Source organism: Gouania willdenowi, unplaced genomic scaffold, assembly GCF_900634775.1.
Source record: "Gouania willdenowi unplaced genomic scaffold, fGouWil2.1 scaffold_223_arrow_ctg1, whole genome shotgun sequence".
Taxonomy (NCBI): domain Eukaryota; kingdom Metazoa; phylum Chordata; class Actinopteri; order Blenniiformes; family Gobiesocidae; genus Gouania; species Gouania willdenowi.
In genome coordinates, this window is record NW_021144978.1 from 1258 (window position 1) to 73346 (window position 72089).

The 72089-nt window shown below is 38.7% G+C and overlaps 2 protein-coding genes across 2 annotated transcripts; both read left to right on the plus strand.

The window, feature by feature from the left end:
- Positions 1 to 2803: 2803 nt before the first annotated feature.
- LOC114458958 (protein NLRC3-like) lies at positions 2804 to 28210 on the plus strand. Its single transcript, XM_028441347.1, has 9 exons — positions 2804 to 3039; positions 6979 to 7089; positions 19795 to 19849; positions 19979 to 20186; positions 20386 to 22192; positions 22270 to 22354; positions 22679 to 22683; positions 27422 to 27468; positions 27591 to 28210. Exons 1-9 carry the CDS (start codon positions 2993 to 2995, stop codon positions 28118 to 28120), a joined length of 2895 nt encoding a protein of 964 aa, XP_028297148.1. The 5' UTR covers positions 2804 to 2992; the 3' UTR covers positions 28121 to 28210.
- Positions 28211 to 35864: 7654 nt separating this feature from the next.
- LOC114458959 (elongin-C-like) lies at positions 35865 to 37792 on the plus strand. Its single transcript, XM_028441348.1, has 4 exons — positions 35865 to 35978; positions 36333 to 36360; positions 37243 to 37377; positions 37602 to 37792. Exons 2-4 carry the CDS (start codon positions 36354 to 36356, stop codon positions 37790 to 37792), a joined length of 333 nt encoding a protein of 110 aa, XP_028297149.1. The 5' UTR covers positions 35865 to 35978; positions 36333 to 36353.
- Positions 37793 to 72089: the final 34297 nt, after the last annotated feature.

The following is a 72089-nucleotide window of genomic DNA, read 5'->3' on the forward strand; positions in this document are numbered from 1 at the left end:
AAATTCACGCACTGGTGACGACATATGCTAAGATGGTGGCGGCCCGAACCCCAGGCTAGACTATTTAATAAGAGCCTTAAAAGACATGGATATAATAAATAGAGTGGATGGACGAAGGCATAAACATGCTGACTTTCACACACGGACTTATTAAACACACACGGACCTCGGTAAACACGGTAAACGGAACAGGCTTCCCTGGAGGCTGGCACTAGGACCCAGAGACGGAGTAAATACATCCCCATACTGCATGTACAGGCTGTGATTTCACCAGTTTATCATTTTATCACAAAACTTTTAACATTAAAATAATAAAAAAAAAAAATCCAACCAATTTCTCCTCCTGTGTCCTGTCTGTTGGAGGCAGGTTTTCCTGCATTAGCATCATCGCTACATTCTAGCTACGCTAACTGCTACTACTAGCTACGCTGACTGCTGCTACTAGCTACGCTGACTAATGCTGCTAGCTATGCTAACTGTTGCTACTAGCTATGCTAACTGCTACTACTAGCTACGCTAACTGATGCTACTAGCTATGCTAACTGCTGCTACTGGCTATGCTAACTGCTGCTACTAGCTATGCTAACTGCTGCTACTGGCTATGCTAACTGCTGCTACTAGCTATGCTAACTGCTGCTACTGGCTATGCTAACTGCTGCTACTGGTTATGCTAACTACTGCTACTAGCTATGCTAACTGCTGCTGCTAGCTACGCTATTTCCACAGAAACAACCTTGAGCTTTTCTGGTCCCTACATCTATAAACTGGTCCTCCCTAATCCTTCCAACTCCCAGAATGAGGAAAACAAGTGATTCCTGAATGATCTCTGCAGCCCCACCCACTGGTAAAACGGTGTTCCTACGGGCTGTTCAGATTCAGCTCCTGTCGTGACGTCACCAAAGGAGTCATTTTCATAGGCCGACCTCCTCTGAGCACTGATAGGGGACATTCGAGAGGGGGGCGTTCATCCCCGAGGTGGAGTTTGGTGTGTCCCGCAGTGAGATAGCAGTAGTGTTTTTAAATGTTGTCGCGCAGAGCTAAACACATGCAAATGGCTTTGTTGTTGGTTGTACAAATCAGCATAAGTGCCTATATTCTGTCCCAGCTACAGAAGAACAGACAACGTGCTAGCTACGGTTCATGTTAGCTTGTATGTGTGTGCTAATCACTTTAAATCAGACTGCTTCAGTAACGAGGGTCAGTACAAAGCTGTCTTTGACTCAACATTGAACCTCGTGAAAGGATCTGAACCAACTAAGCATGTGGAGATGAATCGATACTAATCAAAGATGTGCAATGCTAGTGTATCGATCCATTCAGCGTGCATAGGTACAATTGACGGGTGAAATCGAGATGCATCAGTCACTGCGTGCCTGCATCAGTAAAATCCATGGTTGCATCCATTTTTTCATCCATCCATTTTCTGACCCACTTGTTCCTGTTTTCAGGGTCACGGGGCATTTATTTATGTTGTATTTCAATTTATCCTGTTTTTCAAAGGCACATTGAATGCACCACAAGTAGTTGTAAAGACCAAATAGTGAAAGGTTATAATTATTATTCATATTATATATGTTAATGCTACTGTATTAGCCTAATGCCTGCTGAACAGTTCACATTACTATCTGTGGCAGACAGAAATATGTGCTATTATTATAAATGTGACTTTAAGTCACTCATTGAGAATGTTACTGTTTAAGTTGTGACAGTGTGATAAACTGGTTCTAAACGTGAGGAACCAGTTCCTGTTCCTTATGTTGAATGTGGTTCTAAATCCAAACCCTACTGGTGAAAAGAACTGTTCATATATATGAATTCTTGCTGTTTTAAGCAATTTCTAACTTTTCAACTTTTTCAACCTATTATCCAATGCTAACGCTTGGATAATGTTTACACTATGTTTTTGCTAATGCTAAGCTAATGTTAGGTTAGTGCTAATGCTAGGCTATTGCTAATTCTAGCTTATTACTAATGCTAGGCTAATAGTAATGCTAAGTTAACGCTAATGCTAAGCTAATGCAGTGCCAGTACCTGCATCCTCACTTGCATTTTCTTCAAGAAATGCAAATATTCTAGTTTTTATTTTTTAGTTGTGAATAGAGTTGCCACCCATCCCTTAAAATACAGAATCGTACCTTATTTGACCATTAAATGGTGCGTCCCGTACTGAGCCAAAACAGAATGCTGTTTGTTCCGTATTTGCATAAATCACCAGAACACTAAACATGTCCGTCAGACTGTTACACACAAAGTAAAACACAGGAAATGCCAAGACCAGCCACATCGTGGTGGTGGGATCTACGTAGGACCCCTGCTCTCTGTGGTGTGTCCTGTGTACATGGATGTGTGTGTGTGGTGCTTTCAGGGACTGTTGGAGAGTAGAGAGACGACACACACATCAGAGCTGCTCTAACCCTAAAAATGTCCAACTTTAGAGAGTTTTCAGTGTCCCACGGTCAAACAGCTTCAGGAAAACAACACTGTAGATATGAACAATCATCATCTCCTGAGGATGATACAGTAGACACATCATGGCTGGACTGATTTAATAAACTACTGGGATTTGATTTTATGTTTAGGATGTGGCAGTGTGTAGCACTAACTCTCATCCAGTCAGTGTGCTGATAAACTTCAGAGCTCTAGATATTTGTTGTGAAACTCAGAGCTTTGACATCTTTTATCTTCTCTAATGTGTGTTTTCACTCTTTACCATGATACTCAGGTAGCGCTGTCTGTCTCACACTCATATCTTCAGCTCATCATCTCATGACGTGGAGATGGATCAGGACACGGTGAAGGAACAACATGAGATCCAGACTGAAGATCAGAGGTGAGACCACGTCAGAGCTCAGCACTCACACCTCTGTACATCAGTGTTACACACTGTGTGTGTGTGCGTGTGTGTGTGTGCGTGCGTGCGCGTTCAAGGACCAGGGAGCAGCTCACATCTGGACCTGGACCCAGCTGTGTGTCCTTTAGAAGTGACGAGTCCATGGACAGACCCATTTACTTCAAAGGAGGTCCATCTACTGACCCACAGTGAGTCCACATAAAGAAGGTTGCTGGTTGTCTTCCTGATGGTCCAGGGGCCTCATTTATTGATCCGTTCATAGAACTGGTTCTAAATACGTTCAGACCAATGACCAGTACAAAAAGAATCAGTATTTATGAAGCGTGTGGACAGAGGTCGTACACACAGCAGTGTTGATTAATCCCACCTGTTCTAAAGCTAGCACATGTTCAGGATCATTTCCATTTGTTGTTTTTTTTTCTCCATATTTCATGACTTTTCCTAATTTGATATAATATATTAAACATAAGATGACCATGATGATATTTATTCATTGTGATGAACACATATTACACACATTAGTGTAAAACATGTGTGTGTGTGTGTGTGTGTGTGACTTTACATCTCCACACCTACAGAGTTGATACATGACATTGTAAAGTAAAACTGATTTTTCATTTTTTCATTTTCAAACATGTGAAACCCCTCACACACAAAAAACAACCACAAAAACATAAAAAAAAGCCATAAAGTAAAAAATAAATAAATAAAAACTCTGTTAAAAGAGGAGTGAAACTTTATAGTGAATAACTCCATAGGAATGTGTATGAACTGTGTATGAATGTTGGTGGTGGTCAGAAGGGCCGTAGGCACCAAATGGTAGCCACACTTCTGTCAGTCTGCCCCAGGGCACCTTTGGCTATAATGTAGTTTACCACCACTAGTATGACTGGAGTGAATGAATAATGGTTTCTGTTTACGCTTTGACTCTATTATTATCATTATATAAAGAGATAAAAATAAGTAAATATATATGTCTATGAATGTTCACCAGATCCACTAACTGTAAAAGTGAAAGTTAGTCTTGATGGTGGCGCTAGAAAACAGGTTAATGTTTCATTATCAAGGTTTATTATTTATGGATTCAACAAATAAACAAAGTGTCTGACACTAAGGCCCTATGCTACTAATGTAGAGTATTATATCCTGGATTAATCTGTTAGCTTCAACTAACCAAACACTCCCTGTCAGAGAGAAGCTGTCCTACGAAGGTCGATAACAACACGCTAATTATAGCCAAGTGTTTTCAGTCTGGGTACGTGCACATTCACATGAAAGGGGTGGAGCTTGCAGCGTATGACCAATCACTACAATGGAGAAAACTGGCAGAGTGTCTTTACAGGAGGAACATCTTATGATCTTATACTTACTGTATGAAAGGAGCTTCTTTTTATAAATAACATTTTATTGATTGATTGATTAAATAAATATCATGAATTTCCATAATGACTGTGAATAGCAACAGTAGTGCAGCGCACCAGGAGGCGGAGCATTTATACTCCCTCAGATCTGATCCACTTCATAATCTGGTCTGACCAGGTCAGGTGTTACTGAAGTTTAAAATGATGAATAATTAAAATCCATAATTCAGACCAAGAACAACACAATTGTTACAGAAAAGGTAGGAATGAAAGAACCCAGACAGGAAGCTGTTGATACTGTTAATGTGTAAAAGTGTGAGATTATTTATGATATTAATCTATTAGATGGAATGTCACATTTAATGGATTAATATCATAAATAATCTCATGCTTTTACACATTCACAGTCAGCTGATGAAGCCTGTGTCTAGATCTGTATGTGTGGACGAGTGAGGTCATAAATTAATTCATTCATTGAATTAATGACTTCACCCGTCTGTGCATATGATCTGTCATACTGACTGTAGATCAGTCTATCTGATATAAATCTATATCTTTACTAAATGATGTCATCAGTAAATGAAAGGATTGCATCAATATTCTGACTTTATCACTCACTAAGATCCGAGACAGAGAAAAACCTGGTGCTGAGCAGGCAGGCCGTTCAGCATAAGTTACCATGGTGATTTAGCTCTGTAAGACGTTAGCTTTGTAGTCCAGGACACACCGATTAAATCCTGGAAGTTAGCATTAGATAAGAGGTAATCTAGATTAGTAACATACCCCATAAAACTCAATATCGTCCATCTGCGGCCAAAAATGGGCGTTTCCGTTTATCACGGGAGCCCCCCCTATCTGAAACAAGAATGCCCACCGCTTCTTCTTCGGCTGCTAGATGTGTAAAGAAAACAAGGTGGTGACACCTCCTGTCACTGTAAATGTTTTTAATTAGATATCAGAGGAAATAAACATATAAAGTTGATGTAAGAACAGTATGTGTCCATTTTAAAGAGACAATAGCTTCCTACACAATTTTGAGAGTGATTTGAGTTATAAATGTACTAAATATAAAAGCATTTAAATGTACATAGATATACAGTATGCAGCTTGGAGTCAAAAAGTCATTTACCTACAGGGACACCACAGTGTATTGTGTAGTATCTTGAATGGTTTCCATGATAATAAGGCAGTTGGTGATTGACTATTGTCTAAAGTCTACACTCTGCGTGCGTGCGTGTGTGTTATTCTTTAATCCTGACATTTATCATTGTGTACATTGTGTTAAAGTTTTGGTATATTTGTAGTTTCTTCATTTCTCTAGTGGTGTTTGCTTTGTCGCTTCTACTAGAGTTTCTAGTAGATAGTTTATTACATTTGCAGTTTTTATTTTTATTATTCCCTCTTGCTTTAACTACTCTTGCATTTTTAACAAGTTTGGTGTCAAACTGTTCAAATAATTTAATTTATGCTGTTTTAAATAATGTCTAACTTTTCAACTTTTTTTAAAAAACTATTTAACTTTTTAACTTCTCATTTTTCATCCACATTTTAAACTTTTAACAGTGAACTTCAGCTGTTCATCTATTCTTCAACTGATTTCAACCTTTAACATGTTCATCTGTCTGTTCACTTTCAGATAAAACATTCAACACATTTCAGCTTTTATCAACTTTTTCAATGCGAGGCAATTGCTAACACTAGGCTAATGCTAAAGCTAATGCTAATGCTAAGCTAATACAGTACCAGCACCTGCATCCTCACTTATATTTTATTCAGGAAATGTAAATATTCTAGTTTTCATTGTTTAGTAGTGAATGTGTTGTTTTCTTTTCCCTGGGATCCTCAGCATTACCTCCTCTTATTCATGGTTAGCCTTAGCACAGATCATTTTATACTCCGTTCATGTTCTTCCCTTTTTGTATGAATGCAGTTTTTAATGGTTTTTGTAATAAAGTCACTTTTGAAAAGGGATCATGTTAACATACAGGCCTGAGTGCCTTGTGTTTCGTTGGGTGAAAGTCCAAAGGTGGCGTTGTCCTCCATTTTTGTCCACATACTGGTGCTACACTGTATGCACCAATCTGCTTTTTTCACCTCCGATACCAATATCTGGTGTTTCCTATTGGCCGATACCGATCTGATACTTATATGAATTACAGTCAGTGCATTTAACAATGTAAAATTAAATAACAAAGAATCTGAAATTGAGAGAAAAAAAGCTTAACTAGCTTGGTTGGTAAACATTAAAAATAATGTTTACCAACTTAACCAATTTAAAATGGTTTAGTAGAGCATTTAGCATTACAGTGTGTAGCATTTAGCGTTAGCATCACAGTGTGAAGCATTTAGCGTTAGCATCACAGTGTGTAGCATTTAGCGTTAGCATCACAGTGTGTAGCATTTAGCGTTGGCATCACAGTGTGTAGCACTAACTCTCATCCAGTCAGTGTGCTGTTAAACTTCAGAGCTCCAGATATTAGTTGTGAAACTCAGAGCTTTGACATCTTTTATCTTCTCTAATGTGTGTTTTCACTCTTTACCATGATACTCAGGTAGCGCTGTCTGTCTCACACTCATATTTTCAGCTCATCATCTCATGACGTGGAGATGGATCAGGACACGGTGAAGGAACAACATGAGATCCAGACTGAAGATCAGAGGTGAGACCACGTCAGAGCTCAGCACTCACACCTCTGTACATCAGTGTTACACTGTGTGTGTGTGTGTGTGTGCGTGTGTGCGTGTGTGTGTATGTGTGTTTTCAAGGACCAGGAAGAAGCTCATATCTCGACCTGGACCCAGCTGTGTGTCCTTTAGAAGTGACCAGTCCATGCACAGACCCATTAAATTCAAAGGAGGTCCATCTACTGACCCACGGTGAGTCCACATAAAGAAGGTTGCTGGTTGTCTTCCTGATGGTCCAGGGGCCTCATTTATTGATCCGTTCATAGAACTGGTTCTAAATACGTTCAGACCAATGAAATGTAGAATGTGCACCAGTACAAAAAGAATCAGTATTTATGAAGCGTGTGGACAGAGGTCGTACACACAGCGACTTTTCTTAATTTGATACAATTGATTAAACATAAGATGATCATGATGATATATTTTCATTGTGATGAACATATATTACACACATTGGTGTAAAACGTGTGTGTGTGTGTGACTTTACATCCCTACACCTGCAGGAGTTGATATATGACATTGTAAAGTAAAACTAATATTTATTTTTTTCATTTTCAAACATGTGAAACCCCTCACACACAAAAAACAACCACAAAAACAAAAAACCCATAAACTAAAAAATAAATAAATAAAAACTCATCCACTGTTAAAAGAGGAGTGAAACTTTATAGTGAATAACTCCATAGGAATGTGTATGAACTGTGTATGAATGATGGTGGTGGTCAGAGGGGCCGTAGGCACCAAATGGTAGCCACACTTCTGTCAGTCTGCCCCAGGACACCTGTGGCTACAATGTAGCTTGCCACCACTAGTATGACTGGAGTGAATGAATTATGGTTTCTGGTCACACTTTCAGTTAATATTATTATTAGGGTCCGATGTCCCGATGTCGCTTTTATTTCCTATTATTGTTATTATACCCCGTCCGCCTTTGATCGCTAATTCGACCCCCTAAAAATGCCCGAAAACTCACCGAAATTTGCACGCACCTCAGGCCTGGCGAAAAATTTAATAATTTGGTGGCGTGAAAAAAAACGGACAGAAAATGTACGCGTAGCGTGCGTTTTTGCCGCCAAAACAAACGATGGAACCACACGACCGTCAGGTCTGACCGATTTGCACGAAAATCGCCACATGTAGTCTTCGCCCCAGAATGAGCAAAAAGTTACATTGTGACCCCGCCCAAAACCAAACAGGAAGTCAGCCATCTTGGGTCAAAGGTCAAAAATGGCGTTTCGCCCTCGAAACGCATCTGCGCTATATAGTCTGAGGGGATTCATCCGATTCGCTTAAAACTTGGCAACACCACATAGGACCCATTGAAGATGAAAAGTTATCGAAAGAATTTTTCTATCTGTCACGGTTTGGTCGTGGCGCCGCCACAAAAATGCAATGCTAATTTTTGTTAGCACGCAAAAAATTCCAAATCTCCATAACTCTGACACACAAACTTCGATCAGCTTCAAATTTCACACAAAGGACATGTGCCCAAGCTTGGTCATGACTGTTTGAAACATTTCCCATCATGCCTTGTGTTTTTGACCGGTGTCATTTAAGGTCATGTACACGGTTAGCATTTACAGCTTATAACTCTAGAATGCAAAGTTCAAACTGCTTCATATTTGATACACATGATGACTGTACAGCCATAAACAAAACTTGAGAACCAATTTACCCATAATGCCTTGCGTTCTCAGAGGGCGCCGCTTCTGTGGTCGTCCAACACGAGCAGCTGTAGCGGACAGACGATATGTTGTGTTGACTTCAAAACACTGTAGGATGAACCTACACAGAGGGGAGCAAATTGCTATGGAAGAAAAAACAGGCTGTGATCAGTGGGAGGGGCCTATAATGACACGGGAGAATCCTTCGCCATCAGCACGCTATAATAGGAAAATGCTTATAACGCTTCAATGCAAAGTTCAAACTGCTTCATATTTGATACACACGATGATTGTCCATCCATGAACAACGCTCGATGACTAAATTACCCATCATGGCCAGTGGGAGGGGCCTATAATGACACACGAAAATCCCTCGCCATAACTACGCTGTTATACGAAAATGCTTACAACTCCAGAATGCAAAGTTCAAAGTGCTTCATATTTGATACACATGATGACCGTACAGCCCCAAACAACAAACGATAACCAAAAACACCCACAATGCCTTGCGCTCTCAGAGGGCGCCGCTTCTTGGGCCGTCCTACGCCAGCAGCTCTAGCGGCAAGACGACATGTCGTGTTGACTTCAAAACACTGTAGGATGAATCTTATTAGATGGAAGCACATTGCTATGACAAATAGAGCAGGCTGTGAAAAGTGGGAGGGGCCTATCTTGACACAGGAAAATCCATCGCCATAACTACGCCGTTATACGAAAACGCTTACAACGCCAGGCCAATTCCCAAATCCCCAACAGTGGTATACGTGACCGTGGGTTACCGCCCCCGGCCGCTTCATCGGACCCTATGACGCCGCTCGCGGCTTTAATTAGGGTCAGATGTCCCAGAATGGGACAGAGGAACCTTTTGTTTTTTCTTTTATTTCCTATTATTATTATTATACCCCGCCCGCCTTTGATCGCTAATTCGACCCCCTAAAAATGCCCGAAAACTCACCGGAATTTGCACGCACCTCAGGCCTGGCGAAATATTTGATAATTTGGTGGCGTGAAAAAAAACGGACAGAAAACGCACGCATAGCGTGCGTTCTCGCCGCCAAAACAAACGATGGAACCACACGACCGCCAGGTCTGACCGATTTGCACGAAAATCGCCACATGTAGTCTTCGCCCCAGAATGAGCAAAAAGTTACATTGTGACCCCGCCCAAAACCAAACAGGAAGTCAGCCATCTTGGGTCAAAGGTCAAAAATGGCGTTTCGCCCTCGAAACGCATCTGCGCTATCTAGTCTGAGGGGATTCATCCGATTCGCTTAAAACTTGGCAACACCACATAGGACCCATTGAAGATGAAAAGTTATCGAAAGAATTTTTGTATCTGTCACGGTTTGGTCGTGGCGCCGCCACAAAATGCAATGCTAATTTTTGTTAGCACGCAAAAAATTCCAAATCTCCATAACTCTGACACACAAACTTCGATCAGCTTCAAATTTCACACAAAGGACATGTGCCCAAGCTTGGTCATGACTGCTTTGAAACATTTCCCATCATGCCTTGTGTTTTCGACCGGTGTCATTTAAGGTCATGTACACGGTTAGCATTTACAGGACGCTGTTCTAGGAAAAAGCTTATAACTCTAGAATGCAAAGTTCAAACTGCTTCATATTTGATACACACGATCACTGTCCAGAGTTAAACAAAAAAAGATAACTAATTTACCCACAATGCCTTGCGTTCTCAGAGGGCGCCGCTTCTGTGGTCGTCCAACACGAGCAGCTGTAGCGGACAGACGATATGTCGTGTTGACTTCAAAACACTGTAGGATGAACCTACACAGAGGGGAGCAAATTGCTATGGAAAAAAAAACAGGCTGTGATCAGTGGGAGGGGCCTCTAATGACACGGGAGAATCCTTCGCCATCAGCACGCTATAATAGGAAAATGCTTATAACGCTTCAATGCAAAGTTCAAACTGCTTCATATTTGATACACACGATGATTGTCCATCCATAAACAACGTTCGATGACCAAATTACCCATCATGGCCAGTGGGAGGGGCCTATAATGACACACGAAAATCCCTCGCCATAACTACGCAGTTATACGAAAACGCTTATAACTCTTGAGTGCAAAGTTCAAACTGCTTCATATTTGATACACACGATCACTGTCCAGAGCTAAACAACAAACAATAACCAATTTACCCACAATGCCTTGCGTTCTCAGAGGGCGCCGCTTCTGTTGTCGTCCTACACGAGCAGCTGTAGCGGACAGACGATATGTTGTGTTGAGTTCAAAACACTGTAGGATGAACCTACACAGAGGGGAGCAAATTGCTATGGAAGAAAAAACAGGCTGTGATCAGTGGGAGGGGCCTATAATGACACGGGAGAATCCTTCGCCATCAGCACGCTATAATAGGAAAATGCTTATAACGCTTCAATGCAAAGTTCAAACTGCTTCATATTTGATACACACGATGATTGTCCATCCATAAACAACGCTCGATGACCAAATCACCCATCATGGCCAGTGGGAGGGGCCTATAATGACACACGAAAATCCCTTGCCATAACTTCCCAAATCCCCAACAGTGGTATACTTGACCGTGGGTTACCGCCCTCGGCTGCTTCATCGGACCCTATGACGCCGCTGGCGGCTTTAATTATTATTATTATTATTGTTATTATATACTAGTACAGTGCCCGTCAGAAGTATGTATTCATGCGGGTGCAAAATGTGGGTGCAATTTTCCTGGTTTAATTCTATGGGACATGTGCATGACTTCATCATCACTTTTATATTTTTTTGTATCGTGTATTTTTCTGTAACGTATGTTTTTTGGAGTCATGTGTATTTGTGTATCTTTCTGTTTTTTTGGAGTCGTGCATTTTTGTATAATTAATGTTTTTGTTGCTATTGTAGTGTGATTTAGGAGTAATTTTGTGCATTTTTTGTATAATATATTTAGTTTTGTGTATTTTGAGCCATTTTCATATTTTTGTTGTATTTTTCTGTAAATGTATGTTTTTTTGTAGTCGAGTACAGTGCCCATCGGAAGTATGTATTCATATAGTGGGAGCTTAAGAAGAGTTGTCAATTATGGGCATAATAATAACAACATACTCTGTAACATTATAAAGGGGTATATTTGCAGGTGCAAAGTAAAATAGAGTGTGCAATTTCCCTGGTTTAATTCTATGAGACATGCGCATGATAAATGTGTTGTTTTTTATTTTAAGTCATTTTTATATTTTTTTCGTTTGGTGTATTTTTCACCAAACACACAGACGGTGATCGATAGTGAAGCACACCTGATCGGTGTGTGTGTGTGTGTGTGTGTGTGAGACTCTCTACCTTGGACACAAATGTCCTCCGTTGGTTCTCTCTCACACGCGCGCTGCTGAGAAATGTGCAGCTTTCAACACAGCAGCCATTGCCGTCAATAACTTCAGGGTGAGGTGTGTCCGGTCTAAATAGCGAACCGTCAAACTAACATGAAAATAAAATTTTTGAAATGTCATCACCAAATGAAGAACAGTAAAAAAGTATTTTTCCTCATAAGAGAAAAGAGAAGTCCACGGGAGCTTGTGCACACACCGGAAGTGAGCTGTGCAGTGAAATAGATATAGATGGTGCTCTAGCGCCCCCTCACACCCTGAGGTCAAAAGCTGAATAGGTTTCATTTTGGGGCCGTCCAGAAGTGAAATAAAATTAAAATGAACATTTGGAAATGACCAAATTACTCCAAAATAACAGATGCACACACTCGGGGTATTTGGAACAAGTCGACCGAGTTTCAGGTCCAACTCGACCGAGTTTCAGGTCCAACTGGCTCCGCGTCGGGGAGATTTTTGCTCCACACACATCCACACACACACACACACACACACACACACAGACGTCCTTTGCTTTTTAATTAGATGTTACAAAAAAGTACAAGAAATAAGTAATTGAATCTATTGGGGGGGGGGAGGGGAGGGGTCACCAACATCAATCACTATGATTCATTGTTAGAGCCATGAATGTTCACCACACATTAGAAAAGATTTAGATGAAATATTTTCCAGATCCACTAACTGTAAATGTGAAAGTTTGACCTGATGGTGGCGCTAGAGAACAGGTCAATGTTTCATTATTTATGGATTCAACTAATAAACAAAGTGTCTGACACTAAGGCCCTATACTACTTTTTTTTCTATTTTTTTTTTTTTAAAGGGATAAGGGATTAATAAAAGGGGAGAGCAGTGTTATGCCTAAGTGGAGGGGGAGGGGAAAGGGAGCAGGGAGGAGAGACTCAAGGTAGGAAATAGAAAGGGTGGGGAAGAATAGATTGTTTTACAGTGAGGGTGAGATGTGAAGTTGTAGAATATATTATGCTTATTATGTTGTGTAATCAAGCCAGTATAATGACAAGTGTGAAGCTTAGCTATAATGGTGGTGGCTGTGGACAGGGGAAATGAGTGAGTGGTAATACTTAAAGCAGGTATTTGGGATTAACGTGTCTAAGGTTAAGCCCAGTATGAGTTTTATCCTACATCCCAAGGCGTGCCAGTGCATCGTATACTAGTATATATGAAAAAACCGCTACCGCAAACCCAGGAACTGCCCCGGGCCCGCAGATGCAGCCAGGCCAGCAGAAAGAGCGGGGGCCAGGGAGCCCCAGGCAACCCCCCCACGGCCCAATACTACTAATCTAGATTATTATATCCTGGATTAATCTCTGTTAGCTTCAACTAACCAAACATTCCCTGTCAGAGAGAAGCTGTCCTACGAAGGTCGATTACAACACGCTAATTATAGCCAATTGTTTTCAGCCTGGATTCACATGAAAGGGGTGGAGCTAGCAGCGTCAATCACTACAATGGAGAAAACTGGCAGAGCGTCTTTACAGTAGGAATAGTTTATTATTTTACACTTGCTGTATGAAAGGAGCTTCTTTTTAAAAAATAAAATTTGATTGATTGATTGATTGATTAATTAAATATCATGAATTTATATCCATGATGACAGTGAAGAGCAACAATAGTGCTGTGCACCAGGAGGCGGAGCTTTTATACTCCCTCAGATCTGATCCACTTCATAATCTGGTCTGATCAGGTTAAAACGTTGTTTCTACATGTAACACTATTTTAGTAACAGTTACTGGCAGCGTGGGTAACATTTGGTTCAGTTTGTCTCAGATAGTGTGAACTGTAGTACCTGGAATACAGTGTGTGATGGCATTAAATAATCTGATGTTCCTAGTTATTGAATCACCAATAATGAGTAATAATGACTAGGAATGTGTGTGAACCTGTTACTCTGATGGTGAGAGGGTCACTGATGGCTGATGGGGACTCTCCGTCATTGGGGTCTTTCTGCGTAGAAGCAGCTCTGCAGCAGGTGGAGTAGAGCGGTGTTTGTTGATGTCTGTAGGGCTGTACGTGGAACCAGAGTGTCTCTGTACTGCTGCTCTGAGAAGTTTTAGACAGGCTACGGAGGACTTGGACTGATGGGAATTCAGTCCCAGCAGTGGTGGAGACGTTTTCCTGGTGGTTGTTTCAGTTGCTCAATTGGACTGAGTTTGTCTCTATAGAGGGCTTCAAAACTATTATGGAGAGTAAGCAGAGGAGGGACAATATAAATAAATAATTTCACAGTATTTTCCACCTTTAATGTGACCTATAACCTGTACAATGCAATTGAAAAACAAACTGAAACGTTTCAGGGAGGTGAAGTAAAAATAAAAATAAAAACTGAGAGAAAGTGTGCATACCCTCTTATACAGACCCTTTATAAAAAATTGAATATCATGGAAAAGTTGTTTAATTTCCATAATTTTATTTAAAAAGTTAAACTTTCATAGATTATAGATTCAGGGTCCACAGTTTAAACAATTTCAAGTATTTATTTATTTTTATTCCAATGAAATGCTAAGAGCCCACACATGTCAACCTAAAGCATCTTGCTTGGCTGCACAGTGACACACATGGTGGTTTGGCCATGTCCTTCACCTACCTCCTGACCATCTGACGAAAGCTATTCTACAGTTTGACCCAAGAGCAGCAGATTGGAGACAACCAGGAGGCAAGCCCCGCCCACAATGGGTCAACATCATAACAGGCGATCTGAGACAACACAGACTTGCCGTGGAGGATGTAGATCTGCTGGCACGGGACCGCCAGCTTTGGAAGAAATTGGTTCACCTGGACCGCCCTCACCGCAGGAGCCCTGGTTAATTAGTTTTATATGTGTATGGTGTTTTCATAATTATTTATTATTTTTGTATATATATTGTTTTAAATGTTTGCCCTATTTAGTGTGGTGTGTTAAAAGCCAGAATGAAAAGTGGCCCATTGAGAGTGGTAAGCACCCCCAATAAAAAATAATCAATTTTGATGGACTATGTTTGTTATTCAACGCGACCTTGATTACCAGCGAGCAGCGACCAGCTGCATCTGAAGAGAGAGAAAACTGGGCCCAGAACATGCCAACAAAAATGGAAGAGAACTTTAAGCCCCTCAAAGAAGAGCTTAAAGAAATGATTAAGGACATGAGACAGGATTTCACGTCCTTAAGACAGGAACTATCTACGAAGATGGAGAACATGACGAATGCCCTGGAGAAATCATTGAAAATACTGGAGAATGATGTCAAGGTACTGAAAGAAGAAAATGCAAAGAATGCTGAAAAGATAAAAACGCTGAATGCGAGGGTTGAAGATTTGGAAAGAAAAGAAAGAGAAAAGGATGTCATCATCGCGGGCCTAAAGATAAGGCCAAGGAGCTACGCCCGTGCAACAAGACAAACAGAGGATCCGACCATCAAAGACGAAAAATCGATTGAAGAACAGGTGATTGATTACCTGGACTCGAAAGGCATTGAAGTGAACCCAGACAACATCAACTACTGCCAGCTGCTGCCAAAACGCAAAGACACCAGAGATGTGAAAATTACATTCACCAACGTGAAATATAAAGCTGAAATAATGAAACAAGGAAGAAAACTGGTGGGAACGATGGTGTTTATGAACGAGAACCTGACGAAGCAGAATCCAAGTATCGCATGGAAAGCACGCCTACTGAAGAAAGGAGGGAAAATTGTGAAAACTTGGACCAGAGGCTGCAGGATTTACATTACACCCCCAGGAGGAGAAAATGGAAAACCCGTTCTACTCCAAAGGATGGAAGACCTGGAAAAATACGAATGAGGTACCTAAAAGCCAAGAACACTGATAAAAATCATGGATATGGACAGAATCACTAAAAATCATCCACAACATCATCAACATCAACAACGGGAGATTAATCAAGTAGACGAAGTGGACCCAAACAACTTTTCACATTGGAAACAATACACGAACTGCCATTACTGCACAGAGAATGACTTCAAAGTGGAAAATAAGAAGGAAAACGGTCTGTCACTTGTTCACTGTAATTGTCGCAGTATGTATGCAAATTTTGAAGACATTAAGGATTACATCTCTACTTTGTATAGATTTGATATAATAGCACAATCAGAAACTTGGATGAAAGAAAAAAAAGGCATGGATTTTATGATAAAAGGATATAAATTTGTCTATAAGAACAGATTACATAAGCCAGGAGGAGGGGTAGCACTATTCATAAAAGAAAATATTGAGATGGAGATTATAGAGTCTTTGAGTTTAACTGTGGAAGAAGTAATGGAATGTATAACAGTGAAAATTACAAGTCCAGAGGGACGTAAGATAATAATCTGCTGTTTGTATCGTGCACCTGACTGTAAAATAGACATATTTAATGAGAAACTAACTAAAATGATAGAAGAAATTAAAAATAAGAGATTACTGATATGTGGAGACTTCAATATAAACATTTTAAATCCTTTAAAAAATACACACATTGAAGACTTCACCAATTGCATGTACACAAATGGATTAAAACCTCTCATAACGCAACCAACCAGAATTAATAAACACAGCTCAACACTGATAGATAACATCTTCACAAACATACAAAACACAGATGTAAAGAGTGGTATATTAATAAATGACATCTCAGATCATTTACCAATATTTATGATACTAAACACAAAAGAGAAGAAGAACCGTGAAAATCATAACACACAGACATACAGGAGACTGGAAGGAGAAAAACAACTAGAAAACTTTAAACAACAGATAAGAAGAGAGACATGGGAAAGTGTCTTCAAGGAAGGAGATGTAGATATAGCGTATGACACATTTACAGACACAATAACGACAATATACGATAAATGCTGCCCTTTGAAACAAATAACAACCAAAAGTAAAATAAACAATGTACCATGGATGAATAAAAAAATAGCCACCGTATGCAAAAAGAAAAACATATTATATAAAAAATATATAACAGAAAAAACATTAAAAGCAGAACTACGTTACAAAAAATACAGAAACAAAGTTAATAATTTACTAAGAGAAAAAAAGAGAGAATATTATGAAAAACAATTAAAAGAGAATAAAAACAAAAACAAAAAATTGTGGGAAATAATAAACAATATAACCATGCGCAAATGCAAAGAAAAAAATGCAGACCATTTTATAATAAACAATGTAAAAGAATACAATAAAAACATAATAGCACAAGAACTCAACAGTTTTTTCATAAATACTGGAAAAAACACAGAGAAAGGAATAAATAAACACCCAACACTTAAATGGAACCATTATGACAATGAGAAGAAAGACATTGATAAGTACCTTGTACTTGAAGAAGTAACAGAAGCAGAGGTGGACAGAATAATCACTACCTGTACCTCAAAAAAATCCAGAGACGTTAATAATCTAACTGAGTCTAATAAAAACCATAACAGCTGAAATAACCCCGCCATTAACACATATAAGTAATCTCTCATTCAAGAATGGGGTATTCCCAGAAAAGATGAAAATTGCAAAAATCAGACCGATTTACAAGGGTGGAGAAAAATGGAATTTCACTAATTATCGACCTATATCAATATTACCACAATTATCAAAAATTCTGGAAAAACTGTTTATGAACAGACTCGACAAATTTATAGAAGATAATAATATACTACATGAAGGACAATACGGATTTAGAAAAGGACGTTCAACAGCAATGGCAATAATTGACATCACGGCGAATATAAGAGAAGCATTAGAAAAAAAACTATTTGTATTCGGAATTTTTCTGGACCTAAAAAAAGCCTTTGACACAATTAATCACGATATTCTTGAACAAAAACTTCAAAATTACGGAATAAAGTACAACGCCTTAAAATGGATTAAAAGCTATATGACAAATAGGAGACAATATGTTGACTTTGAAGAACACACATCAAAATGCCAAACTATACAATATGGTGTTCCACAGGGTTCAATTTTAGGGCCAAAACTGTTCATTCTATACATAAACGACATTTTCAAAGTCTCAAATTGCCTCAAACTAACGTTGTTTGCAGATGACACAACCATTCTATGCACAGGCAAAGACATTAAAACTCTAATAGAGTCAACAAATGAGGAACTATTAAAAATTCAAACTTGGTTAGATGTAAACAAATTAGCCCTAAACCTCAGTAAAACAAAATTCATTAATTTCGGAAAGAGAAATAAAACGGTAGATATAAGACTGAAACTAAACATGGAAATAACAGAACAAGTAAAAGAATATAGGGCACTAGGAGTGTGGATGGACGACAAGCTGACCTGGAAAAAACATATACAAATAGTTAAAAACAAAGTTGCCAAAAGCAGTTACATCCTATGGAAGCTTCAACAAATCCTACATACCAAATCACTTAAAACAATCTATTCTTCACTCATAGCATCGCACTTAAATTACTGCTCCTAAATATGGGGTAATAACTACAAAACGTATCTTGAACCACTATTTAAACAACAAAAAAAAGCTATAAGAATTTTACATAAAGTACCACACAACACACACACAAACGATTTATTTGAGAAGTCAAAATACCTAAAACTGCAAGAAATAATACACTACAACACACAAATACACGCATTTAGGGCTGCATCAAAGAAACTACCACATCGAATACAAAAACGTTTCACATACAATCAAAATCCCTATGAATTCAGACATAATAATGTGTTTAGACCAAACAGGGTCATATCAAACGTTGGCAAACATAGAGCCATGAACCTCTGGAACAGCCTTGACGAAGAGACACAACAGTCCATTAATCTGAAAGGCTTTAAGGAGAAAACGAGGAGGACATTTCTACATGCATACAGATCTCAAGTCAACTCTTCATTGAACGCTACAGCGACGACATGGAATTCATTAACTGGTCATTGAGCGCCATTGACAAAATTTTCTCAACGAGGCAATTGCTTCAGCACGAAATACCGTGTCCAAAGGACACATACCCAAGTGGATATGTTGTGGATGCACGAGGGAGAAGCCAGATGCTCTGTCTCTCCCAGCTGACAGTAGAAGATGCGGAGGACATCTATCTGCTAGGAGTCATGATCTTTGGCCTGCTAATGATGGGGGTATGTGTATGTGCATGTGCCTTCCGGATGGATCGTAAGCTGAGGCGACTTTCAGAGGATATGAAGGTTCTCCGAAAGAAGAAGAACTTCACGTTTGGAGAGTTGGAGGAACGTAAACAACGACTGGAAAAGAAAGCCCGAGGAAATACGGAGGAAAAAGACTGTGAAGAGGAGTAACAACAGGAAGAATGACTGCAGACGAGAACACATCAAAAAAAAAAAAAAAAGGAAGAAACGAGGTTGGATGTAAAATTATCTGTGTTCAAATTAGGGGACGGATCTGGATAAGCATAATGCTTTTTTCCGTCGCCCTTTCCGGCATGAAAAAGGACAAAAAAAAAACAAAAAAAAAAAATGATGTGATTTTGCTCTGAATGTCAAAGTGAATTTCTGTGATTGCAACCATGTCGGAAATGAACTGAATAAATAAAAATAAATAAATAAATGGTGTTGATGTAAATCTCAGCAAACAGTGGAAGGTGAAAGAGAAAAGGCTTTATAGGAATGGTCTCCAGTGTGTAGGTGAGTCTTAGACAGCATGTGATCTTCAGATTTGTGAAGGATTGAAGACAAATAAAGCCTCAGTCCAACAGACTTGTTCTCCTGTTAAGTGGAAACATGCTGAGATGTTCCACATGTGAGCTGAGCTCCAAAGGGTGCTCCACACTCACTGCACTGTGGCTCTGCAGGACAGCACCCACTGTTACTGATGTTCACATGATGTTAGCAGAGCTTCCTGTGCTTTCCTCCAGCTGCTCCTCAGCATGTCTGAGTGTCTGTGTCTTCTCCACAGCAGCTTGGAGGGTGTGGATGGTTCCTCTGGAGCTGAGCCTGACTCCATCTTTACGGTGTGTACGTCTACAAAGACACTAAACCTGTGTCAGCCTGTGATCAAACTACTACACACACACACACACACACACACACACACACGGAGCAGGACTTCACTCATCACCTTTAATGTGTTTGTGTTCCAGCTGCTGGAGGACAACATCATCAGCTTTGTTAAGGCTGAACTCAAACACATGCAGAAGATTGTGGATGGAGATGATCCAGAGTTCTCAGAGAGTCAGGTGGAGGGTGAAGATGAGGAGCAGAGGAGGAGCAGGGAGGCCTTTCTGAACATCACACTGTATTTCCTGAAGAGGATGAAGCAGGAGGAGCTGGCTGAGCGTCTGCAGAGCAGTAAGAGCATGTGAACATCTTCACTGTGAGGAACATCACATGAAGGACACAAAGCTGGCTTTTCTTTTTCAAAGCATGATTCAATAAGTCACATTTAATCTGAGGAACCATCCAGACTGAAAACATCACACGCTTTGATCTCCAATGTTCAAACCTGCTCTGACTTCTCCACTCTAACATTACCTTTTTCTTCATTCAGGAACAAAGGCTCATCGATACCAACGTGAGCTAAAGTCCAAGCTGAAGAAGAAGTTCCAGTGTGTGTCTGAGGGCGTGGCTAAAGCAGGAAGTCCAACCCTCCTGAAGGATATCTTCACAGAGCTCTACATCACAGAGGGAGGGAGTGGAGAGGTCAACCAGGAACATGAGGTCATGCAGATAGAAACATCATCCAGGAGATCAGACACAGCAGAAAGAGCCATCACACTAGAAGAGCTCTTTAAAGCTCCTCCTGGAAGACCTCGACCAATCAGGACAGTGATGACAAAGGGCGTGGCTGGCATTGGGAAAACACTCTTAACACACAAGTTCACTGTGGACTGGGCTGAAGACAAAGCCCAGCAGGAGTTCCACTACACATTCCCACTGACCTTCAGGGAACTGAACATGCTGAGGGGGAGGAGCTTCAGCCTGGTGGGACTCGTTGATCACTTCTTCTCTGGAAGCAAAGAAGCAGGAATCTGCAGCTTCCAGGAGTTCCTGGTTTTGTTCATCTTGGATGGTCTGGATGAGTGTCGGCTCCCTCTGGACTTCCTCAGCACTCAGACCCTGACTGATGTCTCAGAGTCCACCTCAGTGGAGGTTCTGCTGATAAACCTCATCAAAGGAGAACTGCTTCCATCAGCTCGCCTCTGGATAACCACACGGCCTGCAGCAGCCAATCAGATCCCTCCTGAGTGTGTGGACATGGTGACAGAAGTCAGAGGGTTTACGGACCATCAGAAGGACGAGTACTTCAGGAGGAGGTCCACAGATGAGGAGCAAGTCAGCAGGATCATGTCCCACATCAGGACGTGTCGTAGCCTCCACATCATGTGCCACATCCCACTCTTCTGCTGGATCACTGCTACAGTTCTGGAGGACATGTTGAAGAGCAGAGAGGAGGGAGAGCTGCCCAGGACTCTGACTCAGATCTACAGCCACTATGTGGTCCTTCAGAACAAAGTCAAGATGGTGAAGTTTAATGGAGGAGGTTCCACAGATCAACACTGGAGTCCACAGAACAGGGAGATGATGGAGTCTCTAGGAAAACTGGCTTTTGAGCAGCTGCAGAAAGGAAAGCTGATCTTCTATGAGAGTGACCTGACAGAGTGTGGCATGGATCTCAAAGCAGCCTCAGTGTGCTCAGGAGTGTTCACACAGGTCTTCAGAGAGGAGAGCAGCCTGTACCAGGACAAGGTGTTCACCTTCATCCACCTGAGCCTTCAGGAGTTTCTGGCTGCTCTTCATGTCCATCAGACCTTCATCAGCTCTAAAGTCAACCTGCTGGATCATCAACCACAGAAGAAGAAGAGCTTCAAGATGTCTACATTTAAAAAACCAACTCTGAACCATCTCCATCAGAGTGCTGTGGACGAGGCCTTACGGAGTCCAAACGGGCACTTGGATTTGTTCCTCCGCTTCCTGCTGGGTCTTTCACTGCCGACCAATCAGAGGCTCCTACAAGGCCTGCTGACACAAACAGGAAGTGACTCACAGACCAATCAGAGAACAGTTAAATACATCAAGAAGAAGCTGAGTAAGAGTTTGTCCACAGAGAGAAGCATCAACCTGTTCCACTGTCTGAATGAAGTGAATGATTGCTCTCTGCTGGAGGAGATCCAACGGTACATGAATTCAGGACGTCTCTTCACAGAGAAACTGTCTCCTGCTCAGTGGTCAGCTCTGGTCTTCGTCTTACTGTCATCACAAGAACATCTGGATGTCTTTGACCTGAAAAGATTCTCTCCTTCAGAAGAAGTTTTTCTGAATCTGCTCCCAGTGATCAAAGCCTCAAAGAAAGTTGAGTATGTGACTTTAGAAGAACATGTCTTTAATTCTGTCACAGACAAACATCTGTAAGGTTTCTCTGATTCTTCATCAGGTTGAGTTCCTGTGGTCTCTCAGAGAGAAGCTGTGCAGCTCTGTCCTCAGTCCTCAGCTCTCAGTCCTCCAGTGTGAAACATCTGGACCTGAGTAACAATGATCTGCAGGATTCAGGAGTGAAGCTGCTGTGTGAAGGACTGAAGAGTCCTCACTGTAAACTGGACTCTCTCAGGTCAGTGGATCACATGTTCCATCAACATTGTCCTGTTCCTAGTCTCCTCACTTGTTTCTTGAGTTGTGGATGTTTTTCTGAATCCAGTCTGTCAGGTTGTGTCATCACAGAGGTGGGCGGGGCTTCTCTGGCAGCAGCTTTGAGCTCCAACTCCTCCAGTGTGAGAGAGCTGGACCTGAGCTACAACCATCCAGGAGACTCAGCAATGAAGCTGCTCTCTCAGAGACTGAACACTCTGAGGTGAGACACATCACAGCAGCTCATCACATGTTCACATCAATCCCCATCACATGTGTGACAGAGAGCTGTATCAGAGGAATGTGATGAAGGTGTGAGAGGTGGGACACTAAAGGAGGAGGACTGGGACAGGTTAGAGGGATGAAGGACAGAGATAAGAAGGTAGTGAGGAGAGGCTGATGGAAAACTATGAGGAGCTGATGAAGGAATGAGAGAGAAGATCAGAGGAGGTGGAACCAATCAGTGAGGATTGTGTTCATGCAAAAATATAAATATATCTTATGAAATTACATTTTAATGTTTTCTCTGACACAAGTTATCAAGTCAAAAAATTAGGGATGAACTGAAATGTGAATTGTTGACTGAAAACTAAAATAAATTTCCAGCTCTGAATGTTACTAACCACTAAAATTAAAACTATGCAATTGTATAAATCAAAACTAATGCTTCAAATAATCAATCAATTAAAGGTAGGGTAGGGGATTTTTTCCCGATACACTTTTTAAGTTTTTGGTTGAAATTTTCTTAATGTTCTGACAGAAATGAAGATCTTATGAGCTCTGAAAAAGGAACAAAGAAAATCCATCATGTGTAGCAGCTGTAAACAGTTTTTAGTCACGTTTTTTAACATACAGTATATAATGATAAAGTTTAGTGTTTACTTACTGCTGAATCAGACGACGTAGTTTCTACACAATACAAGTGATGAGCTTAGATCCACTTCTGCAGCAGCTGTGCTAATGCATGTGAGTGAGACGGAGCACAGAGGGGAGGGGGGTAAGCTACATTCAAAATCATGCTAGCTTTCAAAAATCACCTCCCCTGCCTTTAAAATATGAAAATATTTATTTAGCACTGACATTCCAACAATGCGTAATATAAAATAAAATAATAAAAATTTGAACTTGACCCACTCATACATTTATTAAAACAGAAATATGTATGTTTTTAAAAATATATTTCAAACTGTAGACGTATGTTACAAATATCATTTTTTAACAATTGTTAGAGTTTTTGAGCTAACTCTCGTGTTTAGCACCTGAGATTTCATACAGAGAGACATAGTCAGTGGTTTTGCTGAATCAATCAATCAATTTATTAGAGATGAACAGAAAATGAATCAACAAGTCATAACAAGTCAATAGAAGAACAGACACTCATCTAAAACACAGCTGTGATCCTCAGGGTCTGCTCACTCTCTGGGCCCCAAACATAGATTTATCAGTGTTTTTATACATTTAGAAATCAAATGATCAGCTCCTTGTAATTAGTTAAAGATGTCATTTACTGGTGATTTAAAGCAATACAAGTTAGGAAAAATACATTCACGGTCCTGCCTGCCCACAGCGACCAGTCGGGAAATGACTTTCAGAAATTAATATCAATCTTTATCAAATTTATATGGAAGCTTTTGAAGCACAAACAACAAAAACACGTGATCACCTTCTAATATAAACTGTGCAGAAATAATCTATCAATATAATATAGAAACTTTTGTTGAATAAAAATCAATTAAAGCACAGTGATATCGCTTACTCATTTAAATTACAATTATATGAATCCATATTAGTTCATAAGTGTTATTCTATCAGCTGTTCTATTTCCTAACTGAGCAGGTGATTTGTTTCAGATTATTTTAATTTATATTTAAAGTAATTTATCATTGCTCTCTCTTGTAACTTATTATATTTATTCAAAATAAATAAATCATAATTAAAGTTTAACATATACGTCCTTGACTAAATCAAATACTTATCCAATGGTTTCTGTTCTCAGCTGGTGATGTCTGTATCATGTGAACAAAAAACTACATTTATATACATTTCAAAGGTTGATTATAATTTTTTTTAATATTTCAAGTTATAATTTCTATCTAATTCTATCCATGTCTAAATATTTATTTATCTGTCTGAGGATATAAATACACATAAGGGTTTTAGTTGAGATTTTTAGAACATAAATAGAGGTAAATGACATTATTCCACACAGTTGTAACAGAATATTCAAACTAACAGAGATTATTAAAGAAGTGAATAAAAAAGTAAGAAAATAACTCAAAGAACTGAAAAATAAATCAAATCATTAGAATAAAACAGTAATTAGAACAAAACAGAAATGTAACCAGGTGTTATGTTAATTTATGCCTCTACTAATATTTATATAGATTACAAGAAAACAGATTTTTGATTGTATTTATGTCTTTATTATCTCTCTAAAGAGTCCTAGTTAAATCTATAGACCACGTACCATGTACAGTTCAGCCCCCCCACCTTTGATTAGACGTTCATTCTAATGTGTGTGTGTGTGTGTGTGTGTGTGTGTGTGTGTGTGTGTGTGTGTGTGTGTGTGTGTGTGTGTGTGTGTGTGTGTGTGTGTGTGTGTGTGTGTGTGTGTGTGGTGTTTCCATAATATCTTATTTAATCAATGTTTATATGTTGTAATTATTCTGTTGTGTAAGTGTTTATTTTCTAGGTCAAACAATGTTATTTTTATATTCTTTCTGTATCAGTTGTGAACAAGTTGTGTTGTGTGTTATCTAATGTTCTTTCTACCAGTTCACTGCAGTTCACACAAGATATAGTTTCATAATCATTCATTTCATTCATGTCAAAAAGAGGAGAAATTCATTTCTGGTTTATCTATTAAAGCTGTTTTAATTTAATATATGTTGATTTGGACATTTCTGATTTAAGATCAGAAAAACATTTGTTTGATGTGTGTTTTGTTTCTATGTTTATTATTATTAAATAATGTAATAATGTGAAAGTTGTGACTTTTTAGGACATTAGTGATTTTAAATGAAATATTCAAAATCAAACTAAAACATAAATATTGTTGTGTTTCATATTTTTTTCTTAGTCTTTATATATTTTAGGTTTAAAAATAAAATAATTACTGGTTTATGGAGGAGATGTTTTTATGTGAAACATTTCAAATCTAACTTTGAAACAAAGGTTGAACTTTTATTAAAAAGTTTCTCAACCAAAATGTATTTTAGTTTATTTTCTTAATTTGATATTACAATTTAAGTTTTTTTAGTTTGTTCAATAATTAGTATTTTATCTTATTTCATTAATGTTTTCGTTTTTTAATTAAACATGAGACAAATTACAGAATTATTAGTGTTATCTATAAAACCTTATGGGAATTTAACATATAGTTTTGATTTAATGATTTCTAAACTGATGTGTTTCATGTTAACATACACCAACATATTTTAGCAGCATCAGCATTATTGTTTTCTGTGACGTGTCCTTCAGTCTTTACTTGTTTTATCAGGAGGGAATGATTAGAAGACTTTAGTTTAGTCTTTTCCCAGCAGCAGAGATTTTTCAGAGTGTTTCCTTTTGAGGGAGAGTTCATTCTGTATTTGTCCATAGTATCCATAGCAACGGTCATCTACCAATCACTAACAGCCACTGGTAGATGACATGTCCAGATCAGTCAGATCAGATTATTTATCATTATTCTTATTTCATATTATTATTATTATTATTATTATTATTATTATTATTATTATTATTATTATTATTATTATTTCGATGTCATGTTTTTGTAGGAAACAGTTTGTTCTTTCTTCTGAGTTTAACATAATCAAAACTATCTGGATGGAGCCATTTTGAGTCTATAAGTTTTTATATTGTGTGTTGGGTTATTTACAAAAAACTAAGTTGTCCTGATTTTTTATTTTATTTTATTATTACCCAAGAGGTTTTTGGTAAATTGTCATTATAACAAAAGTATTTTGTGTTGTCATATTTGGTGCCTTTGGAGATCAACTTATTTATTTATTTATTGACTTATTTAAGTATTTGTTTACTTATTTCTTTATTTAATTCATTCATTTTTATATTTATTTGTCTCAGTTTTCATTTATTCATTTAATTCATTTTTAGTCTATTCTAGTTGTAAAAGTTAAAGTAGTAAAATATATTTAAACTAAAGTATTTTATAATTGTTATTTCTAGTGTTAATTATTTGTGTAAAGTTGTTCAGCTAATGTTTAAATCTGTTTCTTTTTATTTTATTTTTTTTCATGTGTGTGTTTATGTGTAGATATATATGTATGGGTGTATATGTATTTTATCAATCTCTATTTATCATTTATATATGGGTGTGTAATTATATGTGTTAGTGTATATATATATGTACATTTATGTGAATGTTGTGAATGTTGAAGTTTTAGATACAAAGTCATAAATATATTTTATCAAGATTATTGTTATTATTTATAAAGAGAAGTGTTGAGAGGTTAGTAAATTATACTCCTGTGAATATGGATGGATGGATGTTTAATTTTCCTTTTTATCATGTTTTTGAAATAATCACTATATACAGTCAATCAATAGGTTTGTTTATTCATTTATTTATCATTGTAATGTATTAGAATTCATAAGACAAATGTATTTCTAAAGGGAGAATTATGATTTAGTGTGTGATATTATCCACATTCAGAAACTAAAAAGAATAAAAATATGTACGACTACCAAACTTATTTAAACTGCAAAGGACCAAATAGTGTAAATATACATATATATAATAGTGTATAGTTAAGATCAGAGGAGGTGGAACCAATCAGTGAGGATGAAGAGAGGAACACTTTGAAGGAGATGAAGAAGGTGAAGCTGTTGAAGACAAACCAGTAGAAACATGGAGAGCTTGATGGAGATGGCATCAGGTTTCTGAGCAGCACTTTGGACTCTTTAGGTGTGTAAATCACTGCCTGTGTTTGCTCCTGCAGGGCGGACCATGGAGGAGAGCAGAGGATCAAAGCTGGTGTGAGGAAGTGTAAGTGTGTGTGTGTGTTCATTCAAAGTGTCCTCATGAAGCTCTGAGTGAATGAACATGTCAGTGATACAGAGACAATGAAGCATCACATGATCAACTGTTGTTTCTTTGTGTCTCATCAGATTTCTGTCACATTCACCTCGACACAAACTCCATCAGCAGAAACCTCAGACTGTCTGACAACAACAGGATGGTGACATGTGTGAAGAAGGCGGAGCTTTATCCTGATCATCAGGACAGATTTGATTACTATCAGGTTCTGTGTAGTACTGGTCTGACTGGTCGCTGTTACTGGGAGGTGGAGTGGAATGGATATGTTATTATAGCAGTGAGTTACAGAGGAATCAGAAGGAAAGGAAACAGGAAAGATTGTAGGTTTGGATTTAATAATCAGTCCTGGAGTCTGAGCTGTTACAGTGATTTTTACTACATCATTCACAATAACATAGAAACACCTACTTCCTGTCCCTGTGGTTCCTCTGGTAGAGTAGGAGTGTTTGTGGACTGTCCTGATGGACATCTGTCCTTCTATGAAGTCTCCTCTGACTCTCTGACACTCATCCACACCGTCTGTACCTCCTTCACTGACACTCTGTATCCTGGGTTTGGGATTTGGTCCATTGATTCCTCAGTGTCTCTGAGTCCTCTGTGAGACAGAAAGACAGACAGAGCTACACAGACAGACAGACACTAAGACAAAGAGACAGACACACTGACAGACAAACAGACACACACAGCTACACAGACAGGCAGACAAACACACACACAGACAGACAGACACAGCTACACACACTGACAGACACACAGACAGACAGACACATAGACTGACAGACAGACTCTTAGACAAACATACACACACACCTACAGACATTCAGACACACAGACAGACAAACATACACACAGGCAGGCAAAAAGACAGACACACACCTGCAGACAGACAGACAGACAGACATACCTACAGACAGACAGACACACAGACAGACACACACAGCTACACAAACAGACAGACAGACACGCAGACAAACACACACACACACACCTACAGACAGTCAAACACACAGACAGACAGACACACACAGCTATACAGACAGACAGACACGCAGACAAACACACACACACACCTACAGACAGTCAAACACACAGACAGACAGACACACACACAGAAAGACGGACACAGTCACACACAGAGACAGGCAGGCAGAAACATAGACAGACAAACAGACAGGCAGACAGACACAGACAATTAGACAGACAAACAGACAGGCAGACACACACATACACAGAAAGACACACACACACACATACACAGATAGATAGACACACCAACAGACAGACAGACACACAGACAGACACACACACACAGACAGACAGAAAAAGCCACACACACACAGCTACACAGACAGACACAAAACAGTGTCTCTGAGTCCTCTGTGAGACAGACAGACAAGATGACTGACTTCCTGTTTGGTTTTGGGTGGGGTTATAATGTATCATTTTGCTCATTTTGGGGTCAAGAATACATGTAAATTTGATGTGAATTCATTGAAAAATAGCAAAGATACAGTATTTAGAATGTGACAGCGAAGGATTTTACAGTGACATTATAGGCCCCTCCCACTGATCACAGCCTGTTTTTTCTATCAGGACCTGTTCCCATCTTATAAGATTCATCCAACACTATTTTGAAGTCAACACGACATATCTTCTTTCCGGACGCCTAAAAGTGGCGCCATCTGAGAACGCAAAGCATGAGGTCACATCTGTCTCATGTTCCTCTTCTCCACAAAAGTGAAACTAGTCCTAATTCACAAGTTTTATTATAAATGATGATTAATGTGTACAGAATAAAGCAGATGATGTTAGTCCATCACCTGAGGATTATAGAGGGGATACATTTTCTATCAGGCACAGTGAGACAGGCTGAAATCATTTGTATCTCCTGATAACACGTTCTGGTCCACAGTCCTGTATCACCATGTGTCTGTGTTGAGAATGTCTGAATAAATGCTATGAAGTTATGATGATCAACAGAGGCTGAATAAAAAAATACACCAATATCTAAAGATCAGATCTCCTGTGTAAAGGAAAGTGAGTTACATCAACAACTACTGTGGGCAGTGCTGCAGTAAGTTCATCAGAACATCATTGAGTGAAAAAGGTGGATCTGAGTCTGACAGTGTGTTCAAATGTTCACAGTTGTAGGAACCCTGGTCGATGGTCAAAAGGCGGTAAAAACACTGTCGCACGTTTGGAATTTTATTACACTTTTATGACTCAAAAACAGACGATGGAAAAATGGACCAAGGAACATTTCTTCAAATCCCAGCCCTTCTTCCTGCAGACTTTTTGCTGACACCCATCCTCCCCAAAGAACAGACATCCCACAGAGATAACAGGGATGTAACCTGACACCCTACACCAGAGACATCCTCTTCAACATGAAGATTAAAAAGGAAGAAATAAAAATAAAACCTATACACCATCTGATGCTTTAAAGGCAGAACTGTGATTTAAACGAATTTCAGACATGGGACCTCGATTTTAACCATTTGTCTACAGGAAAGAGACTCATCGTGTGCCTCCATCTGACATATTTAAGCACTAATGCAATCACCTTTCAAGGGAAATGTTTATAACTTCATATTCCATGATCATTGATCAAAGTGTATTTGTCCTCCTTTGTTATGCTTAAATCTAGAAATAATTCAAATCAGTCATTTAAGGGATAATCAATTGAAAGTCACTTTTCAAGGGTTCATGCAATTGGCACACACCCATGCTCCATTTTAGACCTAACATGGTAACACCCTATCTAGTTTTATGACTCTTTGTTTAAGAAGCACATGTGGGATAGCCCCACCATCTTGTCTTCTTTACAGGAAAATTAAGCCTCCCGCTTCTTTCTGCCAGCCAATCAGGTTTCACTCATTCCCACACTGCAGATGTGTTTTGACCAATCAGATAACCTCTTGACACGTTTATAAAAGGCCTCGCTCCCTCTTTTCACTCTCTCTTACGTCTCTCTCTTACGTCTCGCTCTTACGTCTCTCTTATGTCTCCCTCTTACGTCTTGCTCAGTTCCAGCGCTCTCACCTCTGTCTAGTCCTCCTCTTTGCATCTGACTTAACAGTTAGATGTTATTCAGTTTAGTGATGCTGAATTTTTGAGATATTGATTGAACTTCTCTCCAGTCAGGAAGTGGCTACCAGCCACTTCCACAATGACTAACTTTAAGTTTTATCTCCATTTTTGAAATTAACCAAGCAGTTTTTAATTTTTGGAACAAATCAGTTTTTATAGCCTCCCATGAGTAAGCTTTAACGAACTCTAGCATCTTTGATTGGAGAACATGTTAGTTAAACTACCCATCGACGTCCAGGAGTGGTGCCGTGTAGGTGAACCAGAACCCCAGCCAGGCCGACAGTATCCCGCGAGCCCGTACTGTGAATGAGCGGAAAACGTCTTCGGAAAAACACAGGAAAAGCTTTTTCCCCACACGCTGCTGGTTACGCAGAAGGAGCTGTCATCATCACGCCTGTTCGAAGGAGGGTAAAACTGCACGCACACACAATTCTGGCAAAAAGGTGGTTTATAATGTAACAAATTCTCTCAATCGAAAATTCTAGATTCATAGTCCATATTTTTCATTTTGGTAAAGTTTTATTAATTTCAATATATATCTTTAAAATATCTTTAAATAATTCTACATTATTACCTGCACCAAATTGAAATGTTTTAGAACAATCCACTGAAATACAAGACTTTACAGAACAGCATGCTATTGTAGACTCAACATGTAAGTTTATAACATGATTATTTTAATAATATGTTTTGATCTAAAGTGGGCGGGTCTGAGGTATGAAGCTCCAGGGCTGAAAATGAGTCCCACTCCAGCCCTGGATGCAGATGCCTCGTTTTGATGAGATGTGATTTTTGGGAGTAAATGTGATGATGAAGCAATGAAAAATAAGCTGAACAAAAACATCATTTATTCAATTCAAATTCCCTAAAAACAACAGGATTTCCTTAAATGACTGGTATTTCAGTTTCACTAAACCAAGATGAAATAATGGAGAACACAGTTCAGACTTAGACACAGTTTAAATATGACTCAGAGAATGACTTCCTGTTTTTTCTGATATGATTTGATATAATGAAGCTGGATGTTTGGCACATGTTAAACAAGCCTTGTTGTTTCTGTAGCTCATCTATAAAAGCTTTGGATGTGAGTGCGTGTTTCTCATCACATCTCTGTGTGTTTAGTCACGTACACTATTCATTTGGTTGACGACACATTTTTGTCTTAGTTTTCGTCAACCACATTTTTCTAAGTGATCAATGGTTATTTTAACCTTTAAAAATGCACAAAGACTTATGTATCTTTTAGTCGACTAAATTCAAATGTATGTTAATGTCATTTAGTGAGCTAAAACTAGACTAAATCTAAAATAGACCTGATGACTACATTTAGAATAAAAGTTGCATTTTAGTCAAAAGACTGTGACTAAATAATTTGCTGTCAAACTAACACTGGTCACATGTGAGGATTTATGCCTATTTTTATTTGTATTCCTCTGACTTCAGATGAAAAAATACTTTGTTATTCATGTTTTTTTTAAATATCTGCATTAATTTTACAGGTAAACTAAAACTCTTTATGTTATTGACGTGCACGTGCACAGTGGAACACTAAGTGGTCTTGATTTATGTGCATGTAGGTTACAGAATATACGTTCCTATGCAAATAAACACCTTCATAATAAAAGCTTTGCTGTTTTAATCTCCATATGAAGTACATTTATTTTAGTTTTATTTGTTCTTTTTCAATAACCCTTAGTGGGCTTATTAGGGGCGGAGAAAGAACCTGATGTGGTTCAAGGGCCGTGAAATACTGATAGACAGAATGTCAGTGATCCAGTTGCTTCCCTAAATCCTTTAGTGACACACAGGGGCGGAGCTAGAAAAAAATCAATGGGGTGGCAAGAGGGGGGCAGGAATGTTTTAGAGGTGGCAACATATGGCAGACGTACATAAAGTTTACTGAATGAAATCAGTTTATTAAGAACAAGAAAAGTTAACACAAGTAATTCTGATTGCTGAGCTATATACATCACTTTTTTATAAAACATACACATATATACATTCATATCAGGTGATCATTGAGCAGGTTTGTATTGGCTCACTAATGAGCATCAGAGGAAGTTATCATATCAGCTGAATGTGATGATTTGAAAACTGTCCTTGGAGAATTAGGAAGTGGAAAATGTCTGCAGGCTAAACAGTATGTTGCATCTTTGGGTTGTGAGTATTCTACCCAGTGATAACAGTCTAGAAGATAGAGTGGAGTAAAGAACCAAACTGCATTACATCACAACTAATTACACAATATAACAACTAGTAAAAACACAATCATTGATAAGTTATAGCCCTCAGGCTATTATAACACACCAATGTTTTTTGTTTATGTCTTTGATTTTTAAATTTAACCTGAGCAATAAATCCGAAATACACAAAATAGTAAAAGTCTTTATCTACCCCCACGACCAAACTTGCATATATAAACACTGTTTTAATACAATAAAAGCATTTTATCTCGAATGTCAAGACAAATACTAGAACCTCTAAATGTCTTCTCAACCCATGTGCTGCTGTGACAACATGCTACATGGGCAGCTTTAAGGACAAAGAACAACTTAAAACTTCAATACAACTTAAAATACTAAAATATAAAAACGTTGGATGAGACCTGACATCATCTATTTGCTTTAACATGGTATTATAAACAGATTATAACCAATGGTGGCACCAAGACCTTGATTATAGGTGGATGTATAGGCCTGTTAGCTAAATCTATCTGTAAAAGCAAAGAAGGTCTGTGTGCGTCTGTGTGTGTGTGTGTGTGTGTGTGTGTGTGTTTTTCATGATTTTAGAAGTTAAAATCAGATCTGTATGACCTTCAGAAAGGGTGGATCCCATAAGACACCATTCTGTCATTGGTCCTCACGGTGTGATAAAAACGGGTATGTGTGTGTGTGTGTGTGTGGAGCGAATATCTCCCCGACGAGGTAAGAGTTCGACCTGAAACTTAGTCGACGGCTTGCAAATACCCCGAGTGTGTGTATTTGTTATTTTTGAGTAATTTGGTCATTTCCAAATGTTTATTTTAATGTTATTTCACTTCTGGACGGCCCCGAAATGAAACCAATTCAACTTTTGACCGCGGGATGTGAGGGGGCGCTAGCGCACCATCTATATCTGTTTCACTGCACAACTCCTCACCCGAGCAAGAGTCACGTGTGCGGCCAGAGCCAATCACTGTGCACACAGCCAAGCAGACATGGACTGTAAACACAGGAGTGAGAGAGAGGAAGACAGCTTCAACCGAGACATGGAGCTCTCTGAATAGATCATTTGAAAACGTCAGCCACTGGTGAGTCTTTTACAGACAAGTTTCCCAACCTGTTCAATTCTCCATCTGGAAAACTGCGAATTCTCTGTGGTGCCGTGCATGGAAGCTAAGCTCTGACCACTCGGTTCAAAGGTAAAAAAGGATTTTTGTTTTTTAAAAAAAGACAGCCGAATTGTACGTAATACTTTAATTTACTTACTCACTCATGTAGTTTGGAGCTTTACGTTTTGTTTTGCGCAGTTTTGTTACTTTTCTGATTGGCGCTACAATGTCTATGGAGTTATCAGCATCTCAAAAATTTCATCGGAACACACACACGGTATTTATTTATTTATAATAAAAATATACTAAATGAGTAAAATAAAACAAAAAACTAAACAATATATATACAAAAAGCACACACAATTACTCCACAATCACACTATAATGGCAACCAAAAACAATTATACAAAAAATACACAAAAAGACAACTGAACAACACACAGCTGATGCGCGTGCACGGAGTAGATGGATGTAGACACACACACACACACAGCTGATGCACGTGCACGGAGTAGATGGATGTAGACACACACACACACACACACACACACACACATGGCTGATGCGCGTGCACGAAGTAGATGGATGTAGACACACACACAGCTGATGCGCGTGCATGGAGGAGATGGATGTAGACACACACACACACGGCTGATGCACGTGCACGGAGTAGATGGATGTAGACACACAAACACACATGGCTGATGCGCGTGCACGAAGTAGATGGATGTAGACACACACACACACAGCTGATGCGCGTGCATGGAGGAGATGGATGTAGACACACACACACACACACAGTATTTACAGTATAATAAAAATATACTAAATAAGTAAAATAAAACAAAAAACTACACAATATTTATGCAAAAAGTACACAAAATGACAATAGAAATGCATAAAAATATACAAAAAAGCTCCAAAAACACACACAATTACTCAAAAAAACATACATTACAGAAAACTACACCAAACAACAACAAACATATGAAAATGACTCAAAATACATAAAACTAAATATTTATACAAAAATACACAAAATAATAATAGAAATGCACAAAACTACACTAAAAAAGATACAAAAATACACAAAATGATTCCAGAATCCCTACAATGGCAACAAAAAACAATAATTATACAAAAAATGCACAAAAAGACAACAGAAAGATACAAAAATACACATAATGACTCCAAAAACATACATTACAGAAAAATACATCAAACAAAAAAAATATAAAAACGAGTATAAAAAAACAACAAACACATTTATCATGCACATGTCCCATAAAATTAAACCAGGGAAATCGCACACGCTATTTTAGTTTGCACCTGCAAATAAACCCCTTTATAACACTACAGAGTACAGCGTATGTACACTATGTACATCCAACCTTCAAACACATACTCATTTGGCCATAATTGACAACTCTACTTATGCTCCTACATGAATACATACTTGTGACGGGCACTGTACTAGTAATTAAAAAGTTGAATAGTTTAAAAAGTTGAAAAGTTATTAAAAAACTCGTATGACTAAACACCACAAACAACATCTAAAGTGTAGTCTGTAATTCTGGCTTTTAGTTTCTATAATCAACATCAGATTAATTCTGATCTGTAAATTGTTAAAAAGGATTTGATTCCATAAACATATTTTTCATATTTTTTTAATTTCTTCCTAACATTTCATTTACAGTTCCCCAATTTCTAGCATTATTTAAATTAATATATTTGATCTTCCTATGATAATATGACACACATTTAATCACAAAAGACAGCTTTGATCAGATCAGTGTTGACAAGTTGTCAGGGCAACTCAGGCAAAAATGGAAGCTCAATGTTGACAGGTTGTCAGGGCAACTCAGGCTAAAATGGAAGCTCAATGTTGACAGGTTGTCAGGGCAACTCAGGCTAAAATGGAAGCTCAATGTTGACAGGTTGTCATGGAAACTCAGGCTATGATGAAAGCTGCAGAATCTCCTGGTGCACCGTCAGACTAAAGCTTTAATAATATCGATTAACCAGCAGATGTCACCAGTGAGCAACGTTTGAGACCAAAGTGAGTTTCTAATAATAATAGTAATGTCAACTTTAATGACTCATTTTATGATTTTCCACTACTTCATTTTCTAAAGATACTCTAATCATCATAACAACTATCTAATATATTTTAATGTGTATTATCTTTTATTAGAAAATATGCTTAAAGTTAATCTTTTTTATTTTGAGGGATTTTCATTGAAAAGTGATTTTTATTTTATTTTATTAAAATGTGAAAGGTAAACTGCTTTCATTAATCTGTACTTGTAATTATTGATAATTTCTGACATAACATTAACTTATAATATAGTATTCTGATTACATTTTAAATTTACATATTGATATTCAATTTTGTTTCCCTGTTTTCTTCCAGAACTTTAAGGAATTTGAGTACATGATGGGTGAGTGTGTCAATAATCTAATAACATTTTTCACCTTGTACATTGATATTTAGATGAAACTGATCAGCCACAGTATTATGAATATTATATTGAGCCTAATAAAGTGTGCTTCATCTTTTTTCTAACACAAGCTGCCATGATATATGAATGACCATTCTATGATAATTATGTACTTACTTGTAATGTAGACTATAGTTTTATTTCAGTTATTGTTTTATCAATTATTTTTGATACCAGAAATGTTAACTGGAGCCTTTGGGAGGAACTAAATGTATGCATAATAACAGGCAAACAGCTCCAGGTTTGATAAATGTGAATTCTCACTCTGAATTATGGATTTGCATTTCCTCCTCCAATATTTTGCGGCCCACAGCTGATCCGCCCACATTGCATATTAATAAGAGGAAAAAAACATGCTAAATGCATTGTGCACGCTATGTTTCATGTTTGCATTCCTGATTGCCTGAGGTTTGCACCGTTTATCAGCGTACGTAGTGACGTTTACACATGGTTTTACTTTACAGCTGCTATTCTTTAATAAATCCACTCCATAATGTATTGACTACTCTCAGAATGAAAGGAACATTTCACCCAGAATAACAAAGTGTTTCTGAACAGGATTACAGACTAAACCTTAACAGAGTCAACATCACATGGAATCACTACATCCAACATGTGGTTTTTTAATCTGATATGCAGGACGTAATGAAACTGTTCCTAAGCAGAAGTAGCAGATAATAAAACACATGCAGCCATTTAATGCTGACACCATCCTCCTACTAAAAGTCTTTTATACATTTTATCTTCTTTGAACAGTTGATCATGTTGCAGGTGATGTTATAACTACTTGATTTAACGGCGTGTATTTGTCCTCACTGTCAGACGGTGAAGAGAGAGCCTGTGAAGGACCAGATTCTATGTATGTGAAGCTGATTTCCTCAGACGACCATGAATTCATTGTGAAAAGAGAACACGCCCTGGTATCAGGGACAATCAAAGCCATGTTGAGTGGGCCAGGTAAGGAAACAGCACTAAAGAGAGCTTTTCTGATGTCTTGAAGACTTTTTCTAAGGAATCTTTTTATTAATGAGTGTAAACATTAGACAATGTTGTATCTACTAATGTTCAATCTGTCCAGAGTCACAGGTGTTGTATTTTATTGCAAAGCACACACAGATTATAAGTAACAATGGGTCTGGATATCATTTGGGATGTTTGACCTTCTGTGACTTCATATGCAGGACAAATTGCTGAGAATGAAACCAACGAGATAAAGTTCAGGGAGATTCCCTCTCAAGTCCTGTCGAAGGTCTGTGAGTATTTCACCTACAAGGCCCAGCACACCAACAGCTCCACAGAGGTACCCGACTTCCCCGTCTCTCCAGAGATCACCATGGAACTGATCATTGCTGCAAACTTTTTGGATTGTTAAAGTTGAAAAGAAAAACATCAAATAATCATTTATCAAAGTGTCTTTTTTCCCTTTCCAAAAAATATTGCCTCGTTATCATGATCCCAGTATTGTTTATTGTTTAGTGAGCTTTGTATATCATAACATAACATAACACTGACATTATGATAAACCCGTGTGCGTGTGCCTCTGAGCGTGCTAGGCAGTGGAGGTCTAGTGGTTGAGGAAACAGGCTCACCTGGTCTATCATTGTGGGATGTTGATCAGTCCCTAATACTTATTGATCCTGACTGGGTGCTACACCATGGCTGCCCACTGCTCCTCAGGGAGGGGTTTCATTACAGAACACATTCTGTGTATGTAGCTTTACAATATTTGTCATTGAACACATCTCATTTGGGATGATTATAAACCTGTGTATTATTACAGAAGTATAATTACACAACAAACAACATCTCATCAGACGGCTCAGCTTTAGCGCTTGGTCACTATTAGCAAAACAGCTACTGAGCAGAATGGCAAGTAACACAGTACAAATACTTTGTTACTTACTTAAGTAGGTTTTTCAGGTACTTTGTACTTTTAGAAGTGTCTATGTTTACTTTGTTACATTTTCAACATAAATGTTGGTACTTTCTACTCTTTACATTTCCCAAAAAGGCTCGTTACTTATATATATATATATACTGTATACATATAAAGTTATATTAATCAAAGTCACAAACGTCTTACTAAAAATATTTTCAAAATAAAAGACATACATTTTTTTTTTTGTGATAAATAAAGAATAAAGGCCTCTGTAAAGTGTTTAGTGCTGATGTGTTGGAGTCTGTGTGACTGGTGGTGGGTAGTTAAACATGTAACTAACCCAGTGGAGGGTTTAGTTAGTATCACTAGGGCTTTTATTGTTGTGAGAGAGCGGTGTGCAGTGTTTACATTGTTTAGCAGGAGTTTATTGGTGATCCAGTTAAAACAATACAGGTCAGTGTCCGCATAAATCAGTGACAAACAAACAAAACTAATGGATAAAACATTCTTGTGCTTTTATTTTGAAGAGGGTCAATTGAGCAAAAGAGGATAATGAATGGGGGCGCACGATGGCTTAGTGGTTAGCACGTCCACCTCACAGCAAGAAGGTCCTGGGTTCAAGCCCTGGGGTGGACTTGGGTCCTTTCTGTGTGGAGTTTGCCTGTTCTCCCCGTGCTGTGTGGGTTTTCTCCGGGTACTCCGGCTTCCTCCCACAATCCAAAAACATGACTGTAAGGTTGATTGGAGTCTCTAAATTGCCCATAGTGAATGAGAGAGTGAATGGTTGTCTGTGTCTGTGTTGCCCTGTGATGGACTGGCGCCCTGTCCAGGGTGTACCCCCGCCCAGCGCCCTATGAGAGCCGGAGATTTGCACCGGCAGACCCCCGCGACCCTGTTAAACGGGAATAAGGCGGGTATGAAAATGGATGGATGGATGGATAATGAATGAACACATCTAACATAAAGATTAAGGTAATTATGTTTCAAATTTAGTCAAATTAAGTTTACTATCCAGTGTTTACCAGTTATACTAAAAAAAAGATTTTTGCTCGCTTTATATATTATACAAACCTTTTCAAAATAAAATAGTAACATGCTGGCTTTGTGATAAATATAAATAACACTGTTTAAATACAGCCAGTGATGTTTGGTTGAATTATTTACATTTTATTTTTTATTGACAGATATTTTAACTTATTTTGAAGAACAACAGGTTTTACCGCTGGGTGGAGCTGCTTTATATACTTGGGTTGGACGGTTCATTGTAAAGCTCAATGACTTTGATTATTTGTTGTTTGCTACCTCTTCCCAGTTAAAGTGTTTCAGCTGTGGGGTGGAGGGAAACCTCATTAGAGCATGTCCTGATCAATCTGGTTTTAGATCAATTCACTCCACTGAAACTGCTCTTCTGAAAGTTTCTAGTGACGTGATGATGTCACTGACTCTGGTCGTTACACAGTTTTAGTTTTACTTGATCTGACAGCTGCCTTTGATACTGTAGATCACAGTATACTGGTTGATCCACTCAAATCTGAGATGGGTTTTCTGGTACTGTTCTCCAGTGTTCTATCTCATACATTAATGGAAGAACCTTTAATGTTGCTATTAATGATGTTATGTTTAATATGTCCAACCTGTCATGTGGAGTAGCCCAGGGCTCTGTTCTGGGGCCTGTTTTGTTTTTATTGTATCTGATGCCTCTTGGTCGGTTGATCCGTGGTTTTAAAAACGTGTCTTATTTTTATGCTGATGATATCCAGTTGTACTGCTCCTGTAATGACTCAGAGTTTCACTTTTTATCAGAGATCTTAGACTGTATATCCTGTTTCAAAAACTGGTTGTCATCAAATTATTTCCAGATAAATTCAAACAAAACAGAAACTCTGATCATTGCTCCTGATAAAAACATCCTCTAATTAAAAACTCTCTTGGTGATCTGGGCTCATCTGTTAAAACCAGCCTCAGAAACCTTGGGGTTGTTTTTGATCAGTCCATGTCTTTGGAGGGACATTGTCGTCAATTGACTAAAAACTGTTTTTACCACCTGAGAAATATCTCTAAAGTGAGGCATCTATTATCAAAATCAGATCTGGAACTGGTCATACACGCATTTATATCATCTCGTATTGACTACTGTAATTCTGTTTTTACTTGTTTTAATAAGTCAACCCTAAACAGACTCCAGATCGTTCAGAACGCTGCTGCCAGACTTTTAACTGGTGCTTCTAGAACATCCCACATCACCCCCATTCTTGCTACTCTGCAAAATTGTTAACAAACAAAAATTATTATATTTTAAATATTAAATAATTCATATATACCTAATAATTCCAATAAAGCAGACACAATAGACCCCTAAATAATATATAATTTGATAATATTAATAAAATTTCTACCTAAATAAATGCTTTTGCTATTCTGTACATACGTGTTGTTAAAGTTAATAGTATTCATAGATCTGCTTGACAATGTCATATATTCTCCTTTTTCTATGATAGTGTAATGTTGCTAGGCGACCAGCCTGCTAACTAAACGTTAGCTAAATACTCTCTGGGTTCTAGACTCAAACACGCTGTAATTCAGTCTTTAGATCAATGTGTCCAACTTGTGATACAGTAAAATCAACACCACTGTGAACATTTGAACACACTGTCAGACTCAGATCCACCTTTTTCACTCAATGATGTTCTGATGAACTTACTGCAGCACTGCCCACAGTAGTTGTTGATGTAACTCACTTTCCTTTACACAGGAGATCTGATCTTTAGATATTGGTGTATTTTTTTATTCAGCCTCTGTTGATCATCATAACTTCATAGCATTTATTCAGACATTCTCAACACAGACACATGGTGATACAGGACTGTGGACCAGAACATGTTATCAGGAGATACAAATGATTTCAGCCTGTCTCACTGTGCCTGATAGAAAATGTATCCCCTCTATAATCCTCAGGTGATGGACTAACATCATCTGCTTTATTCTGTACACATTTATCATCATTCATAATAAAACTAGTGAATTAGAACTAGTTTTATCAAACACAGCTAAAGTTATGGAGGACAGACAGACGTAAAAATGAGCTCCACTTGTGCCAGGCTTTTCAACATGATGTAAGAACTTTATGTCCTTGTCACACGAACCAAGAGGGTCCAGCTGCAGAACCTCCATGCCCCGCTCCGGAAGTGACATCATGAAATGAAGAAAAAAATACAAAATAAAACCGATAGCATAGCCATGTTGGCTAGGCATTTCCAGAAGGTTTATCTGGGTTTTAAGACCTTTGTTAACCGGATTCCTCAGCAGTGTTACATTGAAAAAACAAAGTATAAAGCACCTCATCAACAACATATAAACTGATCAGCATTTCTGTGAATGATGTTGATCGTCTAGAGACACAATAGTTTTATTTGTGCTGCAGTTCTATCACAACCTCTTTGTTTTAAACTTAAAACGGGGATAAATGTAGGATAAATTCAATGTTTAAAGATTCACAGCATTAATACCGTAAAACTTTAAGAACAACACATGAAGGTAAAATATTTCATTAAGTCCATTTTATGATAACTGTTATATATTATTTTTAGTGATTAAAGTAATTCTTACAGCCCAGAGCTAATTGTTTTATGAAACAATATCAAAACTTTCAAGACGTGGTTTTACATTAGACACTTTGTGTTAATGTTTTATGTATGTTTTTTTTTTTTTTAAAGTGCAATTTTAAGGTTTTACTAGGATGGTGTCTTATGTGCTCATAATTTATGCACAATTGCATTAACATTACACTAGCAATAAATAATCATATGCAGAATCACATGGCTTGATAATCACTGTATATTGTCTTTAAGTAAAAGCACAGCTTATAACTCAGATCTAGTAAAAGTAGACCTCAAGGAATATAGTTATTGCTATATATATATATATCATAAATCTAATATTAATGACATCAGTAAAATATACAAAAATGTACATTTTGTTACAGTTGTGAATAGGCATACTGTTATTAACTTATTAAGTATACAATGCCAGATACAAATACATTTACATTAGAACCACTAAAACTTACCTTGGTGAGAACTAACAGTAAATGTTACAAAAATCCTTCTATAATTTAGTTCCAAAGAAGTATCAAACCAGTAATGTTTAAGTTATAAGTAATATGGATCATAATTTGCTAAATAAAGACACAAATAAGTGGTTGACAAAAGTCAATATTTAGTAATGTCAAAAAAAAGTACAAATTAAGTTATGTACGATCAACACAAAACAATATTAAACAAATACAATGGGCTGTAAACACAATGAAACTTAAGGAAGACATCTGTTTAGTGTCTTTATTTAATTTAATTCAACTTTATTTATAAAAAGCCAACTAAAAGAAAAAGTCACATCATAACAAAATATAACATTAAGAAAAAACAATTCTACATAAACAAGCATCAGCTACAGTGGAGAAAAAAACTCTTTTTGAATAGAAGCTTTTATTGTTATTGTACATATGTACAATATTAAGGTGGTCTCCAATAATGACATAAAACACACACTTAAATAAAATACTGGGAAAGGAAAGACGTATAAATCTACAATACCAAAAAAACTACTCAGCAAACTTTATACATTACCATACACACAATATAAAAATATAAAGTGACCAGTTATTAGATAAATAAATATAACTCAGTGTATTACACTTTGATGTAGATTATTGCACATGTAGTTTGAGTCATGGGAGGAAAAAGGTTATTTTTTGTTCATGGTTCTCGTGGCCCAGGGATACAAACTATTTGTCATTCTGGAGGTGGAGCTTAGATTGATCTGTATCTCCTTCAGAGGGGAGCAGGGTGGGAGGGGTCAGAGAGGATGGTCTGATGGTGGCCCAGGAGAGCTCCTCCTGGATGTGAACACCCAGGAACCTGAAGGACCATACTTTCTCCACCAGGTCACCATTGATGATGAGAAGAGCGTAGTCTACCAGGTTCCTCCTGAAGGTGATGGTGTTGTGTGTTTCTTTTGGTTATGTGTAGGGACATTTATTCAGAATAATAAGAGGCTACAGTGAGGATATTTGACCATTTTAGACTGTACTTTAGGTGAAAGAGTGGGAACTGGTGCAGCTGTTGAAGCAGGTTGTGAAGGAGAAGGAGTGACTAGGATAGGTTCAGTAGAGGTAGGTAGACATTGGGCACGTCTGCACATATTGAGGTGAACTTCTATATGACTCACATCTCTGCACTGTAAAGTACAACAGCAAATCAACATATCTAAAACAAATAAAAGCAAAATAAAATGATTACTACAGACAAAGAATAGAACAAGGAAAAAAATAACTTGTAGAACTAATAGGAGCAATTTTTTTAATCAGCATTGATATCAGATGTGCATTTACACAATAGGCTGTCTGCGTCCATGTGAATCTTACCTTAAAATGTTATTATATTTTGCACATGGACATCTAAGTGCTTCTCCATATTAAATAACTTAAATGACTGTAGTTTTGGGCAAATGGGGCAGTGATACTGCTTGCAGCATGTTGTGCAGCAGCTCACCTCAGGTTTGACGTCTTTTTTGAAAATTGAAACGTGCATCTGAAAAAAAAAAAAACGTTTAAAACATTAACATCAGTGAGTGAACAAAGTTCATTTGGAAAAAGTTGCTTTAATTCTACAACAATAATTCTTCGGTTATTTCGTTTCAAAACCAGATATTTTCCGGTCTAGATGTAGAATCAAAGGTACTTTTTAAAAAAACAAAACAATATGTTACCATTGGTATTTTGATTATCTTAAAATAAATCAGAAATGCATCGTTTTTTTGTTTTTTTGGGGGGTGAATTTGGTTTTCCAGTTTCTGGTTTTAAATTAATAAAACAAAAAAACAATCCATATTTTTTAAATTTGGTTTTGAAACTAAATAACCAAAGAACAAAGGGTACACGATTCCGTGTATCATTTGTTCATTGTTATGTAACAAAAACATGAAAAAAAAAAAAAAAAAACACTCATTATTTGATATTTGTTTCCAAAACCAAAATGAAAAAAACAAAAAACGCCTTGTTTTTCAAATTCAAGCTCTTTTGCTTCAGTACAGAAAACAAAAAACGGAAAACCAACACCTTTATTAATTTTCTCCATCACCGATTGGTCAAAGAACGTGACCCGGAAGTAAAGCGTTAAACATTCTGCGATATCTTTAGCTCTGCAACACTTAGGAGTCTCTAAATCCTCCTAAATGTCTGTGAGGAGGTTCTGTGTCCAACACCAGCTAAAGTGAAAAGGACACGTTTCTGATGCACAGTTGGAAGCAGCGATCTTATCATACCAAACTGGATGAGAGTACACTTCCGGGTCACGTACTTTGGCAAATATGAAATATGATACACGGATTTATAACAAAATTTGGTCAGAGAATGATTTCTATGTAACAATCGACACAAAACCTTCAAATCTACATTTAAAATGTGTACAGTTTCAATTTACATTATGACGAATCTCTGCTAAATAAGACAAACCATGCCATCCTTTTTTAATGGACACATTAATACAATAATAATAATATTTTTAGGTTTCCCAGGGTTAACTGTGAAACCGTTATTATAAAAACACACTCGATTACGACTGTTATTACAATCTACTGGTATCAAAATTAACCCTTGCAACTAATTTCTATGGCATGACATAATAGAAAGCTTTAAAATTGTACCTATTTTAAAGAAAAATAGCCCACGTTAGCTCAGCCTCATTTAAAAAAAATGCTTTGTGCTAATGTTGTGATTGTATTTTACATCAACAGATCATCTGAAGAAACTAATAGTAATAGTCTGCAGCTGGACCCCTCTCGTCTGAACACCGCGAATGTTGAAAATTAATAATTTTATCGATAATTTAACATAAACAAAACTCTTTACTTACCATGTTCTGAGCAAGGCTGTTCCAAGAAACACGTGTTCCACTACTGTCTCGTCTAACAATAGAAGAAGAGTAGCTTCTTCTTCTTTGGTTGTTGACAGCAGTTGGCACCCAAAATGTTGCATTACTGCCACCTTCAGGAGAAAAGCTGCTGTGCAGGAACCCATATATGGAGGGTTAGCTTCCGGGCCAGGGCATGGAGGAGCTGGGCATGGAGGTTCTGCAGCTGGACCCCTCTTGCATATTTTGTGTTTTTCCTGTTGAAACAATCAGGGGTTCTCGTGACAAAAGCTTCATACAAACATAAAAAATGTTTAAAAATGATAAATTGTATATCTATGAATAGTTCTGAAGTAGTTGAAAAGATCTGATGCAGTAGAAACAAAAATAATAATGGATTACATTTTTTTTGCCTTTTTATAAGACAGAGGTTTGTAGACAGGAGGAGTACAAGTGTTATTTTTTTCTTTAAAACTGTCCTTGTGTCAAAAATAATAATGCATTAAAATTAATTCTGTTATCAATAATTGTCATGGTTTAGGCTGTATTATTAACATCAAACATATTTCACTTTGCACCTTATTTTTTTGGAGATATCTCATATATTGTGTTTTTGCTGTTTAAAATATCAGAGGTTCTCATTATAAAAAAGTTCATACAAACATAAAGGGTTTGAAAATGATAATAAATTGTATATCTATGGATAGTTCTGAAGTCATGCAATACATTTTTATTGCACTTTAATGAGATGGAACATTTGTGTACATGAAGTGTACAAGTGTATGTAAAGATAAAGGAGTGAACAAGGGTTCATTAGCATGTTAGCTCTCTGAAAAGCTTCAAATCTTTCTAAACAGCTTCTGTAACATCTCACAGCTTCTCCATCAGCTGCTCTGCATTTCATTATGAGGTGCATTCACTTTCCCCAGGAGAGTGTGGGAAAATAGAGTCTCTATAGGAAACCCTAACATATGATCCCTGATATCCAGGTTAGAAGAGTGCTTAGATTGATCAGAAAGAGTTGAACTAGTTTAATCTAAAACACTTCTTTATCAAAGTCTCCTCTTTACAGTAGAATATATTCAACCATTAGCAGGAGGCAGAAAATCCCAGGTTGAGTGAAGGCAGCACAGGTGCAGGTGGTTAATTGTTCACCCTCTCCTCTCTGTGTGACCTGACTCACTTTGACTTTCACACGTCATTGAACACTAACTAAACCAGATACACAGACTCATTGTGACCCTGTATTGACTGTGTTTGGGGCCAATCAGCATCACTTCTAGATTGTGGATATCCATCAGATGGTACTATTGATATGTTCAACAGTGATAAACAGTGAATGAAAGCTGCTTCAACTGTTTACTGTTATTAATAATTAAACTTCACTTCCCTTATTAAGAGATTTTATTAACTCACCTGTTCACTGGTGTTGTGGATTATCCTGCAGCTGCTCCCAGGGTTTTCTCCAGTGCTGTTGAGCGTAGGGGACCCCAATGTTGTAGTGATGGCGCCCCCTACGCTCCGTTTTCAGCAACGTAGGGAGATTTCCTGTTGTTTTTTTCATTTTTCAATCAATGCTATCGTAATAATTGTTGCACACTTGGACACAAAGGGACTTCCAGATGTTCACGGGTTGTTTAAACTCATTTTTTAATCTGAATAATCCAGAAACACATACATCAGCCTCACCATCTATTTAATACAGACGATCTGGACGGATGCTCCAGTCTTTACCTGAGGACCCCTGCAGCCCTTTAGCTGCCCCTGATGCTGCCTGTGTGTATGTAATAACTGTCCATGTATATAAGCTCTGAGGAGAGCAGACAGTATGTTCTCCTCAGAGCTTACAGACTGGAGAACACCACCATGTAGTAGTTTTCATTAAAATCCTACATGTCCCATTGTTAGAACATGTGCGCGTGTTTTTAATGTCTGGGTGGCTGGCAGTTATTTTCCTATCCTCTGTCAGAAGGAACTGGAACATCAACGATGAGGAAGCCTTTGATGTAATCCAAACTTCTTTAATGAACTCTTACAGTGGTTACATGGGGTTTGAATAGTATTATGTTTTTGTATGTGTGTGTGTGTGTGGTTTTCTGGAAACAGTAGAAATGAGGTAAACATAATTAGGATATGGTTGAATGCAGGTAACAAACCAACAGGCAAACAAATGCACCCTGAACAGGCCAGCGGTCTGAGGGCCAATGGCACCACCTTTTGGATGTATCAATGTACTGCACTCAACTATTGAGGCTGCAGTCGATGCAAAGGAGTGCAATATAACATTAAACACAATGGAAAAAACCCACAGTTATAATACAGTGAATAATAGTCACTTTGATGTATGTTATGTTCAGGGAACCCTTAACTGACTAGCCACGTGTCAGGCTGCCTCTAAGCTGAGTGAAAGACTACACTTAACATGCAAACTATGCATAGAAACATATACACATATGTTGCAAAACACTAGGCTACATGGCAAGTATAACCAAAAGGCAACAATACTGTAACACAGGGGGACTTACTTGTTATTGACGCACACAGATGCAGCACATGTAACAACAACGTAACAAATAGAAACTAGTCCGGGCTTAAACAGGTGGAGTGGAATGTACCATTGCAACGGGGGAACATGGAACAGTCCAAACGACACCGACCTCAGGGGGTTTTCTACAGCCGCCTCCTAATGTGCATGGCAGATTAGTAATAACAAAAAGCCCATGTGGTTAAGCGCTATCTGTCGGCATAACAGGTAAGACAACAAGTTTAGCTACCGGGCGTCGGTACGTGTGTTCCCCAATAGTCACTTCAGCCGCTCTGACCTGTCCATCCGAACTGGGAAAAACCTGTGAGACCTTACCCACCGGCCAGAGTGCCCGTGGGAGTTGTGCATCCACCACCATGACGACTTGTCCGACTGTCAGAGGTGAAACAGTCCTTTGCCACTTCTGGCGGTGCTGAAGTGCAGGTAGGTAACGCTGAGTAAATTGAGTCCAGAAGTGGTCAGCGATCACCTGGCTGTGGCGCCACTTACGCCTGCCAAGCTGTTCTCTTATGCCATACACAGCTTGAGGCAGGGAGGCGTCCCGCCGCCCCATGAGCAGCATGTTTGGAGTGATTGGGTCAATGTCTGCAATGTCAGAGGATACGTAACCAAGCGGCTTAGAATTAAGTATCCCATCCACTTCGATGAGGACAGTGTGCAGCAAGTCCTCAGAGACACTCTGTCCTTGGAGAACGACCTGGAGTGCAGATTTAACTGAGCGAATTTCCCGCTCCCACGCTCCCCCAAAATGTGGAGCGTGTGGGGGGTTAAAGTGAAAAGTGATGCTTTGTTCGCTGAGCTTCTCCTGCAGTTGGGGCTCCATGGCTTTGAATGCCTCCTGGAGCTCTCTGTTGCCTCCTCTGAAGTTCGTACCCTGGTCGCTTATTATTTCGAAAGGCTTCCCTCTCCGTGCAATGAAACGGCGTAGGGCCATGAGGAAAGAGTCAGTGTCCATACCACTAAGCAGCTCAAGGTGAACACAGCGAGTAGTGAGACATTTAAATATAATGCCCCAGCGTTTCTCCTGTCGCCTGCCTATCTTAATAGTAAACGGGCCGAAGCAGTCTATTCCGGTGGACCAGAATGGAGGCTGCTGCAGGCGTAGCCGACTGGCAGGGAGGTCTGACATTTTGGGTGTGACAGGATTAGCTCGCCACGTTTTACACTCAAGGCAGTGATGTTGATGTTTCCTGATAGCTTGTCTACCTCTCAAGACCCAGTATGTGCGCCTTAATTCGGCAAAAACACGTTCGGGGCCTGGATGCATGAGGCGAGAGTCATAGTCTTTAATAATGAGCTGAGTAATGTTGTGCTCTGGTGACAGCACAATAGGGTGCAGAGTGTCAACGTCGATATTCTCTGCTCGGCGGAGGCGCCCACCTACACGGATCAAACCTAACTGTGTGTCATACTCAGGAGACAGATTGTTAAGTTTGCTGTCGGAATGTACATCCTTCCCAGCTGAAAGTGCTTTTACCTCTGCAGGGAAACTATCCAGCTGTGCCAACCTGAGCAGCTGGATTTCTGCCTCTATACGCTGTTCTGCAGACATAGGCGGGGCAGCCTCCCCGTGAGAGGACAGGTAGGTCGCCTGTACTAAATCAGCCCAGGAATCATGAACTGCAAGATCGGACTGTGTGAGGCAAACAGAAACATAGGCACAGAGAGCTGATTTCTTAAATTCACTATCTTCTTCAGAGTCATTACTCACAGAAGGCCGGGATGGCCAGTGTTCAGGGTTTTGCCTCAGGAAGGATGGTCCGTCCCTCCATTGGCCTGGTGCAGACAGTTCCAGCAGCACTTTGCCCCGAGTAATGTCGTCTGCTGGGTTCAGAGCAGAGGGAACATGTCTCCAGCTGGCACCCTCTGTGAGCTCCTGTAACTCAGCAATGCGAGTACCGACAAACACTTTATATTGACAGGACTCGGACTGGATCCAGTTCAGAACAGTAGTAGCGTCTGTCCACAAAACAGTGTCACTGATTGGGAGAGTCAGCTCATTGATGAGGAGTTTAGATAACTGTGCTCCTGCCAGCGCTGCACATAGCTCTAAGCGGGGGATTGACAGTTGTCTTTTTGGTGCCACTCGGGACCTGGCCATGGCGAAGGCGGTGTGTACCTCATGTTCTGCTGACTCAAATCTTAAATAGGCCACTGCTCCATAAGCTCGCTCTGATGCATCACAGAATACATGCAGCTGCACAGTTCCGTCTCGCGTCTCTGGAGTCGTGTAACATCTGGGCATGCAAATGTCTGGGAGAAACTTTAACTCGCTCACCCACTCTTGCCACAACTGGAGCAGCTCGCCATCGATTGTCTCATCCCAGTGTCTTTCCTTCTGCCACAGCAGTTGCACGATGAGCTTGGCCCTTGTTGTGAAGGGAACGATGAAGCCCAGCGGATCGTATTGTGAGGCGAGAATGCTGTAGATGTTCCTCATTGTCGGCTCTTGATCAGGTGGTGAGCGACATCTGTAGCTGAGGTGGTCAGATGAGCAGTGCCAGGCGAGCCCGAGGGTTGGTTCTTGTGGGTCTGATTTCTGAGTGGTCAACCACAGCTCACAGGTGGGGGACCTTGCATCTGAGGGGAGATGTGCTACGGCCTCAGGAAGGTTACTAGCCCACTGCCTGACCTCAAAACCACCTGTCGCTAACAGCTCTCTGGTATTGTCAATCAGGGGTCACGCCTGTGATGGAGACGGCAGCGACTTGAGGCAATTATCAACGTAGAATGAGCACATAACACAGTCAAGTACTTGCTCATTGCCAACTTTGTGTTCCTGCACGTGGCGCTGAAGAGCATAAATGGCACAGCAGGGACTGCATGTGGTCCCAAACGGCAGCACACTCCACTCGTAGATGTCCGGGGTGCGCTCTCTCTCCATGTCCCTCCAGATGAATCTCAAAAGTGGCATGTCTTTGGTGAGGAGCCGCACCTGGTGAAACATCCCACGAATATCCCCACTGACTGCAACAGGGTACTCCCTAAATCTCAACAACACACCTATCAATGGGGGACCTAGTATTGGGCCTGATAAGAGCTGGTCATTAAGACAGTCTGTCTTATAGTGAAATGAGCAGTTGAAAACTACCCTGGCCTTGTTATTATGATACACTATATGATGAGGGATAAACCAGGATTCATCAGTGCTGCGAGCCTCATCGGTAGTTAGTTTCCTAGCATATCCTGCTTGTTCTAGCCTGTGTATTTCTGCATTGTAAACAGCTGCTAAATCAGGGTCTTTAATCAGGCGCTTTTCTGTGGCACGCAGCAGCGCCATGACTGATTCGGTGCCAGCATGTAGTTTAGGAGCATTTCTGTGGCGGAGCAGAGGAGTAGCATAACGAAATACTCCATCTACTTCGACTCGCTCAGTTTGGTTCTGCAGCAACTCTAGTGCCTCTCTATCTTGTTTGGAACGAGTGGCCTCTTTCTCTGATCGAAAGGGAAGTACGTCTAGCTGCCATAACTTCTCTACATTATGCCTTAGGACTTGAGTGGGGGATGGTAGCAAGGATGTGTGCAGACAAGAGGCTTCAGTGGGTTCATGCCGGAAAGTGGCAGGACCCTGGATAGCCCAGCCCAGTTTAGTCTCAACAGCTACAGGTGTGCCTAGTGGACCAGCTTTAACCTGTGACAAAGGTGTAATGAGGTGCGCATTATCTGAGCCGATAAGGAGCATTGGCTGTACATCCTTAAAGGCTTCAAATGGGACATCACTCAAGTGTGGATACTTCTGGCGCAAAGTGTCCATGGGACAGGATTGTTTGGCCAGATTGAGCTCAGCAGCAGTAAAAGCACTGCTGATGTGATGTTCAGTTTGAGGACGTTGTGGTGGACTAATGTTAAAAGTGACGTTTGCTCCCTTTAGTTCTGACACTTCCTGCCTGATAGTCCTCAACTTAATAGATTCTACAGTTTTCTCTAACTGGAGGTAATGAACAGCTGCTGATAATATAATAGTCCTTTCAGAGCCATCGTCCAAAATGGCATGTGTGAGTAGTGACCTGCCCTTACTATGGAGTGTAACAGGGACTACTTTAAGCATTACTCTGCCGGAGTGAGCGGCTTGGTCCAAATACACCATGCTGGATGCTGTGCTCAGTGTCAGGACACTCCGGTTAGTGCTGGAGGAGGCCTCATGGAGGATCTGCAGATGCTGCTCTCCACAGGTTGCACATGGCTTTTTAAGGGTGCAGCTGTCTGGCTGGTGTCCCCTACCACATTTCCAGCATCTTTTATTTTCATTTATCCAGCTGACAACCTGTGCAGTACTCAACTTAACAAAATCTGGGCAGGAGTTCAAATAGTGTTCTGTACTACTGCAAAATGGACAATATGGCTTAAATTTCTCCCTTTTCTTGCCTTTAACTCCATCTTTATTCTCTGTGTTAACAGCAGTATGCGTGGGGGCTTTCTCAGTGCCATAGTAAATGGATGAGGAAGACTTAAGCTGCTTGGGCTGTTTCTCTCTGCGGTCTGAGCGAGGTTTCTCAGCTGTGTAGTTCTCTGTGGCTCGCCTAGAGATCTGAATGGCTTGGGATTTTCTCTCTAACCATCTGGCAAAATCAGGGAGTGTGTATGTGTTGACAGAGTCACTCTGCAAGATACCCCTGGTTAAACAAAATTCAGCAAAACTATCCTGATAAGAAGTGGGGAGTTTACTCAGCAGCCTATCTACATGTGAGCCACATTCTAGTTCACTCTTGGCAGCTCCTTTTAAGGAGTCCAATAGTCCGACAAGACTGCTAACTGCTAAGGCAAAGTCCTCAAAACCCTGGGCATCTCCTGCTCTCACTGTGGGGGCTCTAAGAATGCTATTTATTTCACTTTGGACTAACTGTCGTGGCTGTCCATAGCGCTGCTGCAGAGCCTGCATTGATTTAGTGTACGGCATAGGGTCATGGACATATCTCTTAGCTATCTGGAAAGCAGCTGGGAACTTGAGGTGATCTAGCAGTACCTGGAATTTATAATCCTCAGAAAGGTGTGGATGTGGGCCCATAACACCGTCTAATCCTTTCTTCAATAAGAGAAAATCGCTCTCCTTCCCTGTGGTAAAACTGACTAACCTAGGCTTAGGAATACCATAAGAAGAGGATATAGCCATCTCCATCAAGTTAGGCCGCTGAGCTGCTAACATGGGGGAGGTGTAATGTGACATGTCCTGCAGAGCACCAGGCTGTGCACTGGCAGGAGGCAGAGGGGGAAATGCTGGATCCCTATATATATACTGTGCGCTTACATCGGGAGGTATAACCTGTGCAGAGTGGGGATTACTCACAATAGGGCCTGAAGTCCAGGGAAATGAGCCTACAGGTGGCACAGGATAAGAAGGAAATGCAGATGGCTGAGGCTGCATTATTTCTGGGAAACTGGGTTGTCCCATGTAGGGCTGTGTAGACCGGGCTGGATAAGGTATGGGCCAGTTTGATCCTCTCTGTTGCTGATGCTGCTGCCAGGGCGGATGTGGATGGTCTGACGCTGCAGGCCTTGATACCACTGGTGCTGGTCGAGCTGCGTTTTGGGCTGAAGAGAGGACATAAACAGGCTGTGTTGTGCTCCCCACACCACCAAAGGCAGGTGTAGTGGAATGAGGAGCGGATGGCATAGTGACAGGCAGAACTGCAGGGGATGAAACTCTCTGTACCGTCGTCTGCTCAGGACTATGTGGTAATGAAGCGAAAGGAGCAATGTTCTTCAGGCTGCCCATATCAGGGTCTGTGATTAGGGGCATACTGAGGCTACGTGCCTGCTGGGGTAGTTGAGCATGTAGTGTTGATCTGCCGAGATGAAGAGATGCATGGAGGGTATTCTGCAGTTCCCTCATCTGATCTTGAACTTGTGAAACGCACCGCTCCATCCTCCTCAATCTGTCCATATCTGGTAAGCTCTCAGCTTCTGCACCTTGCATTGGAGTTGATGTTCGCTGTACAGATACAGTGTTACTGCTCAAAGTGTTCATATCTGGATATGAAATTACTGGATCAGGCTCATGGGAATGATATGACAGAACGTAGTCATCCAGATGTCCTGGGGGCCGGTGATGCCTCCTGGGACGAACAACTTGCTCTTCTTCGTCATATTCCCTTAATGCCGCCATTTGGAAAACTGCCAACCTATCCGGCTCGAAGGACCACTTGTTAGAACATGTGCGCGTGTTTTTAATGTCTGGGTGGCTGGCAGTTATTTTCCTATCCTCTGTCAGAAGGAACTGGAACATCAACGATGAGGAAGCCTTTGATGTAATCCAAACTTCTTTAATGAACTCTTACAGTGGTTACATGGGGTTTGAATAGTATTATGTTTTTGTATGTGTGTGTGTGTGGTTTTCTGGAAACAGTAGAAAGGAGGTAAACATAATTAGGATATGGTTGAATGCAGGTAACAAACCAACAGGCAAACAAATGCACCCTGAACAGGCCAGCGGTCTGAGGGCCAATGGCTCCACCTCTTGGATATATTAATGTACTGCACTCAACTATTGAGGCTGCAGTCGATGCAAAGGAGTGCAATATAACATTAAACACTATGGAAAAAACCCACAGTTATAATACAGTGAATAATAGTCACTTTGATGTATGTTATGTTCAGGGAACCCTTAACTGACTAGCCACGTGTCAGGCTGCCTCTAAGCTGAGTGAAAGACTACACTTAACATGCAAACTATGCATAGAAACATATACACATATGTTGCAAAACACTAGGCTACATGGCAAGTATAACCAAAAGGCAACAATACTGTAACACAGGGGGACTTACTTGTTATTGACGCACACAGATGCAGCACATGTAACAACAACGTAACAAATAGAAACTAGTCCGGGCTTAAACAGGTGGAGTGGAATGTACCATTGCAACGGGGGAACATGGAACAGTCCAAACGACACCGACCTCAGGGGGTTTTCTACACCCATGATTCTTAGCTCTTCTCTGTAGTCCTTGTTCTCCTGGGACGTGTTTTAAAGGTGTTTCTACTGTCGTAGCTGGTCTGTCAGTCTCTCCTCTCATGATGAAGACCAGGGGTGGAGCAGCCATTTATAAAGTTTATTAAATTAATTTACTAAAACCATGATGAAGCTGTTATTAAGTCACTGATTCTCAACATGTGGCTCTTTATGTCTTCATTTTAATTATTATTTCCCCAGAAAACCTTAAAAAGGGAAACTTTTTAAACCCTTTTTTTAATCCTTTTCTTTGGCTGCTTTACAATTTTCTTTGTCCCATTTTTGTCCCTTTTCCAAAAAAAAATGTAACAATTTTTCTTGTTTTTTCAGATTTTAGCTCCTTTTTGCCAAAAAATATCGCTTTGTCCTATTTTTGCTCCATTTTTATAAGTTCTTTTTGACACTTTTATTCAATTTTTGTCTATTCTTTAACCATTGTTAACCACTTTTCATCCAAATAATCAACCTTTGGCCCAATAAATAACACTTGTTTCCTTTTTTCCTACATTTTGCCTCTTTTTGTTCCATATACCTGTTTCCTCTTTTTTGTCATTTTTTGCCACTCTCGACTGTTTTTGGTCCATTTTAGACACTTTTCACAATTTTCTTGGCACATTTTTGCCACTTTTGGACCATTTTTTACCACTTGTTATTCATTTTTCATCACTTTACTCATCAACTCTTTGTTTACCTTAGTCAAATGGCTGGCTGTGATTGGCTGATCACCATTCAATCAATCTAAGGGGATCAATACATTATCAACAATCAATTCCTCTGTAAAAAGTGAGGGAGATGATTTTTAGTTTTAATTAAAGTGTGGATGATGTAAAAAAGACAATTATTCTGAAATGTGTCGGTTTCTGAACCATTTTATTGTTGATGTAACAAAGATCTTAGAACTCTCACATTAACAAATAAATGACTTTGATCACCGTGCTTTCCTGTTGTTGTCATATTCGAATAGTTTTTGTAACGTTACACAACAGATGGATTCACTCAGAAAACAACATACGGATATATATATATATTTATACAGTATATATATAATCTGCTGTGCTAAAAATATTGACCCCTAAATATAACCTTTTTGTTTTAGTATTTATTACTAACACACAACTACAGAGATTACACTAAACTAGAAAAATAACTTCTTTTTTTTTTTTTACAGAATTAAGTGAAATATCTTTTAAAATGTTTGTTTAAACAGATTAAAAGATATATTGTTCAGTGCATGTGTTACAGGTCCCAGAGTGGAGACCATATATACAGTTAATAATTTTCTGTTTATCTCCGTCTCTGAACCCAGACGACACTGAAATGCTGTTAAACAGTTTAAAAGCAGAGAGACAGAGACGGGATTTCAGTGAGTTGGTAGTCACAAACACAATGTTCCTTTATTTCATACAATTTCTCCTTATGATTAATTTATCTGCATTACTATGCTCTTTTAACCAATGCCGTTATGACATGAATGTAGAAAACATTTCTCACATATATATAAACAAAAACACATTTTCACCATATATGTCCCACAGGTTTACCTCCAAACATCCACACTGAAACACCCAGACATATTCTTGCTAGAAAACCATTTCTTACTAAAACTCTGCTGGTTTATTTTAATAACCATTGGAGAAAACAATTTAACTTAACCAAATATATGTACTCGTGTGTGTGTGTGTGTGTGTGTGTACGTGTGCAACAATGAACTCTGCAGGCCCATATATTAGGCTCAAATAACATAAAGTACATCTTTCAGGACCTTTAAATTGTAATCACAGGATCAAAACACTTTTAATACTTAACTAACTAAACAACATACATATACTCTTATAACTTATCACACAAAGCCTAAAGCTAATGAGTTAGCATTCCGGACTTTGCACTAGTTTAACATACTGAACAGTTACTCAACAAACATCATAATTCCATTCATAACAAACCAACCTACATGTCTGTAACTTATTGGTTTATATAAACAGTGTTCCTTGGGCTGCCTCTATATTTTACATACCTGTTAAACAGTTTAAAAGAGGAGAGACGGAGACGGGATTTCAGTGAGTTGGTAGTCACAAACACAATGGGGAAAGGTGGCGCCCCCCACTGTATAAGTGCGGTACAACAGCTGAGCCCATCTAATACTGCCCCTACTGTTCGGGAGGTATACAACAGGTTTCTGTTTACAGATTGGAACAATGTTTCACAGGGAAAATAAATGAATGAATTAAATTAAATTTAAAAAAAATGTATGTATAATACCCTACATGTGACCACACATTAGTGGGCGTCACACATGTTTAATAGTTTATTTCTTACTTTATTAATATAGTTTAAGTGAAGGCACAGCACGTTTTTTTTAAAGAAAAAAACTTTATTCACATTGTTCCATCATTACAAGGTTTCAAACAGTTTTAAATTAAACTTTAGCCTCGAGGTGTGGAAATATATTAAAATGTGAATGACTATAAATAATAATAATAATAATAATAATAATAATAATAATATTAATAATAATAATAATGGTAAAAAGTAAATAATTCAGGGTTTTAAAAAGTGAAAACCTAATTCAACATCTCTTCCTTTAAAAAAAAAAGAAAAAACGTCACTTCCAGTACGTTCTTAGTATGCTAGCACCATAGCAACAGCATAAAGCATGATTAATGTTGCCAAAACAAACAAACTATGGATCCTATACATAAACTGAATAGATATTATATAAGTTAAGGACACATTTCTCACTACTAATGTCATCAAAACAAAGCTAAAGCCACAATCTCTCTTAATATTGCTGTTTACAAAGGGTTGACAGGTGGTCATGTGACCTGACGTGACGTGTAGGAACACATTTAAATGTGAAGGAATATAAATAAAAATATTGATTATAATGAAAAAACAACATCCAATTGCCCCGTGCATGGATATTTATCTGCTTTTGGTTTGACATTTTTTGGCCTCTATAAAGGTTGTCATAGCAACCACAGAATGTACCGGAAAAAATACAGATAGTTTACATAATCCAAATGGATATTATGAAAGTTAAATTACTCTCTAGAAATGTCATCAAAACAATTCTTAAGCCACAATCTATCTTCAAATAAAGCAATTTGCCGTTGTTTTTGATGAGTCAGCAGTGACATGACCTGACTTCAGCCCACTGAATTTCGTGCAGTTAATGCACGACAATACATCGTGCTGTTATTGCATGAAATAATAGATATACTGTTGTGGTGCTAATGCATGAACATCTGTGAGACTGGGTTGATTTAAAGCTGCAGGTTGTTCTGGCTGCACCAGGACACCAGTCGGTCTGTCTCACACCTGTAGGTGGACTCGTCTCCATCAGAGATGAGTCCATGATGGTCGTGTCGTCCACAAACTTCAGGAGTTTGACCACCTGGTGAGAGGAGGAGCAGATGTTGGTGAACAGGGAGAAGATCAGAGGAGAAAGACCACAGCCCTGAGGAGATCCAGTGCTGATGGTCCAGGAAGCAGAGATGGTTTTTCCCAGCTTCACGTGCTGCTTCCTGTCAGACAGGAAGTCTGTGATCCACCTGCAGGTGGAGTAGTTATGATCATAAACAGACTATTTATTATTAATGTAGGTTTTGTTTCAGATTTATTTGAATAAAAAGTTATTTCCTCCATGTTGAGCTACTTTTTTCCTCCACCTGGTTTTACTGGATCCCAAGCTGATGATATTTGAGCCAAAAACATCTGGACCAAACATGTAAATTTCAACTCACAGCATATGAAACGTAATCCTTTGTTACACATATTTAAATATACATTTCCATACAATACATCTGAACCAAATATTTCCAGTATCTGAATCAAAGGGAAAATCAGATCTTTGTGATCAGGTGCAAATGAGGAAAATCATCAAAGAAAGAAGGATATATTTTGTGTTGTTATGGTGACTGGCTTATTTCAGTTATATGTTATCAGAGAACAAAAGGTTTGAAATGTTTCCCTATCCTGACTCTCACAATGTGACGTCCAACTGCAGTGAAGGACCAGAGGAAAGTGGACATTGTGGGGACATGATAGCAGACATTACAGTCTGGACGACCTTCAGCGCTCTCTTCTCTGTGGTTGGATGTCCTGCTTGTGCTGCTGTTCTCTGGGAGTTGTTCAAAAGACACAAAAGAGGAAACTATGTCACCCCTAATGATGTCTTCATGCTCAACATCACCATCATGGACCTGCTCTTCTTGTTGTTCATCCCTCTTGGGTTGTTTAACTTCTTTTTCTGACTTTTCCAGCCTGTCCAGATGTGGAGTGACTTTCTGTATGATTTAAACCTGACTGGACGACCTCTCCTCACGGCCTGCATGTGTTTTGACTCCTACCTGGCAGTGGTCCACCCAGTCTTTTATCACACCCACAGGAGTCCAACTGTTGGCATCCTCGTGGCTGCTGCATTGTGGGCCATCACTTTAGCTAAAGGAACCATTTCCACAGTCATAGATGAGCTGAACCACAGTCCCTGGACCATGTTTATGTACGTCATAGCTCTCCCTGTCATCATCATCTGTATCTCCTCAGTACTGTGGACGCTGAGGAAGTCTCACAGTGGAAGGACGGGTCTCCACCCAATGAAGAAGAAGGCTCTGCAGATCATCACCAACAGCATGATAGTGACCGTCGTTGTTTACCTTCCTCCTGTGATGGTTTACATCATTGGCAACATGAGAGGTTTCTGCTAATGTAGGGGTTCTCATCTGGTCTCACCCTGGGACCCACATTTTACCATGGTCATTCAATTGTGACCCAATTTTTTTTTTTAGAATTCAACCACAAATTCATTTTTTCTCAATTAGCTGTTGAAAACAATCTTTTTTAAAACATAAATCTCTATATTTTCCTGTGTAACATGCATTTCACAGCATGAAATGCAAAAGAAAATTTCTTTCAAAATAAAAGACAAGTCCAACATGAGAAATATTAAGCATTCATTTATTTTTGACCAGCTGTCCATGACCCACCCAGTATAGGTCTGCAACCCACTTTTGGGTCCCGACCCACCAGTTGAGAATCATTGTGCTAATGAATCTAACAGGAGATCAGACCTGTTCATAGAATATATGCTTTCTATTAGGGATGGGTTATATTATCAAATGTTATATTGGTTTTTCCACAGATATTGAAAAAATTACTGTATGTGCTGTTGTTTAAGACAACATAATAAAAATGAAAATGAAAAATATATAAATAATATTAATTTTTCAAAACATAAAATAAATAAATAAACAAATAATTGAATAATTAATAAGAAATATTCAAAAACAAACATGACTTTTTCCATTACTAAAGAAATTGGAAATTTAGTGTTGGACAATATCGAATATCAGTAAAAAGCTAATATTGAACTTTCTATAGAGTAGCACATTTTATAATAAATACAATGTTATTTAACAGAACAATCCACTCCTGTCCTCATATGTGTCCTTTAGCCATAACATAACATTATTGTAAGAATGGCCTCATGGGTAGCCTTAAAAAGTAGTCCAAGGTTCCAAAAATGCAGTCAAGTGTATTTATTTACAGTGAAAAAAAGTGCATCAGTATTTCTGTTTTCACAACATTTCATATGAAAAGTGTGTGTTCACATTGTTATGTCTAAGGTGGGCCCATAATAGAAATATAAGGTTTCATTAGCCAGGACAGAAATGAAGCTGTTAATAGGGGTTGGTCAGTGACAATTCATATAAGCAAATAGTACGGTATAGTGGCTTCTTTGATGGAAATATTTGTATTGATTGATCATTTATTTTTTCCTTCAAAAGTCAGTTTTAGTCAAGTTATTGACATTTTCTTAGAAGTATTAATTTTAGATCAAAGCTCCACAAATGGCATTACACAGTGAAGGATCTGATAAAAGCACTTTGGTGTTTGGTTTGCTCACAGGTTCCAGTCAGTTTTGATTTCTGGTTATTGTTCACTGGTATTAAATGTTGTAAGAATTGTGTTACAATAAATATCATTTTAGACAATGTTGATATTTTTGTTTTCTTTCCACATTAATAAACACATTTGGATAATGTTCTTAAACAACTGATTATTTTCATTTTTCTTTATTGTACATTATATTAACTGTCATCAATGCCTTTAATTGTAAAACAATATATTTTCCCTTTGGTCTGTATTTCCATCATAAGTTTGGTCTTAAATTTTCTTAAGGTGGTATTAAAAAGTCATAAATATATATTATTATATTCTTCCTACCTGTAGTCACCCTGTATTTATCATCATTATGCTTGTAACCTATGTGAATAGATGCTTGTAAAATAAAAATGTACACATTGGTTTTTTTTACATTTAAACTTTTATTAAACATCAATTTCAGATGCACTCCTGGAAAACAAACATATTCATATTAATAATTCATATTTTTGAATATTAATTCTCATTTGTTCCTCTACAAAATGCATCTTGTAACTGTAGAGGATGATGACATCATTTGTCACACATACATAGCAGAGAACAGAGAGTGACAGTGAGGAGGTCATAAACTGATTAATATTTTCACCCTCATGGACCACATGGTCAGAATGCTCTGCCAGATGTGCTCCAGTGTTTAAGTCGTGTCGTTACTACAGTTCTTCAATCACTTTCTAGCATAGATGGCCACAGACAGAGCGATGCCGCCAATGGTTACTGCAGTGGCACCAAGCAGCCACTTCCAGCTCAAACCCCATGCTGACTTGGCCTGATGTTTGTGGGTGCTGGACGGCTTCTCCAACATCTTCTCATCCATGGCCTGATGTTTGTGGGTGCTGGACGGGTTCTCCAACATCTTCTCATCCATGGCCTGATGTTTGTGGGTGCTGGACGGGTTCTCCAACATCTTCTCATCCATGGCCTGATGTTTGTGGGTGCTGGACGGCTTCTCCAACATCTTCTCATCCATGGCCTGATGTTTGTGGTTGCTGGACGGGTTCTCCAACATCTTCTCATCCATGGCCTGATGTTTGTGGGTGCTGGACGGGTTCTCCAACATCTTCTCATCCATGGCCTGATGTTTGTGGGTGCTGGACGGGTTCTCCAACATCTTCTCATCCATGGCCTGATGTTTGTGGGTGCTGGACGGGTTCTCCAACATCTTCTCATCCATGGCCTGATGTTTGTGGGTGCTGGACGGGTTCTCCAACATCTTCTCATCCATGGCCTGATGTTTGTGGGTGCTGGACGGGTTCTCCAACATCTTCTCATCATCCTCACTGTGCTTCTTCATCATCGTGGAGACCTCATCGCGGATCGTGTTGTTGAGTGGCTTCAGGTCTCTGTGCTGATCAAGAACATTGCCTTGCTCCCTCTTGCAGGTGGCCAGATCAATCTTCTCAGTGGGGGGCAGCAGCTTCAGGCCTGGAGCATCAGTAGCTTCCAGGAGCATAATTTCCAACTCAACCACTGACCGAACCTGGAAGAGCGCCTTCTCTCCCATTCCCATGAGTCGCACCGCCACATCCAGTGCCTGGAACACTTCCCCGTCTCCCACAGTGAACGACAACTCCTCCTCTCTGACCAGCTTCTTAAACACCTCATTCCTCAGACGTGTTATTAGATGAATCTTCACAATCTGTCCAGGTTGCGGCCTACTGTCTCTTCCTCCTCCAGCCTGCAGCACCTTTTTCATTATCTCACCATTTCCAAAGATATCTAACCACCAATCACTTTCTCTCCTCATGAACTGATCCATGACAATCTTATTCCCACTCTTCATGACTGGTGCACTGTCACTGCTTTGGTAAACAACCTGAAACACAAGAAAACATATTATAAGTAGATTACCATTATTAGCTGGCAGCTTCTGAGCAGGGTTGGAGTCAGTAATATTTGTAATCATGTAATTGATAATTAATTACAAAGATGGTTTAGTTGTAATTGTAATTGTAATTTTAAAAACCTGTTGCTGTCATAATCTCATTAAATTCTAGTTGCGTTCAGATAATTTACTTTGTAATTGTAATTGCCTTTAAAATTCTATAAAAAAGTAAATTATTTAATGCTAAACTGGTGAACATGTTCTACACATATGTAGTTAAAATATTATTAAAATGTTTATATCAAGCTTTCCCACATTTTACCATTTTAAAAGTGTATTTTACAGCTGACTTAAGACCCGTTATCATATGAGATGCTAACAGAAAGCTAACACAAGAGAAAGGTTAACTTTTATTAGGTTATCTATTTCAGGTTCAGTATTTCTGATTAATTGTAAAGTAAATGATAACGTAATGTAATTGTAATTGGATTTCTGAGGCAAAAAAATCAATAAATTGTGATTCAATTGTAAATGGAAAAATTGCTGATCACTGTAATCATAATATACTTGTTAGATTGTCCTCTGTGCCAAAAGATGGTATGAGATTTACCGTTTAAGAGTAGCTTAGGGAAGGATGTTAATTCTGGGACGTATCAGTCTTTCTTTGAATCAGGGGCTGTTCCAGATGTTTCCTATTCTCTCCTATCTGCAGCTTTGGGCTTTCACACTATGTCTGTATTTTCTCTCCTGAGTAAGTATCTGCTCTGTGAGCTCTGCCTTTCAAGTTCTGTCTTTTGTTCTTTTTTTTGGAGTTCTACGTTTTAATTTCTTCCTTTGAAGTTCTGCTCTGTGATGTCATCTTCTGAAATTCTGCTCTTTGAGGTCTTCCTTTGATGTTCTTTGATGTGGAGTTCTTCCCCAGCATATCAACGGTTGTTCTAAACTCCTCAGTAGCCACGGTTACATGATGTTTTTTTAATTCAGAATGAGTTATTCTGCATTAAATCATTCTGCTTCATGTTTACATGGTAATAGTAATTCCCGAACTGAGGTTTACATGGAAAACCGGTTCATTCAGCTTTATTTAATTCCACTTTAGGTCTGGGGGTTGGGAAGGCTCTGATTGGACAGGGGGCGAACATGACGTATCACGTCTATTGGGAAAAACACACAACCAACATGTTATTGTCGGCTGTAACACAGAAGACCACACATGAGAAGTGTTTTCACCTTTATTTTGATTGTTGTATTAAAGCAACAGCTCAACAGTAACACACTTTGGTCCACGGAGCAGAAGAGATAGAAACTAATCACCAGTAAATAAAGTCCAGTAAAACAAAAACCGGGAATAAATAGTTGCTTCCTGGTAAAGATAGTAGCTCTAAAAATGGTTACAATGATAAACTTGGTGATATTACAGCCTGTGCAGCAGTATGGGGGGGACGCATGTCCGGGTCTTAGTATCACCCGTCTGATGAAACCATGTTTATGCCTCCGTCCATTCCCTTTTTTCATTATATTCATGGCTTTTAACGCTCTTATTAAATAGTGTCAGTGTCATACCACAGAGAGAAGCTGTGACTGAGAACATCCTCTACATCCTCTTAGTGAGGCCCGTGTGTTTTATACTGTAATGTAATGACGTGACTCGAGCCGTTATCAAAGATTTTGAGCCTTTAATGGAAGTCCTTAAAACATCATGTATCCCTCATTCTCTGCTGACGCCCACCCTTCCCCAGCCTCCCAGCCAATCAACACGCAGAACACATGTAAACAAAGACGAACATTGGCAGAGAAAGCTGCACGTAACGATGCTTCAAATGCCATGGGAAACCACAACACCTGTTAAACATTGAATAAACTACACGTGGAACATAACTCAGTAACATAGGACCTAGTCTGTTACAATATGAATGGCACTTTACAGCATTGTATGTTGACAATGTCACCAAGGGAAGCACACCACCGATAGAGCCACCCACCCAGCCAGCTCGCACCCGCCATCTCGCTTCCGAGGCTGGGGGCTCATAGGGGACCTACTCACCTCGGTTATCGTCAACGAAACATCGGTGTTGGCTGGAACGTACAGCTGATTCCATGGGGTTATTATAGAAAATAAAAGCCTCTGTGGCTGCGTCCCATGGTTTGTATCGGCTATAATCGGCTAATGTCCCACTGTCCCGACGGATAGTAAACGCCCCACTGGCGATTGCTTTTTTCCGCTCTCTATCTCGGTACTATCTACCATCTACAAATGTCATGATGTTCATGTCATCACGAAATACATGAACATTGAGCACAAAAAGAAAGAGTGGTTCATTATCCACCTTGTTGTCGTCGGAAGAAAAAGCATAAATGACGTTCTCCATGCGTCTGGTTGGCTAAACACGTGACTTTAACTGTATTGCTGGGAGAGCGACAGCAATTAGCTGACGTCATGTCATGTTGGATTTTCTGCAGATACACTTTTTAAGTTTTTGGTTGAAATGTCATGACAGAAATTAAGATCTTAATTTAACGAAATAACCAAAGAATGACGGGCAGTGCTGACCCTAACCTCTCTGGTGCCCTAGGACAGATTTTATTTTGGCCCTCTTATATTTTTTATACCACGTATTTGACATTTACATTATTGTTATATTATTATTATCAGAATCATTTCTAACACTTACATAGTGGTCTTCACCATATCCACAAAGATGCTTTACATGAGGAGAAAACATGAGCAAAATTACTTTTTTGACATTTTATTTACTTGTGATAAAAATGTTTCACATACACATATAAAAGAACACAAACAAGTAAATAAAAGCTAATTTAAATATCTTAGTAATTAATATTATTATAGTAAAGCATTGCACAAAAACAAGATACAGATTAAAGATAGATAGATAGTGGTGGGTTGGCTCATCAAATATTATTTTTAATTTAAATACTTGTGACTACAATGTTTTACTATATTTCATTATGTAAAAAGATGCAAAACTTCCAGATTTAATATAATCTTACTTAAATTTCAGTAATGAACACACATTATTATACACAATTACAGTTCACAGAGGTATTGCACAGAGAAACTATTTAGTAAAAATAGTGTCATTTTCTGGTGGTGATTTATAAACAGCTTTAACCAACACAAGCTAAAAAAGCTCCATTCATTATATGAGGAGAGATTTATCTCAAAAATATTCACTAATACATATGGAGCCCTGGAGGTGACATGGATGACTTAATTATCTCGTAGTGTAACTTACTTATTATCTCACACTGTGAGTTACAGAGACTGGTTCTGGGTCAGAGTTTATCACAATGACATCATCCACAGTGCTGGATATTCATCTGTTTATTGATTTTTACTTTGAAAGTGAGTCAAAATATAAAGATATTAATGATTTGTTTGCTAGTTGGCACAACTTTAACATGAGTGACGGACAGGTAAAGATGATACTTTAGTTCTAGAGGACACAGTCGTCATAAAGCATAGCTTAGAGTCCTGGTTGAATTCATTAACAACAACTACAATACTACGGTAACTTCATGGATACCTGTGGATAATAATAATATTAATGCATTAGATTTTATTTAGTGCTTTTCATAGACACTCAAAGCTCTTTACATTGATGTGCATCATTCTTTCACTCCACACACAGTGGTGGTAAGCTACTATTGTAGCCACAGCTGCCCTGGGGCAGACTGACAGAAGTGAGGCTACCATAGTGAACCATCGGTCCCTCTGACCACCACCAACACTCACTCACACACTACATTCATACGATGGATGTACATGGACTTGAAAATGGTTGTATTAGAGTTTTTCAGCGTTTCCTCGTCCCTACAGATGCAGACAATAGCCTTGATAGTTACTGACCCTCAAAGTAACACCACCAGTAATGTTACATACAGCACTAAGATAAGACTGTACAGTGAATAGTGAATGTGATCATGTCCCTCTGTCACACATTGATCCCACCCACCCACCAACCACAGCATGGAAGGTCCAGTTGACAGAATGTTATATATGTCACTCACATGTACTACCCAAAACAATGTTTGACTGTTTGACCTACATAAAGATATTACATTAAAAAAGAAGAAAAACACTCATTTCCTTAATACTCTGTGTGTTATTTTCTCTAATGAAGCACGTTATTCATACATACTGTATATCTGTGTAGAGTCAAATGTGCTGATCAATCAATTCAACAATGTTGGCCCCAAATGAAGTGAAGCAAAGCAGATGAGAAAGTGTTTTATTTCTATTAACAACAGGCTGAGAGGAAACTTTGGTCCATGTGTAACACAGCAGTGATGGTTACAGCATTCATCCTCTGCTTCAGTGGATCAATCACATCTGAAATGAAAAAACTACAAAGACACACATTTATTTTATTTTATTTCTAGAATTATCTTTTGATAATGTTTGTTGTTGTGAGGATTAGGACACAATGTGACAAGATGTGTCAGCTCAGATATTTTTATACTGCGTTTTATTTTATGTAGATTAAATTTGTGAAAGTGAAAACATAGAATACAGTTATTTAAGTTTGTTTTGTGTGTGGTGTTATGATTTGAAAATAATAATTAAAACATTTTAAAAATACATTTTAATCAGTTTTTTTTTTTTTTAAATCATAAATTATTAGACATTTCAGAGGACTCCATTTTAATTCCAGGTGACCCAACATGGGGTCACGACCCCAAGGTTAAAAAACACTGCATTACATTATAGTGTACAGGAGTAGGGGGTACATGGCCTCAGGTTAAATGTTTGAAGGGGTACGGACTGTGAAAAGTTTAGGAACCACTGCATTAGAACAATTGTTTACAGGAATTTAGTGAACAAATTAAGGAAAACAGATATTTTTTTTTTACTGAACAATTCTCCATCATATTATATCATTGTCCATCAATAAAACAGAAGTTGTACCATTAGTAATTACTCCTCTAATAAATGTGTAAATGTAGAACAGTGTCTTCCTCTTTGTGGAACACAGAGTTGTTGTGTCCTTAAGTCCCTATTCTCCACTATTGGGTGGTGTTTTCACTGGTAATATTACAGTAAATAGAACTAGTGGGGATTACACACTGCTATCAGGGTAGCTGATACCTCACTGTCACATTATTTATCTTATTTTTTACTACTGTAATGTGTCTGTATCTAATCCTTATTTTTAACAGCCTTTTACTTAATTAAGTACTTTTAAAACATTTTCTTTCTTTCTTCTTGATTAACGTTTATCCTTTTTATATGTAATATTTATTGTAATGTAAGTAATTTCCCCATGGGATAAATAAAGGAATTCTGATTCTGATTCTGGTTAATATTCTTACCTGTGACGATGTTATTTGAGATATTTACAATTCCTGTTAAAACTAGTCAGAACTAAATTTAAGACTTTTTACTTATATGTTAAAATTTCTGGAAAACTATTTTATTCTAACATTTAATATGTCAGATATATATGGAATACAATTGCTAAAAATGAATAAATTAGGGCAAAACTATATTATGTTGGGTGTTACACTGAGCCAAACAGTGGTGCTTATGTTAAAATAACTAGTTATTTATTATAATAAAAACAATAATATTAAGGCGTACATTAGTGTTTGATACATTTATAATGTCTACTGAATACAGAAAAAGATGATTTACATGGTAAACACTGCTTTCAGTTCATTAAAGATAAGAACAATAGATTTTAAGTGTTTTAAGACAAACTAACATCAACTACTGCACAAAACAAGACATCCATTGTCTCATCTTTATGATTTTGATTAAATTCACACAATAAAACATATTACACACTTTCAAAATTGTTACACAACGTAAAGAGATTTTCTTGATATTTTCTTTTAAATTACTTGATATTTGTACACTTTCAGTGATGATTCAAAGGAATAAAATCACAGTGTAAAAAAACAATGAGCACTGGAATCAATGTGTCACATTTATTTATTTAACCAGACCAGATCAACAACTTCCTGAACTGTTGGTGTCCATTTTCCAGCTGACAGCAGGTTTATGTTGGAATCCTGTGCAGCCTGATCTCTGGGTTCTTCAGTCCAACACTGGAACCAGAAGGTGTCGTCACCATCCGTGTGTCGCTGGGATCTGAAGATGATTCCTGCTCCATGTCTCCATCCACACAGAGATGTGAGTGGAGAACAGATGAAGTGCTGAAGGTCTTCCCACACTCATCACATCAGAAAACATTCTTCTCATGAACTCGTTGGTGGAGATTAAGGTGAGATTTCCTCTTGTAAGATTTTCCACATGTGTCACATTTATGAGGTCTTTCTGATGAGTGGCTGATTTGGTGACGTTTTAAATCTCTATATGTTGTAAAAACTTTGTCACACTGGTCACAGGGACACACTTCATGTCCAGTGTGAGATCTCAGGTGGATGATGAGGGTTCTTTTGTATTTATATATTTTCCCACAGTGGTCACAGCGATACAACTCTGTTCTGGAGTGAGTCTGCATGTGCCTCGTTAAAGATGATCTATGTGTAAAAGTCTTTCCACACTGTTCACATCTGTGAGCTTTGATTCCACGGTGAATGAGGAGATGTAGACTGAGGTGTCCAGATTGACTAAAAGTCTTTCCACATTCATCACACATGTGTGGTTTCTCTCCACTGTGAACAAGCTGATGGCGTTTCAGGTTCACTTTCTGAGAAAAAGCTTTTCCACACTCAACACAGATGAAGAGTTTTTCTCCAGAATGGATTCTTTGATGTATAGCGAGGTGTGATTTAAAGCTAAAGGCCTTCCCACACTGGTCACATGTATGTTTAGCTTTAACTCCAGCTTGGCTCTGCTGTTGAACTCTTTGCTCTGAAGTTTTTCTCTTAGATTTGTTTCTTTGTTGTGGCTGAGCTTCATGGTCCTGAGAACGTTGAGGTGTCACTTTGTTCTGGCTTCCAGAGTCCTGTAGAACAGTTAGAGATTAAACACAGAGAAGGAACCAAACAAACATTTGTTTCTAAATGTGTTCCTAGAAAGAACAGTGGCTGTTCATCCACATCCACATGGACGTCAGGAACCAAACTTCAATCCATTAATTTCTCACCATGTTTGCTGTCACGGCTGAGTGGTTCCACAATCCTCCATTCACCTGTAACATCAGCATAGAATCAGCTCCACCTGAAGGATAGAAGAGACAGAATGAACATGAAGGATCTAGAAATATTCATCCATCCTTTGCAGTGTCATCACTTTGAAATTGACTAAAATGATCAGTTTGTTCAGAGATCACATGATGTGGAGGAAAATATTTAGATTTTGTGGCTGAATAATTTAAATTCCCATTGATTTGTAAATGAAGGTCTTCAGAGGAAACAGTTTGACTTTGAGGTTTGACTTTGTTCTTACAGGATTAATGAACAACTTGTAATGAGCTCATGATTGGCTAATTATGGTCCTATAATATCTGTGTTAATAGAATCATAGACAGAATGACAGAATCTACCAATAAAAATAAAATCCACTGTTAAATGCAGAAAGTGACATAATGTGAATGAAACGCTGTCATCGTGAGGTAAAGGGAAATGTTAAAGGGGACCGTTCATTTGGTGCACCCCAGCACCCCTCCTGGTCCTGAGCTAAACAACATGTTGAAGCGTCCACCTGAAACACGTCTAAACTACCAAAATACTGAGCAGACCAGTTCCCACGTAACGTTTATGTGTCTGTGAAGCTACGGCCATTTCTGGTGAAGAGCTGCAGTTGTTCTGTTGTTGTGGACGAGACCAACGATGACAGGGATTGTAGAGTCTGAAACATCATAGGTTCATGATAACTTGATAGCTTCTAATACTGTACAATATTCTGCCCTCTAGTGGTGAAATAACTGATGCATTTGTTTTTGTTTAATCATTATAGTCTGGAATGATGTCATCAGGATGATTTAAATTAGTTTAATTTAAATGAAGTTGATCAAACTTAATCAATAAACCTGATCAGATTCAGTAAACTATTGATCCCTGAGGGGAAATATGTTGATATTAATGCTGCTCTCATACATCTTTATATTACATATATAATTTAAAAAAAATTAACAGTTTTTGTTTAAATATAATTGTAATATATTTCTAAATAAATGAAATTTTTTTAAAAAAATGAATCATTTGTGTGAATAAAACAGAAAACAAAATATCCCTGAACTTATTGATTAAAGTCAGGTCATGTTCTCCACCACAGATCCTGGATCAGTACCAGTAGTGGGCGGTTAAGGAAGAATTGTTGGTAGAATCGTGCACTTTGGGTTAAAAGCATGAAACTTGGCACATAGATGGCATGAACACTACTGATTATTTTAGGATGTGGATCCACCTCAGCAACCTCCCCTAGTGGTCGTTATGGCCATTTTTCTCAAAATGGCCGTTAATTTATTGAAATACATATTGAAATCCGTAGCCGAGCTCATGCTGCTTTATAAACACGTGTCTGTTTACATGTCAATCATAGGAGAGAGCTTCCTGGAGGCGTGGCTTCTCCAGCTCAGTGCCGAGTCAAATTCGTCATCAAAGTGGGAACGCGTCATCAAAATGTAGCGAGGTGTTTGGGCTCACCCTGTAGTAAGAAAGGAGCAAATCACCCTCTAACTAACGATTGAGGGAATTAATTAAAAACTATATTTAGGACATGTGTATGAAGCCCTAATAACACTTTATCATGTTTAAAGCACAGAAAAGTTAATTTAGCGTAACATGTGCCCTTTAAATAAACATTGTTATTGTCACACTGGCTCAGCATCTGATTTTGGGACACGCACACACACACACACACACACACACACACACACTGTATAAAATGATCCAATTCAGACTAAATGTTAAAATGAACAAATTTAAATAGAGCTTTTATGACAAAGTCGTTCCAAAGATCTTTACATTATCATCTCATTCACACAAGATTATTACTAAATATGTAAATAAGTTTAAAATAAAACAAGCAGTATTTACTCAAAGGATTCTGGAAAATCTCTAAATTAGTCATTAAAGTTGACATTATTATTATTAGAAACTTACTTTGTTCTCCAACGTTGCTCACTGATGACATCTGCTGGTCAACGTTAATCAATATTATTAAAGCTACTTTAGTCGTTTCTGACGGTGCACGAGGAGATTCTGTAGAATGGTGGAGATTCTGCAGCTTTCATCTTAGCCTGAGTTGCCATGACAACCTGTCAACATTGAGCTTCCATTTTTGCCTGAGTTGCCATGACAACCTGTCAACATTGAGCTTCCATTTTAGCCTGAGTTGCCATGACAACCTGTCAACATTGAGCCATTCAAAGCTGCCTTTTGTGATTAAATGTTTCACTAAGATCTATAATAAAGGGTGGTAAACCAGTTGCGTCCCTAAATGGTGATGCAGTTTCACTAAGATTGTAGCAATGATTAGCACACGTGCAGAAGTGGTGGAGACCGCCCTATTTAAATGAGCGTTTTGCTTTTTCAATGTGGAGACGTGAGTGCACAGAAGCACACAATGACATTTGAAGAAGTTAAATTGGAAGCAGATCGTCTTCTCTGTCTGCTGCACAAACATTTATTAATGTAGAAAACTAAATAAACATTTTCTTTTTTTTTTTTTAAATAAACAACTTTAAAACTTAATGAT

What these genes read in the sequence shown, in the direction of transcription:
- LOC114458958 (XM_028441347.1), top strand. Translation starts at nt 2,993, where the DNA reads ATGGACAGACCCATTTACTTCAAAGGAGGTCCATCTACTGACCCACA. An exon ending in GGTCCATCTACTGACCCACA is followed by an intron (nt 3,040 to 6,978) that starts GTGAGTCCACAT and finishes TGTGTTTTCAAG; the next exon opens with GACCAGGAAGAAGCTCATAT. An exon ending in AGCCTGACTCCATCTTTACG is followed by an intron (nt 19,850 to 19,978) that starts GTGTGTACGTCT and finishes TTTGTGTTCCAG; the next exon opens with CTGCTGGAGGACAACATCAT.
- LOC114458959 (XM_028441348.1), top strand. An exon ending in AGCCATGTTGAGTGGGCCAG is followed by an intron (nt 37,378 to 37,601) that starts GTAAGGAAACAG and finishes CTTCATATGCAG; the next exon opens with GACAAATTGCTGAGAATGAA.